The sequence below is a fragment of the Thermobia domestica genome, chromosome 11, assembly GCF_964235325.1.
Source record: "Thermobia domestica chromosome 11, izTheDome1.hap1.1, whole genome shotgun sequence".
In the NCBI taxonomy this organism is placed as follows: Eukaryota; Metazoa; Arthropoda; class Insecta; order Zygentoma; family Lepismatidae; genus Thermobia; species Thermobia domestica.
The window spans coordinates 210,730,840-210,791,787 of record NC_137464.1 but is presented as its reverse complement, the minus strand read 5'-3'; the positions used below and the strand labels follow the sequence as shown (position 1 = coordinate 210,791,787).

The 60,948-nt window shown below is 35.9% G+C and overlaps 1 protein-coding gene across 3 annotated transcripts; it reads right to left on the bottom strand.

Annotated features, from left to right (window-relative positions):
• Nucleotides 1-660: 660 nt before the first annotated feature.
• On the bottom strand, nucleotides 661-46,191 carry LOC145664702 (UPF0193 protein EVG1). 3 transcript variants are annotated; one of them, XM_081731565.1, is made up of 5 exons: nucleotides 45,878-46,191; nucleotides 39,550-39,774; nucleotides 36,373-36,510; nucleotides 22,896-23,127; nucleotides 661-1,684 (listed from the first exon to the last, which is right to left on the bottom strand). In XM_081731565.1, exons 1-4 carry the CDS (start codon nucleotides 45,978-45,980, stop codon nucleotides 22,904-22,906), a joined length of 690 nt encoding a protein of 229 aa, XP_081587691.1. In that variant the 5' UTR covers nucleotides 45,981-46,191; the 3' UTR covers nucleotides 661-1,684; nucleotides 22,896-22,903. The 3 variants fall into 3 exon arrangements, 2 of the variants coding, with proteins under 2 accessions (XP_081587691.1, XP_081587690.1); XR_014127508.1 differs by lacking the exon at nucleotides 661-1,684 and adding an exon at nucleotides 5,358-5,689 and having other exon boundaries at nucleotides 22,804-23,127; nucleotides 45,878-46,190; XM_081731564.1 differs by lacking the exon at nucleotides 661-1,684 and adding an exon at nucleotides 5,358-5,689.
• Nucleotides 46,192-60,948: the final 14,757 nt, after the last annotated feature.

The following is a 60,948-nucleotide window of genomic DNA, read 5'->3' as shown; positions in this document are numbered from 1 at the left end:
GCTTAAAATTAGTAAGATATTTAATCAAGTGTCCCCTATGTTGTTCCGAGGCGATATTTTACAATTTTGATCCAACTCGTGGTTCTTTCAGCTCAGCAGTTTGTTCGAGAGAGTGAAAGCAGAATTCTGTAGTCATTGAAGTTTGGAGATCCCGAGAGCTCCTGTAAATACCTGTATAATAAAACCTCGTTTAATCCAGAGCTTCACAGTTGCTTGCATGCTGTCTTCCTCTTCATCATCAATTTCTTCATTCAATATATATATATATTTGGCAAATGTAATACATTTTGTGAAACTATATCCAAGACCAATATTGATGTCCAGAATTGTTTAAAAGCTTCAGAATTACCAATGTTATAATCCAAACAAAAATCACAATTTAAAATCGACTTACGATTTAATAGGGGGTGCGGTGGCTTAGTGGTACAGCGTTCACCCCCGGTGCTTGGGGTCCCTGGTTCGATCCTAGCTCGCGCCATGTGGACTTTGTGGTGGACAAACACCGTACTCGTGGGTTTTCTCGGGGTTCTCCCGTTTCCTCCCACTTTCTTCATTCCACCATTTCACTCATCCCTCATCATCACCGTCTCCTTTAGCCTAACCGGCATAATCGTGGGACGAAAAACTTCAAGATTTCATTTCATTTCATTTTTTTTTTTTTTTTTTTCACGATTCAATACTCCTGCATCTCTTACTCACTTGTGTTTCGTATGGTTTCAGCTAACTGATCAACACTTAGCTTGAAAGAATAAACAAAACTAGGTTCATTTTTCCTGACCGAATTATAAATTGTATATCAGATCCAAACGTTTTTAGCAAATAAAGTTTCGTTTCCTTGTTTGTTACCTTTATTTCTCCTTTCTTGTTTATGTAGTCACGACGTATTTCAGATAGTGTCAACCATTACCTTCATCTAGAATATCTTTAATTAATGGAAAAACATCTTGCAACATTTCTTCTTTGTTGATTACTGACTTTTCTTTATTTTCATTTTCCTTCTGCACTTTATAATGTAAGTTTCAAGGCATATCTTGTTATAGAACAGGCACACCCAAAAACAGATGTTTCATCTTCCAAGCATGTACATCTTTCACACAGAAAGTTCCTTCAAGAAACACTGAATCTCTGGAACTTTCACAAATACGATATTTTTCTTTAATATCGCCGTTTCTTATAATTACACACTACACAATTCATTTCGAATGGATTTATGTTTTGAGATGGCTTTTATCTAGATGTGATATCTAATCGAAATTTTTTCCTTTCCTGCTCAATATTATCAAGCCCATCATCATCTTTTCCTTCTTCTCCAATTAAACATTAATCTAACTTCATCAATGTCTTCTTTAAAGAGTACTGTTTGTAACGTGTATTAGTGCAATGATAAATAAACTCTATTCCTGATTGCAGAACTCCTACAGACATTCTTTGATAAACTACATCTTTCCTTATTTTAGCAACATGAAGAATATTTTTCCTTCCAAGAACTGGCGCACATGTTTTTTCTTTCGTAACTTGTGGACAATAATACATTTGTTAATGTCAATATGGATACTAGTCTCATGATCTTTTATTCTTTCGGCTGCCAATTTAATTCCAACTAATGATTGAGATTAATATGATTTTGATGCCATGGTACAGAATGTTTCTGATCGTTACAAGTTCAATATTTCATAGCCTGAAACTAAGAAAACAAGAATAATTGGTATATATATGCATATTACCTGAATAAATAATTTAAACATAAATTGCGCCTCTCGCTATCATCCTGAAAGTGGAAATAGTACTTTGTAAATATCAAAAGAAATTCCTAACTCTAGTAGCAACAATATAAATATAGACCTGAAAGAATAAAGTCATTAGTTTATGCTAAATATCGTGTTATTTTACAGAAAATAATGATAGTTTTGTCAGACTACTGAATACGTTATGGGTACGCTATGTTTCGGAGCAGAGTGTAAGAGTGTAAATTTTATTTATTTATTTTTTAAGGAATTACAGCCGAAATTGTGAGGCAACTAAGGTGAAAAGGCATTTAAAGAGGTTCGAAATGATTAGTATTTTAAGCATATCTAATCCAACTTAATTTTGATTTTCGAGTTTTGAGGCTTAGTCGTTTAAAGCTATCCTCAACCTAACCAATCCAACCTTACTTCTCGTTTCCAAGGCAGATCTATTTCTAAACATTTCTTCAAACCTTACTTCTCAGCATTTTCAGCTCTGGCACCGAAAGTTCACGGCGCCGACATCCTATGGATACAATTTTAATACTTCGAACTTACAGAAGAAAATTTTACCCTTAACCGAATACAAAATTGAATATCTCCGTTATTAATTGAGATACATCAATGATTTTGGTCGCGTTTGAAAGCTATTGAAATGCTTCATAACGTTTGTTTCAGGATATTTTGACTTAAACATAGCCGTTTCAAAGTTATTTGCCACAAAACTTTAAAAGTAGTGTGAAAATGATTTCTCTAGTTTGAGCGGCCATATTTAAAAATGGCGGCAATAGAAGTCAAACTTTTATAATTACAATAAAAGCCCAATATATTCTCTATCAAATAAAAGAAGAACAAAGCTTTTATTTTGAATAGTAAGGAAGTTATGAAATTTTAAATTTGGTAAGTCGAAATTCGTTGGCGGCCATATTGATGTCATAGAAACAATCTGCCCGGAATTCAGAATGTCTACCCAAGTTTTTTTTTAACTTTTTTTTTGATGGTAGATACCGGATCCACAGGGAACAGCTGTCAGACATGCCATTCCTACGGGACCTATGGCCAGGGCCCATACTACTTGGTTAGAAACTTGGACTACGACGTAATACACAACTTTGCAGAAATTAAAGCAAGAAGACAGGAATTTTAGGGTATAAAATATGTTACAGAATACTACATTTGTTAAAACATTAACTAGAAATACGTACTATATATATATATATTGCATATTATATTTAGAGTCGCATATTTCTTATATGCGTGGTATAAAAATAATTAATATTTGTAAGGATGTCAACTATCAGCTATAAATTCTAGTTATAGAAGAGAGGGAGGACCGTAAAAGGTTCCCACGGGCTTTCAAGTCTGTAGTTACACACGAGCTCTCAATGTGTCCCTAGAAAAAAAAAAAATCATGTACATGTGTACTGATGATACAAATGTCTTACGGTATCGTGGTTATAATTTACAAATTTCAGCATAAACTTTCTAAAATCGTAATATTAGCATATATTATTAAGTACATGGGAAATAATACAACACTGTGATTTAAAGTGGTTGTTGGCATTTTTATTACTTCTTAGCAACAATTCCGACGCGGAACGTGTTTACATATGACCCATTCAACACTAACTGTCAACTATTTTCAATAACGATTTTCATTTCAGTAGGCGCTCAAATTATATAAATGCTGTCATTGAATATAACTTATCATTTTGGAAATAACCATTCAATGTATCGCTGAATTTTTTAGTTTGTGTGTTCGGCGCCAAACAGACTATATGGACTGATAACTTTTGTAATCGTAACGATATTCCTCACCAAGGGTATTGACTAGAAGAATTATGGTAAATCTTTTAGTTTATGCTGTCACAGTGACTAAAATTTCCAGTAGAAAAGGCATTGTTTTGAAAGTTATCGGCACCAACTCCAAACTTAGCAGCATTGATTACGACTTTACCAGACTTGACAATACCAATCAAGATATCTGAATATAAACAGATAAAGCCCAAGCACGCCACAATTACAACACGCAAGTCGATTCACAGCTCAGATACTCTTAGGTGAATGGTCCATGTTCTCTATTGACTAGGTTCTACCTGCGCCCTTGTGGTGATATGACCCAACTCTCTATAATATTGTCATATCTGGTCATATTATAGAATGTCAGTTGTCAGAAATTACTACTAGCATTTCCAGGAATTACTACACTATTACAGACAATGGCGTCATCCTTCACAACAGTTATTCAACATCTTAAATAAAATTTCTAGTGGACTGTATTATAAAATCTGGCACATCTAGTTACATTGGTATGACGTACGTAACGTGACAGAATTCTTGTATTTGTTTGACAGTGAAGAGTTTGAATGATAATCCAAGGGCCTTTGCTCATGTATTTCTTTATACGAAATTAATTGTGTAAATATTTAAATATATAGTGAAAGGGTGAAATATAATGTATGTATTCACTACTTTATACTGCGCACGTTGTAATATAATTACTGGTTCCGTAAAGCAGTAGTCCCAGTTTATTCGAGTTCGTTGCGAAACTGAAGTTAGAAATTTGTATGGCAAGGGCTGCCATTAAACTTGAGATGCTTAACTTCTTTTTGTTCCACTTGGGAATTACTACAGTTTACTGTTAATTCAGGTTTGTGTTGATATTTATCTGTTCTTGTTATTTGCATCATTGTTGAATTATTTTTTACATTATTAATAATAATGCAACATAACATAGGCATATTAAATGTTAATATTTATAACAACAGTGGATAGTGCTGTGTACGGGTACCTCATAATGCCTTGTTAACTCATATAATTGCCCTGATTTATATTACTATTAATTAACAGTTCTCTTTACGTCTTTCGGTGCACTTGTGGCTATTTAAATATAATATCAGCTATTCGATGCCTCGGCTGTTTTATTGTTCTGAAGAGATTTGGGTTTCATATAATAACTTAAGTGTAACTATTCCTTTTCCGAATAATAAAACAAATCGAGGACAGTGTTGTTACATTCTACAGTTGATTTGACTTATCCTAACAGTGACCTATCTAAAAGATAATTTACCAAATGGAAAAATACATTATGAACGGAAGAAAATGGGCTGAAAGTGGTCATGCAATAACCCTTCAAGCCGGGATCCTGAGTACCCACTTACAAAATGAAGGGCATTAAAAATTTAGACATTGCCTTGATATCTTTGGCGTATTCTTTATAATTTAAAAGTCCTGCTAGCAAGAACTATAAATATCGTCAGTCCTGCTAGCAAGATATAAATATCGCCAGTAGAGTACGGAAGGAGGGATTTAAATACTAGTTTGAGGAGTTAAGAATTTAGCTAATGGACTTTGGTCTAGATGTTGGTATATCAGGATGGCAACAATTGGGGAGTTTCTTTTGCTTCATCTGAAAAGAACTTTGAGGAAACGCGATGGATTGGTCTACATGGGAAGAGATCTGCAATACATGAATACTGGTTTATTTTTATAGTTATTCCATCTAATTCTACTGCATACCTAGTCACGTAATCTCTTACCGAATAATGATGGAATAAGGAAGTTAACACTTCTGGATCTTAATCCAATTTCACGCTAGATCGATTATACAATATAAAATATACTATACTGACATAAAATGAGTAGCAATATTTTAATATCAAAAACTTTCTACAAAAAGTATACAAAAATTGGAAAATATCTTCTAGAAGGACACTTCATGACAATGTGCATCGTTCACTACAGCTTCCTTATGTAGCATAAATATTCACCTGCTCCAATTTCCGTTACTTGCAGGTAAATATTTCATAATTCCTATTTACTGATTGTTTTAAAAACACATGCATTTCATAATTCTTATTTACTGATTATTTTAAAACACATACAATTTGAATCTTCTTATCATCCTCTCACCCACCACAAAAGCATCACAACTACGCATTGTTTCACTTCTACCTAGGTAGAATCTGAAATTAAACAATTTAGGCAATATTTGACCATGTTATTCTAAAACACGAATTTACATAATAATATACAAATTATGGAAATTTATACAGTGAAATGATAATGACAATACAAATTTACTACACATCCACAAACTAATTAGTATCAATTTGACTAAAGAAAGAGAAAGAAGTTAGTTGAACAAGACCATTTTATTTGATGAAAAGTACATTCCAAGTGGTATTATTATACATAAATATATATTACATCAAGCACTTATTTAACCAGAATACAAGTTTTTACAGTCTCGTAACCAGTCCATTGAGAAATGTAGTTACGGTTTCCTGAAACTCTTAGTTGTCAGCAAAGCGTTTTCTTCCCCCAAAACTGCTTTAATTTTGTGTCAACAGCTGAGGGCAAGATCAGGGCTTTAGGCTAGGTGTCCCCAAGCCTTTTACAAAACTTTTTAACTTTGTTGCGTGGATGCGCCAACACGTATGGCCGTTAACTTTACATACGGACGTGAAGAAACATACATAACCACTACTGCGATGGAAATATACGGATACTGTCACATTACTGGCGGAACTGAGCGATTATGGATACCGACTATTCATCCTTCTGCCAATGGACTGGTGGTAAACGTGATTATGAAATATACAAAAGGGTGTCTCTTAGTATGATAAATGCTTCTCGCCATGAGAACTATGGATGCACAATGTATGTACTTTTCAAACAACTTGGTTTTATACAGCTAATTTGTTTCAGCTTACATTTTTAACTTTATTTTTCAATGCTAATACTTTCTGGATGTGTCTTTCATTTCTTAATAAATTTTAAAACTGTAACAGCATCCCTCTTGAAAAAAATGGTCCCCTTGACAAAACAAATATACGCCATTATTTTCCACAAATATCAGTACTTCGTGAAATGATAGAGATAGTAATGTTAAGTGACAACCGACACATGCAGTATGCTATTGATTACAGCGATAAGCGAAAATACTGCTTAAAATGGTGAAAAAGGCTCAATGGAACAGGGTCCGAATCAGCGTTCTTTTATCGAGTCCTCTGAGTTTCTGGGATCGGAAATTCTGAAATACCGAACTTCAGGGTTAAAGATATAGATTACGTCTCGCATTCGAGGAAAAATATTCAGAAGCATACCGTGGGTAGTCACACCTATTCCATTCAAAGCTACTAACATCATTCTTCGTAAAATTACTAGGGTTTATGCCCATACTGCTGGAAGTCAATGTTCGATTTCCGGTAGAAGTACATTGGGCCAAATTTCAGATATTATTGATTAATTTTTCTCCACTTTAGTTTGAGCGTCCTAAGTGTCTTATGGTTTAATTGAGATACTACTTCTGCTTTAATACTAAAAATGAACATATACACCAATAATCAATGTGTTACTCGCTTCTGAGAATATGAAATGAAATATTTCAGTTAACGTCCCACGTTATACCCTTAGGCTAAGGAAGACAATGATCAAATGGAAGCTGGTGCGATCGTTCACGCGTTCGATTCCGGTGGGGACATTCTGTCGAAAAAGTGTAAAAAGCTTTTTCAGGTTAGCCATTCTCAGTGAGGTTTTTCTCATTCATACCACGGAAATGCCGGGATGGTTCCTAACACATAGGTCTCAGGTAGCTTCATTCGTTCCCCAATCCGTTATTCTTTGAGACAACAGTGGATAGTGCTGTGTACGGGTATCTCATAATGCAATTCGTTGCTCTCCTGAAAGAAGATGAACATGATGCTTGGCTGCAACAAGATGGAGCAACTTGCCACACATCCAACGATTCACTTCGTATGCTGCGCGAATTTTTTGGCGATCGTCTGATTTCTAAAGATTTATGGCCCAGTAGCTCTCCAGATTTGAAGTCTCCTGACTGTTTCCTGTGGAGTTACTTAAAGGGGAAAGAATACCAAAATAAATCTAGGACCCTGGAGGATCTGGAAAGAAACATAACACAGGAAGTTGGGACTATCGGTGCTGTAACCCTCAGAAAGGTGTCCGAAAATATGATAAAAGGTACAAACGTATGTATCCAAGAAAATGGTGGACATTTTGAACACTTACTTTGAACATTTAATGTGATTTGTAGTCATTTGTCAATTTCAGGTTTGCAAGGTGTATGTACGTTATCAGATTTTTCCTTAAAAAAAATTTTCTCCTTTTTCATTAGAAGTGGTTTAGTGTGCTAGCTTGTAAGGACAAGTCTTCGCCCTTACTGTATATATTAATATTAAATTAATAGTAAAGTATAATTATGCTGTTTAGATGGTTATAAAGGTAAGTCTGGCCAGACGTAGATATTCAATAGATAATTAATAATTATATTCATATATATATATATATATATATATATATATATATATATATATATATATATATATGTTGATAGGATAAAATATTATTTTAATTCTTATTCTTGTAATTGTATATATGCTGCGTTGTGTTTTCTTCTTGTTTTTTCTTGTTGCTTAACGTTATACGTTCAAGTTTTTTTATATAACTTTTGTAGTATGCAATGGAAAATTCCAGAAGGTAAGGACGGTTACAAAAGATTTTCAAACGATTTTTTGCGGATTCTTTTTAACGAAAATAAGAAACAGCATAAAAAAAGTTATGGTCTCTCGAGGATATATAAGTGAAAGGGGCCATTGCATTGCCTCGCCTGGAAATTTTTTTTTTTTTTTTTTTTTTAACTTTCCTATCTGTTAGGGATCGGTTTGAGTGATAACCGAATGACGGAGAATTAAGTTCTCTGGGGCCTGAGTGATGGCTGTAGATTTTTCTTAATTTTTTAAATAGGCTTTCTAGAGGGACTAATCTAAATGGTGGTTAGAGCAAGGGAGAAATTCCTTGGGTCAGAGTGATGACCATAGTTAGGATGGAAATTTAGTTTCAGATACAAATAAGCTTGAGCGATAGCTTATCGGGATGAATGATTCCCGTAATCTTTTAGCTAGGAGAAAGTAGGATTTTGGGAAATTAGAAATCTCTGAGGCAAACTTCATTAAGGTACATTTTAGATTTTTTATCTTAGGCCAGAGAAACCTAAATGATGGTTTTCTCTTTGAGATGAATAACCGTCTTTGGACTGAGTGATGTCCTTTGACATTTCTGGTTGTTCTTAATTTCTTTTTTTTGGGGGGAGGGGGGACGGAAGATTGGAGTTAGGCCTTTCTGACAGGTTTAGGATAGGACTGAGCTGTGAAGAGATGACTGATCAGTGAAGTCTGAATAGAGACTGATAGGATGTTGTTTTGCTTGAGCTTCAAACTTAAAGAGACATAGCTTCGAATCTAAAGAGCCCTGAATAAGATTTCTTTCGTTATTTGGAGAATTAATTTTTTTATTTATTCTGATTTAATTACTGAATAAAGATTGTTCTTTACCCTGAATCTGGTTACAAGTTTTATTGAGAGGTATTCACCTGAGTGGGTTGGATTTTTTAAAATTATTATTTATGTTAGTGTTCCTAATTGTTAATATCCTAGAGGAGCCTCAAGAGACGTTGGAAGAGACCAGCGATAGAAGTTAAAAATTAAAGGTTGGAAGGAAACACTACATAAATTGGGGTCTCGTGGCGTGATTTTTAAATATTAGACGAAAGATAACGACCCACCTCATAATAGCAAATAGTAAGAAGTATTTTGTTCAATAGCAGAATTTTATGTTATTAAGATCAGGCAGAGTAAAGAAAGTAACCATGACAAGTACAATAAGCTTACAAGAGCTTACGAGCTCTTTGGGGTTAGAAGAAAGTGAGGAGGCTAATGTGGCCAATATACTAGAAAAAATTAGGAAATTAAGAAGTTCTAGAAATAGCGAGGGAACAAATGAAACAATTTGTAATTGTAGAAAGCCAGAGGAAGTGTTAGATATTAAACTATCAACACCAACCTTTTCCGGTGTGAGGAATCAATGTCCCGTTGAATTTCTCGATTTTCTCGAAGAATGGGCGAAACAAAACAACGTGCCGGAGAAAGATATTTTGGACTCAGTACTTCCTAAAGTGCTACTGGAAGAACCAGGGCGCTGGTTTAAGTTCAGAAGGCCATTTGAAAACTATACCGAATTCAAACATAGTTTTCTAACTTCACCCAGTAACTTAAGTTAGCTAAGAACCAGCTGGCTGCAAAACGAGAGGACAAAAGGAGGCACCAACCTGTGCTAGAAGGACACACAAACTTTAAATCAATGAGAAATACTCATAGCTTAAAAATAATGAGAATGGGAAAACTAGGAATTCCTTGTAATATTTCACATACAATGCATTCGTGAAGTATTCAACTCACTGCTAGCATAATGCAGAATAGCCGCAATTACCTGCAAACGAGATACGTTCGTATCTTACATACTGGTCCCAAATGGACACGCATAACACTTACTACAGAAATCACTGAAACTGTCAGTGAATCAATTACAGCATCCGTATGAAGCGGATGGCCTACTACGAGGGTTGGCTTGGCAGACATTGGGTACTTACCCAGGCTTATAAGCATTAAAGAAGTATGCTTCACTTCCACGTTAGAAATACACACTTTGGGTGAGCACATTGTTGACAAACTTCACAAATAAACAAACCTTCTAAGAGAATAAAATACTGCACTAAACACACTGAAGCATCACTCATTTCGACCTGCTGCATGAGACTGGAGAAGTGATGAGATTACTGGTGAACTAAGGATCTTCCCAATAATGAATAACTTCTAAATCAGCTGATGGACAGAGCCTTCACTGCGAAGCAAATCGGCAGGGCAGAGCAAAGCAGGTTCATCACCCACATCCTGGAATACACGGGATGATTCTTGCGAAGTTGCCACTACACATTGGGGTTCTCGTAGGTTAAGTTCACATCTAGCATGAGTAGGAGAACCAAAATCTCGATAAAGATACAAAAAGGATAGCAATAAATATGTACAAAGACTCTGGATATAGAGAGTTATACGCAGTTAATGCTTGATTCAGCTTCTCAAACTGGAGATTCTTCACTTCATTTTCACCTTTACTTTGCGCGCATATAACAGGAAGTTCATACCACTCGTGCTATTGCATGACAAATTACTATGCAGATGAAATCTCATGATTGCATAATTAAATTGAGCAGTTGCTTACAAGAGGATGAATTGCAGTGCAAGAAGCTGATGGGGCAGGATGGCCTGCTTACTATTGGGACACTCTTGACAAGATTATTCATGTTGAATTAGTAACACTAAATACTGAGTTCTTACCATGTGAATAGAGATGATGGTAGTTTGATGTGAAGACACGTCAGGTGACTTATCAAAAATGTGTTTCTAGGTCGACCGTGTCGTTGGGTTGGGGCCACTGACTGGAACTTAGTTGCACATACTTAAATCTTGAGTTTCACTAGTAAAAGATATATCAAAAATTTCAGAAGACATAATGAAACGTTCGCCACAATGCTAGAATAACTGGCGAAAGAATATGTTTGTACAAGATCACTATATATTAGTACAAAAGATTACACGTTCACTAATTCACGTGGTGGAACAAAGAAGATAATGTGCCCCCAACTCTTTGCTATTTTTCTTCAAAACTACTTCGATCACGATTAACCAAGTACCATAAAAATCTTCCACATGGTTATAAGAGATCTAAATCTGCTGTAGATGTTTCGATGAGTACGTTATTTTATGAAGCCACCATGATTTAATGGGCTGACGCAACCATGACATAAAGATCAGACATCTTGACTTTTAGTACCCAGAATTCCCTGCGCGCAGCTGCGAGCATGATGCTTTTCAGAGTTGCCATATAAGTTTTCTTACAAGTTGTACCTTGTAACTTTTACTAATATTTACAACTTTACTAGGATAATATAGGGGCGTTACATGTTAATGTTAATTTCTATGGTCATACCGTTCTTCAAACCTTTCACGTGATTTGCGGATTGATTAAATCAATTTTGGTGGGGAGAAACTTCATTAAGAAAGCCGGAATATCGATTCATTTAAAATGGTGTGGATGGTCTATAGATGATAATGAAACCCTAGTTTGTTTATTTGATAGGAGAGAAGCAATTCTTGAGATGAAAGATAATAAATTGAATCTCGTGAATGAGGAGAAAACAAATGAGATAGATCGCGTGATTAGTAAAGTGAAATTAGACCCCCCTCTCATGGATCATTCGGAAAAGCCAGGTTTGACTGACGTCACAAAGCACACAATAAAATTAAAGGATAAAACCCCTTTCACTTCGCGTTTGAGGCCTATGTCAGAGGAAAAAAGAAAAATGTCTGAACTTCTCCATGATATGGAGGCACAAGGGATTATAGAAAAAACTACTTCTGATTATATAAGTTGCCCTATTTTGCGTGAAAAACGCAACGGTTCGTTCAAACTCGTGCTCGATAGCAGAAGGCTAAATTTAGCTACAAAGAAAGAACAAAAGAGTATACCGGGCCTTTTTGAAGCTCTGAGTTATCTGGGGAACAAGAAATATTACCTTAAATTAGATCTCGCTTATGCATACGCAAACTTAAGAATTGCGAAGGAGTGTCAAAAATACACTGCTTTTATTACTCATAAAGGAGTGTACATGTTCAAACGAGGGGCATATGGTCTCTGCGGCCTTCCTAATACTCTAAATAGATTAATGCAGTTAGTTTCAGGGGAGTTATATTACACGAAAGTAATCTGTTACTATGATGATTTAGTGATATCCACTGAAACGAGAGAAGAAATGCTCGAACTTTTGAGAGAGGTCTTAAAACGATTTAAAAAGGCCAATTTGACAGTCAGTCCTTCGAAGGCGTTATTCTTCGCAGAAGAAATAGAATTTTTGGGGTTCCAAATGAAGCAAGGGATGGTGTCATGCACAGAAGAAAAGAGAATGGCGCAGCAAATTCAGAGACCAAGGACGAGAAAGCAATTGCAGTCGTTACTCGGTTATTTTTCATATTTTAGGCAGAATATACCAAATATGGCTAAGATAACTGCTTGTTTGACAGATCTTCTCAAGAAGACGGGAAATTTAAATGGGAGGAGATTCATGAAAATGATCTGCAGAAATTAAAGGAAGCTTTAATTGCAGACAAAAAGCTCTTACTGCCAAGGCAGGGGAAGGATTTATTTTTGTTTGCAGATTCTTCAAATGTAAGCACGAGCTACGTCTTATCGCAGGAGAATGAACAGGATAAGCTGTGTGTCGTAGCATACGGTTCGAAAAAATTGACGGATGGACAAAGACAGTATAGCACGACAATGAAAGAATTACTAGGAAATTTATTAGCAGTAGAAAGATTTGAAGTCTATTTAATACATGCCCCGGTTGTGTATGTATACACGAACCATGAAGCTCTTCTTACTATGTTGAAGTCCCATAAACCTTCGGCAATGCTAACTAGATGGACGGTTAGACTGGCTCGATTTCCAATAGTACTCAAGTATAGGAAGGGAACTAGGCACTACGTAGACTATCTATCGAGAATAGAGAGTGGTTATACAGAGCCAATAGATTTTGAAGGCTCTGAATTAGCTAATGAACATTTTCCTTTTGAATCGGAAAATGATTCAGGATATTTTAAAAGAAAAGAAAAAGATGGATCTCTGGTAAACTGTGACGATTTTCGAGGTGAAGAAAATTTATTGATAGATATTGAATTTAGTAAAAGAACGAAAGAGTTCAAGAGGGAGCTTAAAAGCAAGAAAAGGAAGAAAGAAGAAACCCATAGTGGGAAAAATGTAATTAGAGATAAAGAGAAAGCTGAGATGCTGCGTGAGTTACCTTTCTGCTTAATCGTAGAAGATAATAAAAAGAAGAAGAGGGAAAGGAAGAAGGGAAACATGAGAGTTTTGCAGACAAGACCCTGGTGGATATGAAGGAGGTTCAGAGATTGCAAGAGGAGGATACTTTTTTATCTCCAGTAATCAGATACTTAAAAAATGATATAACTGGGTTTAGTAAAAGTAAGAAAAGTTGAAACTGAGTACGAAAAGGGCCTCGATTGCGAGAAAAAGAGTACTTCTGAAAACCGTGAAAATTATGGGATCAGAGCGAGGTGTGATTTGGCTACCGAATTCCTTAAGGGCAGCTGTGTGTGATATAATACATAATAAGAAGTATTCGGGACACCCTAGTTTTAAGGACACCTTAATGAGGATAAGAGAAAAGTACTTTTGGTCTTCTATGTACAATGATGTAAAAGAATTTTCGCAAGCATGTGTAGCTTGTGCTATTTTTAAGGACTCTGGGAAGGTGAAATATGGCTTTATGTCGAGTTCTTTAGTGGAGGCTCCTGGTCAATGTGCTTACATCGATTTCCTGATCCCCTCAGCAGATCAAGTACCGGTGGACAAATGTACTGTATAATTATAGTGCATGCATTCACAAGACTAGTGAGATTTTTTCCACTTCAAAAGGTCACATCTAAGACAGTAGCGAATTGTCTTATAAATTTTTTCTGTGACCAAGGAAGTTTTCCTCGGATTATATTAGATAATCACGCAGCATTTCGCAGTAAGCTATGGAGTGAAACACTTGAAATTTTAAACTCCACGGTAATTTATATATCTGCATATAGAGCATGTGCCAACAAGAGCGAAGTTTGGGTAAAACAGTGCAAAAACAGTATTTGCATCTATAGTGAAAAGCATAGTGACTGGTCGAAGGATATTAAGTTGTTAGAATTTGCAGTAAATTCGAAAACTTGTTCTTCCACGGGCTACACGCCTATAGAATTGACCTATGCGAGGGAGATACAATTTCCGTACCACCCGACGGAAACAGCTGAAGGGTCCCATGCGGTGACCGAGCACAATTACACAAAATTCGTCACGGACCTTAAGAAGATGAAATCCGCCTACGAATGCGCTATATTGACGCAAAGGAAGAGACGCGATGAATCTATAGTTCATTCAAGGAACGTTCAGTACCTCATGTAAACAAATACACGTGGTGATTGTTTCATTTTATTGGTTAAAGAGCCTTGCCGCATCCATGCGGCAAAAGAAAATAGTCCATTGTCAAGTAAGCTGTTTTTCAACGTTTTCGTTGCTTATCAGGCTCATTACCACAAATACAATTTACTTACAGTAAAATAACAGAAACAACACTCTATCTAAGAACTAAATTTAATTAATGCAATAAAAGAGAATACGCATGCGTAGAAACTGGGTTTGGCCCACCTTATGCGCGAATCACAGTTTACAATATGGCTGCGTGCGGGGAATATGCAAAACGCCGACAGGGTACAAGCACGTGCTTCTCGAAAGAAGCGGTGACTGATAGCCAATCATCCGATGACTGGCGGAGTAATACCATTCTACAATGTTTACATCAGGATCAGAAGGTTCGTTGAATGAACTTTAAAAGGTTTTATGACAGGAGTAGGAAAGGGCATAATTTTATGGTAGGACAAAAAACGTGAGTTAAGGCAGTGAGATTGTCTTGTGCTCCCAAGAATATATATCTTGTAGTGTATTGCCAAAATACCTCGGTCCATATTTGTTGTTTAAGAAACTGGCTGAAAATACATTCCTAGCTCGGAACATTTTTACAAACAAGACAATAAAAGTAAACGCAGATCAAATGAAAACATATAGGAAACCCCCGGAGTTTAGTAAACATCTTTTAGAGCAGAAAGAGAACTCCTGAATGCTGGGAAGGGGGAGACATAGCCCCAAAATTAAACTACCGTTCAGTGAGAAGAGAAAGTAGCTTGGAGAGAAAGAAGAAAAAAGATGAGGGGTAATTTTTTTTGGTGGGATGCTCTTGTTTATATTCTTTTAGATCATTTAGAGAATTTAGTTTAAAATTAGATACCACTGCGAATAGAGGTTAAAAAAATTTCCAGAGATATGGCTAGTAAATTTAAGAAGCCATTCCCAAAGGAGTCAATTCCTAAGAAGAGAAATGTATTCACTTCTTGCAGACCCGTTTGAACTCGAATTACTGTTTCGACTCGACGAAAGTAAGTCGGAAAGATATCATCCTAAAGAGGAACTTGGGATAAACCAAGTTAATAAAGATCCGAGGTTCTGCACGCTAGCAGAACTACGAGCTCTTAAAAAGGCGAGATTGTGGACGAGGTAGACGAATCAAACCCTGGACATCTAGTTCCACAGGTCATCTGCATCTTGACGGTGACAGTGATGAAGATGTACTCTCTCTTTGTGCTGACATAGAATTTCCAGATATTCCTCCAACGCCCGGTAAATTTCTGGAGGTGATGGAAAAGAATATAACGAAGGATTCAGTGATACGGAAATTATCATCCTAATAATAATAATAAAAAGACTCAAGGTCAGTTGTGACAGGACAATAACTTTTCTACGAGGAACAGGCAGTTCAGCTTAGTGAAACCGTGAACAAGTGGAGTGATAAAAAAAAAAAAAACTGTTAGAGACAGTGAACTAGGCTTATAGAAGCCATTCTTAGTTTTTTGTTTGTGTTGTGAAATCTGTGGCGACTTAAATAGTATATTAAGTGAAAAAAAAATTTGAAGATTCCCAGTAAAAAGACAGTGAGAGAGAAAAGAACTGAATGGGGTATCAATTTTTTTCTTTTTTAGTTTTTGTTGACTGCTATGTAAGGATGAGTCTTCGCCCTTACTGTATGTATTAATATTAAATTATTAGTGAAGTATAATTATGCTGTTTAAATGTTTATAAAGGTAAGTCTGGCCAGACGTATATATTCTATAGATAATTAATAATTATATTCATATATATATATTGATAGGATAAAATATTATTTTAATTCTTATTCTTGTAATTGTATATATCCTGCGTTGTGTTTTTTTCTTGTTTTTTCTTGTTGCTTAACGTTATACGTTCAAGTTTTTTTTATATAACTTTTCTAGTATGCAATAGAAAATTCCAGAGGGTAAGGACGGTTACAAAAGATTTTCAAACGATTTTTGGCGGATTGTTTTTTAGCGAAAATAAGAAAAAGAATAAAAAAAGGATATGGTCGCTCGAGGATATATAAGTGAAGGGGGCCATTGCATTGTGCGGGAGTTGGGAATGAATCTCGGCTGTAGAAGCCTCCCATCGTTGTCTAGGTCATTGCCTCGCCTGGAAATCTATTTTTTTAAACTTTCCTATCTATTAGGGATCGGTTTGAGTGATAACCGAATGATGGAGAATTAAGTTCTCTGGGGCCTGAGTGATGGCTGTAGATTTTTCTTAATTTTTTTAATAGGCTTTCTAGAGGGACTAACCTAAATGGTGGTTAGAGCAAGGGAGAACTTGGGTCAGAGTGATGACCATAGTTAGGATGGAAATTTAGTTTGAGATAGAAATAAGCTTGAGTGATAGCTTACCGAGATGAATGATTCCCGTAATCTTCTAGCTAGGAAAAAGTAGGATTTTGGGAAATTAAAAACCTCTGAGGCAAACTTCATTAAGGTACTTTTTAGATTTTTTATTTTTTTGCTTTTGTTTTTCTGTTAGGCCAGAGAAACCTAAGTGATGGTTTTCTCTTTGAGATGAATAACCGTCTTTGGACTGAGTGATGTCCTTTGCCTTTTTTTTTTTTTTTTTCCTGGACGGAAGGTTGGAGTCAGGCCTTCCTGATAGATTTAGGGTAGGATTGAGCTGTGAAGAGACGACTGATCAGTGAAGTCTGTATAGAGACTGATAAAATGTTTTGCTTGAGCTTCAAACTTAAGAGACATGGCTCCGAATCTAAAGAGCCCTGAATAAGATTTCTTTCGCTATTTGGAGAATTTATTTTTTTTTATTTATTCTGATTTAATTACTAAATAAAGATTGTTCTTTACCCTGAATCTGGTTACAAGTTTTATTCAGAGGTATTCACCTGAGTGGGTTGGATTTTTTAAAATTATTATTTATGTTAGTGTTCCCAATTGTTAATATCTAATAGAGGAGCCTCAAGAGACGTTGAAAGAGACCAGTGATAGAAGTTAAAAATTAAAGGTTGGAAGGAAAGACTACAAGTTAGAGGTCAAATTCATCTGTCAGTGACACTTGACATCAACAGTGTTGCCAGCGTGGTTCATGTATTGTAAAACCATGGATTTTGTAAATAGCTCAATAATACACGTGTCCAATGTTTATACGACTTTATTAACGTACTTTTTCTGTCAAATTCAATATATGGGCATCCAGATTGTTCGGTAGTATTGAGAAATGTTGAAAAAATTTACGGGTATGGCTTTTGTGATTCAGTATAATCGATTTGCAAAAAAATTTTTCCCGACTAGGGCAACATTTTTAATGTTTATTATTAAATCATGCATGGCAAGAAACATGTTTGTGTCTGAAAATTTTTTCAATATATAGGGCTTTCTGTTGTGTTGGGGTTTGTAAGCTTTGGACAACGTGTTAATTGGAAATAATCGGACAAAGTGTTGAGAGTTTAAATGACAAGTGAATAGCGTTACTATATGATGTTCATTAGATGCATTAGGATGTTGATAATGAAACGATTGTTCATGTTAGGATTTGAGACATTAGTGACTAATGTGATTTTAGGGAATAAGAGCCAAAAGTGGCTGAAGTTAAGATAAAGTATTAATGACTATGTTAATTGTGGAAGTTGTAGAACAATGTGTTACTACAACTAATATAATACTTGTAGAAGAGCATATGTATGTTACTGAACCTTAGTTGTTATGATAAGGTACAGCTAGGAACCACAAGTATATCTGAATACTAAAGGTGGAGAGATAGATAATTGAAGTTTTATATTCATTAGTAGTCTCTAGTTAAGTGAGACAGTTAATTTAAAGAAGTACTGACTAAAAGCTTTCCAATCTAACAGAATGGCGCAGTCGCATGGAAAGGAATCTACGCATAAGGCTATGCTTCAGGAGATGAAAGACCTAAGTGAAAAAAATTTCAAATCTGAATTCTGAAGGAATTACAGAAACGTGACATCGTAATTAGTCAGTTACAAGAGAAAAGTAAGCAACTGAAGGCAGTACAGAATTATGCTGGTTATATCTCGAGTAGTCTAAATACACCAAAAGGAATTTGTCAACGATTTCGGTATTCGTAGTCTTCTGATTCTAGAAGTCATATAAAAGAGCAACATATTAGATGCAATAAGTGTCAAAAATCACATATAAAGTCAAAATGTCCAGCTTATGACAAACGTTGTCCGATGCACTGGGTTACATCACTTTGCATACTGAGGTCGACAAATTCAGTGGTGAAGCGATTAAAGAGGAAAAGAAAGTAAAAACAATGCCAGGAAAGAGAGTGTCAAGAATTCAGGGTTAAGTCCAGATGTATTAGAGGATGAAACAGTGGCGGAACCTTTTTCTACTTTTACTATGGGCACATTAAATTATCGATCTGAGGAAGACGTCCATGACATCAAAAAAGCAGCAAAAGAGGGTTTACTAAATAGAAAAACGGTGGCCAAAGATCGTGGTGTAGCAATCTGCCGCAGGAAATTAAGCAAGAAAACCAGTTCTGAAGTACACACATTGTCACATAGTGAATATGAGAAGATGAAGTCTGCTGATAAAGAGAAACGGTTCTCAGCTGAAGAAGAAGACAAAGTTCTTAATGATCGGAGGCAGAGCGGGAACAAAGCATTTAGGAGTATTAGACGATATGAAGAGAAAGAAAAGGAGCAGATGTTTAACCAAACACAGGACGTGTTATCCAAGAGTTCATGTCTAGAGATAAAGAGATCCAAAAGATGAGGGACAAGATTACGAAGATGGAACATCAGTTGAGAAGTTTACAGGAGAAAAGAAGCCTGGAGAAAAAAAAAAAAAAAAAAAAAATAAGAAAGAAATCTAGGCAGAGGAAGTAAAAAAATGTTGCAGCACGACTTTTTTTTTTTTTTTTTTTTAAATGACCGCGATGATGTTGGGGTTTGTAAGCTTTGGACAACGTGTTAATTGAAAATAATCGGACAAAGTGTTGAGAGTTTAAATGACAAGTGAATAGCGTTACTATATGATGTTCATTAGATGCATTAGGTTGTTGATAATGAAACGATTGTTCATGTTAGGATTATAGACATTAGTGGCTAATGTGATTTTAGCGAATAAGAGCCAAAAGTGGCTGAAATTAAGATAAAGTATTAGTTACTATGTTAATTGTGGAAGTTGTAGAACAATGTGTTACTACCACAATACAATACTTGTAGAAGAGCATATGTATGTTACTGACCCTTAGTGGTTATGATAAGGTACAGCTAGGTATCAGAAGCATATGTGGATATTATAGGTGGAGAGATAGATAACTGAAGTTTTATATTCATTAGTAGTCTCTAGTTAAGTGAGACAGTTAATTTAGCATTTAAAGAAGTACTGGCTAAAAGATTGAAATCTTAACATGTTGCAAAGAGCGTTCCTTCTTATTCCATTTAGTTTTTTAGTTATACGGTCTTAAACATCGAGTTTGGTGACTTTTGTACTTTTGTATAAGAAGTATCGCATCTTCACAGTAATTGATTGTCAGATGTCTGTGAGTAGATATTAATGATCACCGTATGGGACGTTGCTCAGATTTTTATGGGAGGTGAGTGGAATGTACGTATGAGCACCTGATTATTATTTGTCTCTATAGAATAAATGTTCTCATATATAAATATTCATCGTTATTTATTCCTTATTTATAAAGTCAACCATTAATGATCATAGTATGGAACGTTGCTTAGATTTTTATGGGTAGTAAGTGGAATGTACGTATGAGCAACTGATTATTCTGTCCACTCAGCCATAAAGGATTTTGTGCCGGTAAAAGCATCAAAATCGAACAGATTTCCGGTCTGGAACGACAGTGAACTTCTTAAAAACAAAAAGCTTGCCTGGACTCTATGGAAATCACATCCAAATGACTACACATACAAAAACTGCTAAAATTAGAAGCCTTGCCAAGAAGGTACAGCGGCGTAAGTATTTTAAATACATTGACTCAATTGGTGATTTTACTGTTAGTAACCCTAAACGCTTTTGGTCTGTAATTAAATCTAGATCAAAATCTCCGGGCATACCTGCAACAGTTTAAGATGAAAATACTGAAGCGAGTGATGATAGAAGACCCGACCTCTTTAATAACTACTTCTGCAAAACATTTACTTCCCTTTCCTCTACAGCCCATCTCCCCCCTCTCCACCCTATCTGTTCGGACACCTTATCCAACCTCTCTACCACCCTGGGCGAAGTTCTGGCTCTCTTGCAATCGTTATCTGCACATAGATAACTTGGATCTGATAACATTGGTCCTCTCTTTCTCAACAAAACTGCTTCGGTTATTGCGGCCCCGATCTTATTCAATAGATGCTTCAAGGAAGGGTATTATCCCACCAGTTAGAAACTAGCTCACCTGACCCCAATATATAAATCAGGACTTAAAGATTATGTATCCTCCTATAGGCCAATATCTCTTCTTTCTGTAATATCAATTATCTGCGAAAAAATAATTAAAGACAGGCTACTTAAATTCACCTCACCATACATCCACAGTTCTCAGCACGGCTTTCTACCGAGAAGCTCAAGTCTCACAAACTTAAGTACTCTTCTTTCCTCTGCAGTCAAATGTATGAATAACAATACTCAATTAGATGTTATCTACTTTGATCTCTCGAAGGCCTTTGATTCTGTCAGTCACGTTCATCTTCTTCATAAGCTGTCAAATAGATTCGATGTGGATGGCAAATTTCTCTCTTTAATCGTCAGCTACTTGAAGGACCGTAAACAGAGAATTATTCTTTCAGGAGCGACTTCTAACCCTCAACCCGTGATATCACGGGTGCCTCAGGGGAGTGTACTTGAGCCTCTACTATTTGTCCTGTATATGGATGATCTCTACACGCACTTATCAGCTCAACCTGTGGTCTTCTGCTTTTTGCTGACGATTGTAAGTTATACAGAGAAATATCGTGTCTCTATGACACAATTGCTCTACAGGAAGACATAAATTCCTTATAGACTGGTGTGAAATGTGGCACTTGAAACTCAACAGTAAGAAATGTGACAGTATTACTATTACTTTGAAAAAATCTCCTGTTCCCTCCACATAGTATGTCAATGATTCCCCTATCACACATTCTGCTAGTCATAATGATCTTGGTGTCATCTTTAATTCAAAACTCACATTCTCTGACCACATCTCATCAATACTTAAGAATTCAACGCGCATGTTGGGACTTCTTTATCGATTTACTGAACTACGCACTGTTTCGTCATTAGCAACTTCTTATAAAATTTTAATAGCGCCCAAGATCGAATACTGCTCTCCTATATGGGCTATGGCAGCATCTACACATCTCTCCAGACTTGATTCTATTCTTAATTTCTTTATCGCTATAGTCTGTTTTCGTGTTCCTGCACTTCGAATATTATCTAAGAAGGAACTCTTGCGACATCTTAATATCCAGAATAGGGAAGTACGCAGAATTATCTCTGATCTGAAATATCTTCATAAAATAGTTAATGGAAACTTAAGATCGGAAATATTACTTCAGGAACTATCCTTACGTGTCCCTTCCCGCATCACCAGGAATACCCACCTATTCCATCTTGCCCGTCCTAGGTTGGCAATCATACAGAGGTCTCTTTTTTATAGAATACCAAACTGTTATAATCAAGTGACAACTGATGTGGACATTTTCCCAAGCTACCCGGTGTTAGAAAGAGCAATTAAACGAGTTCTGACGGAATAATATTACTTTTACACTCTTTTTTGGCACTGTTCTATGTTGTTGTTGTTTTTTTTTTTTTCTTTCTTCCGTTTGGTAACATTTTCCTGTGTAAAGTGGCAAAGTTATGCTGTATCTGGGAATTTGTTCAATAAATAAATATACATACTACGAAGAATGTCTGCTTTCCTGTGGTAGAATCTACATTTAAGAAGTTCACAGTTGAATATTCAAATCATTAAAAAAAAACTGAACTTTCGTTATTTTTACCCCAAAAGAAGACCTTTTTATGGAGCTATTTGAGAATGCATGAAACTCTAGAAGCTGTTAAAAGTACGATTGACATGCTTATACACCGGAATGAACAGAATTCGGTTCTAGCTTTATCGTACTTCAGTAGTGGTAATTCTCACACTGGGATGACTAACCTTTTGACCATCTTTATAGTATCTTGTAATTCTATTTACATTAAAAGGGTTCTTTTGCATCTTTTCTAACCTACTGTTAAACTTTTCTGATAATGCTTACCTATTAATTATTGCGAAAAACAAAATTTTCAAGATATTATACATCACAAAATACTTCTACATGCATGCATTATCAAAATAGTAATAAATTACTTCTAAAATCAAGATTTTTCTTCAGTTGTAGTAGCAGATGTATTTTTAATTTCCATTGATTTCAAACCCTGAAGAAGTCCTGTCATTTCTTTGCAGCGGCTTTTGTCTAGTTCTTCCATTTCTTTCATCTTCTGACCAACTTCGAACTTAATGATTTGTTCATATTTTTTTCCTTCTCCTAGTTGGACCATGTCCTCCAAAAATTCCAGACGATCCTTAATTTCTTCTATTACTGGAATGATGAAAGACGAAATTAGAGCTGCTTTACTGAATCATTGACTACACATTTGTAGCTACGATACAAAATATAGTTTTTATTTACATTTTAGTGTGCTTTTTCAATCATCTGTGTAAAGCACTGGACTTTGGAGATGATTATACGCTAAAATGCAACTACCAATGACAGCTAATTTTAGGAAGAAACTATGAAGATTCTTGTAATATAAATAATCCACGTGTTACTTGTCGCATTTTACTATTACGGTATCCTCAGCGCTTTGTCAAGACAACCTTGAAAAGATGAGTAAAATTAGGTTGTAGATTTGGAATTTAAGGTCCCGTTCAGCATCGAGGCTATGTAAGAAATGCACTTACAGTTTAATGTGGATCCGAACCACATGAACTCCTACCAGGAATCGAACCGGGTCTTCCGGGATGAAGGTGAGTACACTAATCATATTGCTACGAGGAAGTTCCACTGAAATTACGAAAACATATATATATATATGTTTTCGTAATTTTACTGGAACTTCCTCGTAGCAATATATATATATATATATTGTATATCAGACCACACGTCCCTGGCATTTTTCTCGGCTTGTAGTGCACGTACACATTTCAAACAAAAAATTGCATTACCAAATCATATGTGAAGAATCAAATGGTGATGCTTCCATATCCAGTGGAGTAGCAGGAATACTGCTACGGGGGGTCAACTCCAAAATTTCAAATGGAAAGTGATATCAATTTCGATTTCTTTGGAAGCACTATTGAAAAAGAAATTTTACACGAAACACTTTTCGTTAAATTCTACAGTTTGGCATCTACGTCTGTTATTTTTTGTTGAATTGCTATTATCAGACCACCCGTCCCAGGTATTTTTGGTGCAAAACAGATTATCACAGTGAAAGCAAGGAATGAAATTACGTGTTGCACGTAAGTTAGAAGATTCGAATCCCCCCCCCCCCATATGTATGAAAAAGAGCTGAAATACCATGTGAAACAGTTAGCTGATCGCTTAATGCCATTATCACGAAAAGAATACCTGAAGCTAGTTTGACAGCCGAAAAACTGAAAATGAATTACAGGTTCAACAAAGATAAACAGAGTTCTGTGAAAGATTTTTACTACGAGTTTATGAAGTGACATCCCGATTTGTTTCTTAGAACACCTGTGTTTACAAGTATATTGAAAACAATAACTTTCAATAAGGAAAAAGAAAAAAGGAAAGTTTTTTTTTTTTTTTTTTTTCGTATTAGTGCACACTGATAGAGAAATATTCTTTACCACCATCACAAACATTGAAAGTGGACAAGACTGGTGTATTGTCATATCATCCCAAAGTGATACGTGAAAAAGTTAAACGAGTTGTGGGCAAGTTAATGTCGGGTGAAAGAGGTCGAAATATAACATTAATGTTCTACATGAGTGCTACTGGCTAGTTTGTACCACCCCTCTTTATATTTCCGCATCAGAGAATGAGTGAGATACAGATGGTTGATGCTCCACCCGAGAGCATTGCTGTAGCAGAAAGTACTGGTTGGATAACATGTGATAGTGTTTTAACTGGCAGCAATGCTTGTGAAATTCTGCCATCCTTTCCCTTAGAACTCAGTTTGCTAATTGTTTATGAACATGGCAGTTATAAAGAACTGAAAGTGATTCAATATGCGAAGGATCACAGTATTCACTGCTCAGTACTCCTCCACATACCACTCGTAAGACTCAACCCATTGACAGGTGTTTCATGAAACCGTTTTAAGGCGAATAAATTAAGCTTGTTCACTGTGGATGCGAAAGAATGCTGGAGTAAAGATAACAGAATACGATGTAGCGCAACTTGTTTCAGAGGCATACCGAAAGATGTGTTGCATGGACATTGCTCTTAATTGATTTTGCGTACACTGGAATATATTCACTGAACCCTCGGATATTCACAGATAACCGACTATCTGTCCGCAAACGTAATTCGTGTTGCAAGATGTTACACTAGGCCTATTTGTGAAGACCCACGACCTTCAACTTCGGCAGCGGTTGAGGAAAAGGGAGCTACTTCCTTTTCGTCGTCTGCAGCGGATCCACGTTTTCCACATATGACCGAGGAATCAAAATCTTCTCGTCCATCAACTAGTAAAGAGCTCTCCATTATTGGACAGTTATCATCACTACCGGAAAATCGCAAGAGACGTTTAGCGTCACGAAACAGAAGAACTGGATGGAGTGCGATACTAATATCTTCACCATATAAGACGCAAATTGAAAGAAAAGTGACTTCAGCACACGAACTACCAAAGGAAGGTCGCAAGAAGCTAAATGCACCACCACAACTACAAAGAGCAAATACGACCAGACGAACATGAAAGCACCCCTGAATGCATAATTTGTGGTGAAACGTTCAATGAAGGCTGGTTGTAGTGTGAATCCTGCGATGGCTATGCTCATGAAACTGCACCCCTATCGAATCAACAGATATCCATTACACATGTGATAACTGTCAGCTTCGTGGGTAGGTGTTATTATTATTCCTTCTAAGTGTAGAATATATTTTTCAAATAAGGTAGGTGCAGGTAAATACGCCATGTTGAGGGTGTTTGATTTTTTATGGCCTTAATTTTCATGAAACACAAAGAACAAGACATGTGCGTTGCAGAGTAGCCTTTTCTGCATGTAGAAGAAAATGTAGTAATGATGCGATTCACTTCTGTTTTGTACCCAAGGTAAAAGAAAAAAGTATTAAAAAGTGGCGTATTTACTAACATGTGCATTTAATTACGCAAAGTCTAGAATACTACTAGAAACCTGTAATAAATCTTGCAACTGCTTCCATCATCTGTATTGTACGAACTCAAATATTAATACACAAGATAGCTGAAGCAAAAAATAGAATAACCAAAGTTAGGGTTGCCATATTTCAAAAATGAAAATCCGGGACGCTACTAAATTACGAGAATCTTTGAAATGCTTAAAATGAAACGAAGTGTTGTAAAAAAACGTTTTTTTTCTGTGAAGTTTTTTTTTTTCAATAAAAAACATCGTTCTTTTTCATGTTTTTTTTTCAAATGTCTGTTTTTTTCTGGCAACTATTATTTATTGATTTACGTTGCAGATTATTGAAATAATCAACAGAACTTGAGTCGAAGCCCTCGTAACTTACAAATCTTTTGTTTCTTTGTACTATATACTAGCAAAATTGTGTGATTATTCCTTTCAGCCCCAGGTCATTTTTGGCGTTTTCCTACATTTTCAGTTAGTGACTTATTGCTCAAAAACCATTCACTCGATTGATGTGGTTAAGGCCTTATTTTTTAGAAAATGGATGTGGCTATTTTTGGTGTAAGTTGCATTGCAGTGTTGCCAATGGGTGGGAAATTATTGAGGGAAATGTAGGAGTAAAAATTTACAAAAAATTCCCTAATCGAATTTCAAAATTTTTTGTATCTAGTACCACTGCTGCTACATGGGTTCAAGTCACCTAAAAAAATCTTTGGTGTGTTAACAAGGTACAGTGAATCCTGAAGTCGCTGGCTTCCATTCAAAGAGGGAAAGAAAAAATTCTGTCATACACATGAAATGTTGACACTTTTTACGCCTCACAAGCAGAAATCAAATATGCCGGGGCTGCAGCTTCTCTAATTATCCTATTGAAACTTTTTATGGTGCGTTCTGTAGGGCAAAGAAGATTTCAGGTACGTTTGTGGTACGTTTGTTTCAATGTAGCCAGTAAGAGGGTAATAATAAAGGGGAAAAGGGAAATTTTCCGAATTTTTCACCTAAAAGCGGGAATTGTTTTGGCTGGAAACACTGCCATCAGACAGACGAAAACTATCTGAAAATAAACTTTAGTACTTCAAGAATATATCCTACAAGTATCATGGCGATATATAACAAAATAAGCATGAAATTTAAAAAAAAAAAAATTCATTCTACCTTAGATATTCACCATTTTCTTACCATTTCCAGAACATGGTTTATTATAAACCTCAACTGTACTTTCCCTAATTATTCTAGTGAAACTTTTTATGGTGCGCTGTGTAGGCTAAGGATGAGGCTGTTAAACACTGGTACGTTCGTTCGAATGTAGCCAACAAGAAGGAAATAATAGAAATAAAAAAGGGGATTTTTCCAAAATTTGCCCTTAAAATCTGGAATTATAATTTTCTATAGCTGGCAACACTACTATCAGACACTCACAAACTATCTTAAAATAAGCTTTGGTATCCCTCTAATATATCCTACAAGTATTGTGATCATATCTAATAAAGTAAGCATGTCAATAAAAAATATCTCATTCTACCTTTTAAAAAATCAGTTATCTTCCCAATTAGAGAACAAGGCCTACTGTAAACCTCAACTGTACTTCCCCTAATTATCCTATTCAAACTTTCTATAGTGCGTTGTGTAGAGCAAAGACGAGACTTCCAGATACTGGTACGTTTGGTCCGATATAGCCAACAAGAGGGAAATAATAGAGACAAAACAGATATTTTTTCCAAAATTTCCCCCCAAAATCTGGAATTAAACTTTTCTGTAGCTAGTAACACTGCTAAAAGACAGACGCAAACTATCTTAAATTAAACATTGGTACACCACTAATATATCCTACAATTATTATGACGATATTTAAGGAACAAAACTTCTAATTACCAAAAATATATTACGGTAAACAGAAAAGTAGGGAAAAACTAGAAAAATCAAGGGTTAAAACCTAAATACGAATTTTTCGTGCGTTCCCTAATTACCCCATTGTAACGATCTGTACTTGCGTTTGTTAAGTAAGGACAAATGTTCGATTGGTGTAAGCTGACTTGTACTCGGACGTTTAGGTACGGATTTATGAACAAAAATTTCTAATTTTTTGCCCAAATTTAGGAAAATTTTAATTTCCCTAATGGGCAACACTGCGCGCAGGCCCGTCCAATTGATGTCAACAGTTAGGTATCTATTAAATGTCCCGGATTTCAGCGAAGAAGAAAAAAAGGGAATATTGTAGTTTGCTTACAAGGGAATATAATATAACAAACTCCGCCAGAAAATATTTCCAATGAATTAACCGTTCTCTCTCTCTCTCGATATATATATATATATATATATATATATATATATATATATATATATATATATATATATATAAAGTGTACAACGTGTGAAAGGAAACATCATACATTCAGAGCTGAAACAGACTGAAAACCACGAAACAACAGATCCTGAGGGGGAAAAAATGATTACCAGGGGGAGGGAGTAAATCATCTGCTTACGTTTGCTTAACTAGGGAGAAGGTCTATTGAAATGACTAAAAATGTGATAACGTAATACTTAAACAACTCTATCTAATGGTAAAAAGTAAATTAGTATATAACTAGTGTTGTAAATAGAAAAAAACCGTTCGTATTTTTTCAGAAATGTACGTTTTTTTTTAGAAAAAAACATTGCCTCTCGTTTTTTTTCTAAATTTCGTTTTTTTTCAAATAGTCATTTGTAATGCATCTTACGTCTATTTAAGTATTAAATATTTTTATGTAGGTATAATCACCGTAAAATGCAACATAAATTAAACGCTAGATACTGATACGCTACAAATATTTTACAATTTACATGAATATCATACCTATTAATAATTCGGGTTTCAGAAGTTTTCATCAATATCAACTAAGAAATAAATGTAGAAATGAAATTTTGTTTTTTCGTGAAAGCAGGCCTTTAATAAGTACGGAAATAATGTCACGAACAGTATAAAATTCAAATAACTTGTCTAAAGGTAAAACCTAATACTAATTTGCCTAATAGTATTTTTCTAAATGTCATATATAAACTGATACATTGAGATTTAAGCTCGATAGTGAATTCTATAAAAAGGATTACCATCTTTCCTCTGCAGGTGTGTTTGCTTTATCTTTCACTAACATAATAGATTAATATTAAAAAAAAAAAAAAAAAAAAAAAAAAAAAAAAAAACAGACACAACAGGATTGCGTTTTTAGTAAGTATTTAAGCCTTTCTGAGTGCAACTGCACTTACCCTCACCTTTGTTGTTCATGCTGATGTAGCATACTTAAAATCATGATTTTTAAGATTTGTTCTTTCTGGAGAAAGGGGGAGGCGGAAAATTACGCCATTGCATGGGGCGACAAATTGACTAGGACCGGCCCTGATGATATGTATATAAAAGACATGAATATAGGATGACACAATTTGAAGTAATGCAGGGTGTTTCAAAATTAATATTAGGGTTTTGAAACTTTGTAGTATCTATTACAATGAACTTACAATTATAAATATTATATCAAATGAAAGATATTATATCAGACAGTTTTGTACGCACGCCTGTACATGCATTGTTTCTTCTGTCTGCCGTTAGAAAGAGCAAACAGCAAAGATGGAGACTAGAAAGCAGAAAGTTTTTTGTTTTTTAATAAAGACTGAATCTGTACAGTGCAACGGTCTGTGTGAAGAATATTAAGGAGACGCTTGCAACTACGTCCTTATCGTTTGCAGTTGCTACAGGTCTAAAGCCTACATACTACGGTTTACGTGCCAATTTCGCAAGTGAAATATTGCTGCATAACAATGAAGATTTTCTGGATCGTGTCATCTTCAGTGATAAATCGACATTTCACCTAAGAGCTAATGTGAACACTCATAATGTTTGTATCTGGCCGTCAGCAAATCCTCAGGAGATGGTACACTTGAAATGAGACTCCCCTAAATTGAATGTGTTTTGTGCCGTAGGGCGGAAAGTTTATGGGCCTTTCTCGCCTATCGACTAGATGTGTGCCGTGTGACGAATGAATCTCACATTGAACACTTGTAGCAAAGACTGTTTGAGGTGCTCTTTTACTTGATGCATTGCTTATAATTGTACGTAAAATGTAATAAGTACTACGAAGACTTAAAACCCCAAATTTCATTTTGAAACACACTGCATTTCTCACCAACAGTGTTGGAACTAAGATGTAAAAAGGAGAGAAAATTTTCCTTATAAAGTTACTGTTTACAACAACGATATTATTATTAGTCGAGACTATAACTACAACAACAACATGAGTTAGTAGTCAAAAAAATGTAATCAAATGTATTCTCGGTGGCCCAGGTAGCCAAAGTGGCACACACGGGTGTGTCATTTGTTTAATCCGCTCCTGTGTGGTCACTAATTAAGATATCGGGATATTATTCTTGCAAAATATAGTTATACTATAGTTTATCATATTAATTTTTTCTTCTGGTGTCGAATTTCCTTCTCAAATTTCACCCCAGTCAAAAATTCGAGAAATTTCTAATTTCCTTTACTTCTTTTTTCCCTGTAGCTTCCTTCGTTTTAGAAAGACCTCCTTAAGACTTGCCAGGTAGATACCTCGAATAGAAATGTTTTCGGGACGCCGGGAAGCAGATCTCAATTCCGTAACGATACCGGATTTTCCGGGACGAATGGCAATCCTAACCAAAGTGCAAGATGAAGATAAAAAAATAAAATGTAAAAACTATAATCTCCAAAGTTGAAATGAAGTTCCAAACTGAAAAGTTTTAGTTCATAAGAAGATAAACAAACAGTGTCACTGTACTATGACTTAAAAGAAAAAACTGCACCGGTATTACATGGAACATGTGAGACAAATGAAAACATCTTTGTCTTCTGCAATCAGCCCTCAACAAGCCCTGGCGCATTTCACTGCACTATGTTTGGTATTGATTTAGTAGCCATGGAGTCACAAATACTGAAATTACACTTACAAAACAAAGTGTTTCTAGACGGACACGAAATAAAGCGTACATTGCTGTAAACAATGGGCAATGTTCTGAGTTAACACGGTATTAATAACGGATTCTTACCTCTATTAAAATAATAACGTCCTTCCACGTGATCTTCTCGAGGCAAACAACACTGCACGTCGCGTCGTGGTGGTCTCGGCGCTGTCTCCCGGAGTATTCGTCAAATCGGACTTGTACAAGACCGTGGCATGTATTGGAGGCATATTCTATTGGATTTCGTCAGAAAGATCCCATCACTGAGCACTTGGCGTACTTAGCTCCACTAGCGTACACAGCTGTAGTTGCCTTATCTTACGTTTCCGGTGGTACCCGCTAATACTGAAATATGTGAAATATAGTGATTTGTATTGTCACTTGTTTATTTCATTATTTTTGCATTTATGTCGATATCTTCGGTTTGTTAATAGAGTTCACATTAAAAATAAATATTTCAGACTTATTTTGGATCAGTTATACATCTTATTACGAACAGGCAGCTCAATGTGTTAAAATGTCCGGGGCTACTCCTTTTCTCCTAAGAATGTGAACTAACATTCACATGTTTAACGTGCTAGATTTACTTTCGGAAAATACTTTGGACTCTTCAGTTAAGTACCAATTTCTGCAAAATAAAAAGTTGGGCGCCATTAAATTCCCCACCTGAAATTAGGGGAGGCAATGCCCCCCTACATCCCCCTTCCGTCTTGTTACGCCACTACAAGTTTTATGATTCCTGATGCAGGCCTAACCATGTTTTCAAATCTTTTGTGTCCGTTCACCACAGCCTGTCAGTATGGAACAGATAATTAGTCCCGAATAAAGGTCAATAATGCGGTTAGAGCTGCAGCATTCACTTGTTCCATTCTTGAATCCAATTTATAAAATATGGTTACTTCCTTTTTCATCAATTATACCTAATTTGCTATATGTATGCGATGTGTACTGTTAAATCAGTGTACAAAAGCATTTTTTCTCGCTACAAGTGAATGCTGCAACAGATCAACGAAAGATACAAAAATCGTACCAAGACAAACTACATGAAATCAATAGGTTCCGTTCAAAAACAATGTCGCAGGTAAAATATGGACGTTATCAATATGATTGTGCAACATGCGGAAAACAACATTTTAGATATCAATTTATAGCTAGGGGTGCGCAATGTAGGAAGTGCAACGAATATAATCCATTTGCACAGTATTGTCCAAAAGAAGGGCAAGAATAGATACAAAAGAAGAATCAATGAATTATCTGATCAAGACATTCAGATGGAAGACAAGACCTTCCTCCTTGCTGAATTACAACAAGCATTAGATGACATAAAAGCAAATACGAATGTAGGTGAACAAAACTTTTATTCAATGGAGATTTTATGTTAGGCTCCATTCAGGCAGCCAATACAGAGAAGAAAATATGTCTACTGATAATTAATCGGATTCAGCCAGAAAAAAGAAATTCAGAGGTAAAACACGAGAAACTTGAACATGAAAATCTATACCACAAGAATCAGGTCTGTAGACGTCACACCGACAAACTGATAGAAGAAACGAAACATCTTAATATGAGTCCAGAGATAACTACGAGGTCAACAATAATAGAAGAAAAGGACAGAATAGAAATAATAGAAGAAGTTCAAAGCAAATATGGTAAACAGGTGAGTGTAGAAAATAAAGTAACGAAAAAAAAGAAACATAGAATCGAAACAATAGAGAAAAGTAGATAGTAGAACAGTAAAGATGTGTAAAGATAAAAGAGAAGGCGGAGAGATGGAAGAATTAGTCAAAGAAGAAAAGAAAAAGTAGAGGTTGAATTGAAAGAAAAAAACACAAAAAGGAGGAATGATGGAAGGAAGTCTGAAGAATTAAAACAAACGGTTGATACACAAGTGAAGAAAGGGGTTAAGAAGGAAAAGAATGATACACAGGTGAAGAAGCAGATCAAGAAGAAAAGAAGAAACTGTAAAAAAAAAAAAAAAAAAAAAAAAAAAAAAAAAAAAAAAAGAGAGAGAGAGAGAGAGAGAGAAAGAGAAATTTTCGTATGATGGTTATTAGTGGCGAAAAAGACATTAATTGGTGCCACATGACGAAGTGGAAAAAGAAACGACAAAGTTCCGATATAAAACAGTTGAATATTTGTTGATTGTAGTTAAGAGATAAACAGTTGAGTGTTTGTTGATTTCACTCCTATTGCCCATTATTGCTTGAATGAACCAATACGATATTTTCGAATATCGAAGCTTTTGATATGTTAATGGTGTTGGATGAATGTCGGCAAAATCATAACAAGGCGCGTGAGTGTATGGTGAACAGTTTTCCGATCGTGCTCAGCAGTCAAGAAAAGTATTTCGGTTCTTGGCACTTCGTGTGCAGAGGACTGGGCACGTCCCTTCTCACCACAACAAATGTCATGATCAGGTGCCGTGTTCAGGATAAAATGTCTCGCGACATCCTTGTCGCAGTCTATATGGATCAACAAATCTCGACAAGACGATTAGCCACATGAACGGTTTGGAGGATTCTACACAATAATGCGTTCCATTTTTACCATGTTCATCTACATCAGGAACTTCGAGAACAAGATTTCCATAACCGTCTGAGGTTTTGTCAGTGGATGGACCTCAGTAACTCATGTTTCTACCAGAATATTCTAAGCACGGATGAGGCGACCTTCAAGAGTAATGGAGATGTTAACATACACAACGCTCACTATTGGTCCAGCGAGAATTCTCACTGGGTACGTGAAGTTGACAATCAACATATGTCTACTGATACTTGGAGTCTAAATGTCTGGTGTGGTCTAGGGGGAGGCCAAATAATATTGGTACCCATTTCTTCGAAAGTACATTAACAGGGGTAGAGCACTATTTTGTGAGATGTTTTTTGTGAGCTCTTGGAAGACGTCCCACTAACAACTCGTGAAATGATGTGGCTACAACAAGACGGTTGTCCTGCTCATTTTGCGAGAGTTGCTAGACGAATTGTTGCTCGTTTATTCCCAAACAGATGGATCGGAAGACGAGACCGGTTTCCTGACCAGCTCGTTCTCCAGACTCAGCTCCGCTCGATTTTTTCTTTTGGTGACGTGTCAAGGAGCTGGTTTGCAAAGGGTGTCCCACTACAAGGGACGACATGATGGAGAGGGTCCGTAATCTGTGCCAAGGACTAAGTGCAAATGAAGTGTTAAGAGCAGTCAAAAATGTCTCAGTAGGCATTCGCATGTGCATCGCAGGTACTGGACGATCCTTGGAATATTTATTGAGAGTTTTCTTTAGGTCCAAGTGCGATATATTGATAAGAATATTCAAAACATGCAGTTCACGTTGTTTATTTTATTTATCATTTTCAGTTTATTTATTTGTACTCTTCTTGAACAATTATTTGTGCAATGAGTTCCGAAATGCAATGAGTTTGAAATTTCTGGTTTTCTTTGGATGTTTTATTGCTGAGACTTTACATCCAAAATTGTTTCATACGTAGTTTTACTTAAAACCAAAAAGTGCTTTTGTCTGTTTTAAATTGGTTCTGACCCCGGAATTGAAACTACATATTGTCCTGCAATATTGTTCTCGTTGTTGATACGTGCATGAGATACGTAACATTTGATACTGAATGCTGTAAAGAGTTTTCAACAGTACTATTTGATAGAACATGTCTTATCTTGTGTTATTTTGGAGTCATTGCCAACTATAAAACTTTTGTTGTGTAGCTGCAATTCAAGAACAAGTAACACACGTCGATGCCAAACCGTAGAATTTAACGAAAAAGGTTTCCTGTAAAAGTTGTTTTATTCTCAATAGTGCTTCAAAGAAATAGAAATTGATACCACTTTTTATTTGAAATTTTGGAGTCGATCCCCCGTAGAGATATTCCCGCTATGCCACTGGATATGGAAGCATCACCATTTGATTCTTCACATACGATTTGGTTATTCAATTTTTTGTTTGAAATGTATGCGTGAAATACAAGCCGAGAAAAATGTCTGGGACATCTAGTCTGATATACCCTATATATAAAAACACAATTTCTGGCTTTTCATAGTTTGTACACTACAAAGATTCGTCGACGCAGTGTACATAGTAGTGAAGAAAAAAAGAGTTAAGAGTGGAAAATTCGGTCTATCTCGCTATCACCCGTATTGCCCCTTAATATGAATAATTCTATGTGTTTCGCATTTAGCTTCATACACTCCGCCACTATTTTCTTTTTGTGAAGGGGATTCTTTTCTTAAATTAAGTTTATTTATTTATTTATGGAAAGGGGGCGATGAACTGGTTTCAGATTATAGTTGGTAAAAATAATTTTTAATTTATGGGTAATCACATACTGTGACTACATATAGAAGAACTGGTTAAATATTTCCCAAAAGAACTTTATATGGGACGAAGATCTGTATTTTAACACTAGAATCAACTTTAGAAAGACTATTTAGAATATCATACACCACTTCTTCAATACTATAGTTAGATTTAAACAGAGACACAATTCGGTAAATAATTTGTTATTTACTTCCATAACTGCCTAATTTGCTTAATTATTATCAATATACAATCAATATCAATAAATATCTTGCAAATACTACGAAAAGCTTTAGGTTTTAGTACTAGCGGAATCTTATTACAATAAACTTTAAACAGCTTACAATTACAATAAACCTAAACTATTAATAAAATAAGTATGTTCGTCTTTCTTTTAACTATATCATGTCACTTTCTTATTTTCTATCAACATAATCCAGTAACTGTCATACACATTATATAGTGGTTCATTAGTAAAGTTCTTGCTTTGATCCCAGGAAACGTGAGTTGGTAGTTGATATTAGTACATTTTGTTGGAGGTTTCCTGTTCCTACCATTATCTTCATTCCACCAATACTTTCTTCATTATTCGTACAGCTTAATAACAGTTAAATCCCAGAAAGTATAACGTCGTTGTCTTCCCGCACTTGGACCTGCTCGTAACTGGGGGTGTGGTAAGAGAATAGCCAATCACCGCGCTCAGCGAGCCACCAATAACCAAGCTGGCAACTTCCCATAAACGTCACTACAACTTTTCGCGGGAATCCAACGACGTTACACATTCCGTACTATACTTATCATAGGCAGACTTTGAAATTAAGATAAAATAACGCAACAAAAAATTAAATTGTCGAATATAGAAAATATTAGATACAACTACTATACACTAGCACTAGATAAACTCTTGTACATGGATAAAAACACAATGTTGCTTTAGCTTATAAATTACAGTTATTGTCGGAAAAAAAAAGTTATTCTGACAGGCTATTTTAGGCATAAATATGACACGTTATTGTGAAACATTCAAGTTTCAAATGAGAGAAGGGAAATTAGAATTGTTGAAAAGTACGCTATAGTCCTTTGTGGGTTGTAACGCCAATGAATTAATATTTAGTTTAGGGCAACGGATGTTCTATCTTCCTGCCCCTTTTCGCACAATAATTTACCTTCTAATATTGCGATTCTATACAACCACTTCTAGGACAGTGATATAATGCAACTTACATTCCTGGAACCTATCAGGTTCTTCTTCTTTCTCTTCTACAGGTTTTGAAGAGACCCGTGTGTTTCGAACTTGCTGTGGCACATCTTTACCAAAAGTCATTATGTTCTGTAGCCTCTCCTTCTCCTTTTGTCTGTCCACTAAAGAAAAGAAAGAAATACGATACGAAGTTTTAAGTCACGTTCCTTACATCAATGGTCACGTTTTTTATGTCTTAAATTTATCTAGTGTCCATGTGGAAAGTCTACACTCTTCCTCCCCCCCCCAATAGTACTAGTAGTAGTAGTAGTGACTACTACTACTACTACTACTACTACTACTACTACTACTAATAATAATAATAATAATAATAATAATAATAATAATAATAATAATAATAATAATAATAATAATAATAATAATAATAATAATAATAATAATAATAATAATGTTTAAAGAATCATGTCAGAGATTAGATTCCACAAATGGAAAGTTACTATCTGGTCTGTCAAAAAGTTTCTTATGATATTAAACAAGTAAACGATTTACATAAAGCTAGTAATAATACTTTGCAAAGATCAACTCAGAAACATGGATAATTAAGGCAGATAGACTGCATTTGCATCTGAACTCTAGCCAGTTGTATGAAGGCTAGTAGAAACTGATTAATTAATATCTAAGTTAGTTCATGAAACATAAAAAGAGAGAAAGGACAATATCTCACCGTCTTTGACTGTGAAGGCACTTACATATCATATAAAGTAATGTAATTATCCAAAAGAAGGCAAATTATAAATAATTTTGACATGGATGGTCGTCGTTTTAACCTGGTATCCTAATAGCTAACTAATATTGGTTTTATAGCTCAATTTCTTGCTTTTGACAAAGAGATCCATCTAGGTCTATTAAAATGATCTTTTCTACACTTTGTAATGTTTTAATCCTTTTACAAACACGTTTTTAATCTTTTAACTCTAAACCTGGCTTTCGGCTTTCCAAAAAATCGTTTTTTTTTTTCTTTCTTAAAGTTCTTCCCGCCTGATGTCAATGAATTTTGTGCACTTCCTTCGTTCGGATTTTGTAGCCAACGTGATTTCGACTGTTTCCTCTGCTCTCTGGTAGTTTAGTGCATTTCTGGTCGATTCATGCTTTTTCCTATTACTTCCGCGTGGCCCAGTTTTCCTTTTGCTAAAATTTTAATGCTACCCCCAAAGTTTAACCCATGTATCCCTAACACTACTGCATTCTGAACCTTCTGGAACGAGAAGTTATTCAAAGCTTTAATATAGTATTCTCTTCTTGCCTAATTCTCTTCTAGTTTCTTTAAACTAAACCTCTCCGTTATCAGATTTTTTTTTTTTAAGCGATAATCATTCTTTCATAATCACTGCTCTTATGCAAAACCTACTAGCATATTTTTTTGTCCTATGATACTGTATTAATAACTACCTACACATCATACCGTAAAAGCTAACGTTGTGTGTATTTATTATTTTAATGAAACAAGCAATTACAAATGGTATAAGGACAATTGACTTCTTCACAGGAGGATGAAAAATACTCTATATTTATTTAAAGACTGGATATGGCTTCTATTTATATAATTCGTATTAAAAAAAAAAAAAAAAAAAAAATACAACGAATTGTGTTCAGGTGTACTGTGATTGTAATAGCTGCTTTCGACAGCGATTGCTGAAACACTTTAGTACAATTATGGTGCACCTGACCGTAGTAAGTTTTGTTTTCTTTCTGTTACCAATTATATAAATAATTGCTTCTGTAGTTAAATATTGCTAAAGATTGTTTTGGTACTATCTGTAGAAGTTATTCACGGACACTTAACACCAGCACACATATAGATCTAAATATCCATTAAACAACAATTAAAAGAATTAAATTAAAACAGCTGCATTATATATAAAATATCAAAATCCCTTTATAAGTAATTCCACACAAACGACGTCCCCCCGCAATTTCCTTCACTTCTACCCCTGTGTTATAACAACAATTTCATACGTCAGCAAGAAGTTTTACGACAAAAAACGTAGAACTTTTTCACAGTTTCCTACCTGTTATTCAGACATTACTCAAACACTTTTTTTTCTACGTTTTTCAACCTTTTCACTGGAGCAGCCGTTACAAACCCGGCTTCATAACCATAGCCACAGTCGCATTTTCAGCGGACGGCTATACGCTAGAAGGCTGGTTTTCCAACTATAAAGGACTGCAGCATCTTTAGTGAGTTTTTAACAATATTTGTATTACTTCCTTGCATGTGCTGTGATAAAATATTTTCATTAATTGTGAAATTATCTTAGCAAGGACGCAGTGAAAAGGCTGAACACAGGTTTGTTTCAGACATTCTTTCAAAAGTATAATATTTGTACTTCTTGCAACTTGTATGACAAATATTAGAATTGCTATATACCACCTGACAGAAGAAAGAACAAAAATTAATTAAAAATAAATCAAGTGAAACTTTTTAGTTTAACGTTCCACAGTTATACCCTTTAAAAAGTTATGTCATAAAGAAGACAGATAATTAATGGAAGTGAATGATTGTGAAATTAAAAGTTTTATGCTATTCCACACGGAATCGAAGCCAGGACTACGTGCACCAAAGGCAAATGCATTAGCCACTACACCAGCATGAAGGGCTACAAATTAATTAAGACTACCTAAGATGGTACAGTGATAACAAGTATTATCTGATTAACCGTTCTTTGGATAACAAAAATAAATTTTGTGTTAATTCTACAGTTTCGAGTAGATATTACAGAAAAGCTTCGATCAAGACACACAAAAACGATTTAAGTTGCTAGACGTTATAGTTTTGAAGTACGTTTCATTTCAAAATATGACGTTTTTCTTCCTGCATTCATTATTATTATTATTATTATTTACTCAATAGCGTGGAACCATACAATTTGAAAATATACTTCTGCATTTTATGTAGTATTACTATTATTATTTGAAAGGAAAATATTATTTTAACAATGTTGTATTGAGCAGAAATGGATCCCATTCCTTATAAAAAAAAAAAAAAAAAAAAAATAGAAGTGGTCGACTGACACCTTAATTCGTTTCTGTCAATATGTCCTGCCCATACGAAAGAAGATTGTTTATCTTAAATCTGATGATACCACTTATAAAACATTGTTAACTTCCTTTCTAGGAAAAAGATTTAACAGAATTCTTACCTCGTGGATGCATAGGAACAAACTTTTCTCTCTCATAAGCCCCCATTTGGACAATCGTATCCCACGTTCTTCTCTTTCGAGGCTTTGGTACAAATTTTACTTTCTTTCCATTTTCCTGGGAGTTTCCTTCTTTCGCATTCAAGGCAGGCAGACTCTTCCCCTCACGCATGGCATCATGTAACTTTTTCCTTTGAAGATTTGTTAGTCTGCTTTCTTCTATTAAGGCTAATTAGGACGAAACATAACGATCATTTACAATTTTTTCCCCTTTAAAAAATCTTAACACCTTTCCTTAGAAAAATAAAATTCTAAGGCAAAAGGAAACTCATTTATAGAGATTTTTAGAAAGAAAAATCATATACAGACAAAGCTAGTATTTTTCCTCAGTGTTCTCGGGGCAATCTTTTCAGATAACACTTGCGGTAGTGAAAATAAACCGCAAATACAGGCCACTATGAAAGGTACCAGTGACATTCCATGTCAAATGAACAAGTTACTTGAAAAATCTTTATCAACGATTTTTCTGAAATTTTAAATGAAGCAATGATTAGGGGTACGTAGTAAAAAAGATAACAAAAACCTGTACCATTGCCAGTACCGACTTGTTTCCACTATCTTCGCTTACGCGCACACCTACTATGGCTAACGTGCCTGCACATCCTCGGTAACGCTCGGGCCTCCAGCTTCGCCCTGCCATGACCCGGTTAGATAGCATTCGTGGTTTAGTGGTCACCTAGCACAAGTTGGTTTGTGTTTTTGCGCTGTAGTTTTTATGCCCTACATTCGAACGCCGTATGTCTGTTAACTGCCGCAGATGTCCGCCCCGACATGCAAAATTTATACAGAAATGAACAGAATGAGATGAAATGTCATTATGAGAGTAACAAAAAAGGTAATGACGATCACAGTTGTAAGTTGATTAATACGTAACGGAGAAAACCGATCTTCAATTCTGGACTGTATAAGAACGCAGATTGATGTAACATGAGATGAACAGACAGTAGAGCATAATATAACAGTGTTTCAAATCCACTGTGTTATTAACTAACCAGTAGAATGTGTTCTGCTGTAATATAGAGCGAAAACTAGTAAGAGCGGAGTCACATCAGAGATAAATATGGCGAAATGGGGCAAAATTTGGATAAAATCTCATGTTATGTGGCCATAAATTTGTAAAATCCACAGAAAAAGTTGTGTATAATTGATTTTGCAATAGTACTGGAAAAGTAATTTTAAAATATCGGGATTTTACACATTAAATGTACAATAAGGTAGAAGTACGAAATAGAAAGTGTGCTCTGTACTATATAATATTCAATAACAGAAAAATGATGAAGGAAATGTTATGTCAAGTAAGTGTGCAAAGTAATAACGAAAGTCTTGCAAAGCTTTGCAACACATAATGTACATGTTTTATGCTGTATGAAGTTTTTTTTTTTTTTTTTCTCTATCCTCATTTATGCGTATACCCACAGTCAGTGACGCGTCTTCGGACTAGAGATGCACAAATCGCGGCCGCTTCTCTTCTCAGCTTCATTCCTGCCCTAACTTGGTTAGAAAGTATTCGTGGCTTTTTAGTGCCCACCTAGGACAAGTTGATTCGTACTTTTGCACAGCAGTTTTTATGCCATACAGTCACACATTCTATTTATACTCAGCCCTCGTGAAGTCAATTTGCACCTACTAATCCAGCTGCTCCTTTAAGAAACAGTAAGCAGTAAGAGCACATGTGATGCTGAAAGAAAATCATTTTTCATGAACTAAGTTAACTGGTCCATACTAGCTTTGATGAGATAGTGTCGTGTTTGATGAAGCCTATATGTTTAGTTAGTTGGCGAAACTCTTCCGCATTTATTACTTTTACATAAACGTTGCTTTGTTCAGTGGATTGTTTTCAAGAATGTAAATATTCCCCCACTGAATCCTGAGCATGCATGAAAGAAGTATTTTGGTATGCGTTTTGTAACTTTTAATATCCTACGGACATCTTTGATAGAGGACTGCACCCCCCAAATGATCCGCAAACATGCAACAAGGAAGAATAATAACATTCACGAACTGTTAGTATTAGTTTCGAAGCTAAATCTTCCATCGCAGTGAGAAGGTGCTAAGGATTCATTGTACAACTTTACAGTTCGAAGGTACTAATTTTGCGCAGTAACATTATATAGATTCATACTTAGGTAGGAAAGAGCAAAGGAAGCATGAAAATAAGAAATATTTGCGATTACAGTGAGACATTACACATTTCTTACATTTTCAGGTTAAGTTAGAGCTTTGTATTTCTTTTAACATGTCATGCACTAAATGAGGAGCTCCATTACTACTTGCAGATTGACTTCAGGAGTGCTTAGTATAAATGCTATCTGGAAATAAGGCATAAAAAACTACAGTACATAGAACACGAACTAAATTGTGCTGGTAATAGGTAACCACTAAAAACCACGAATGCTATCCAACAGTTGAGGGTAGGAGCGCAGCAGGGGTACCCGAACGGTAGCGATGGAATGCGTTCATAGGGAGCAGGCGCGTCAGCGACTGTGGGTAGTTATACCAGGGTTTGAAAAAACCCGGGCTTTTTTGAAAAAGCCCAACCCACCTGGGCCCATATGGGTTTTTTCGGGTATTTTCGGGTTTAATTGGGTTTAATCGGGTTTTTTCGAAATATTTCAATGTCTTTGGGGTAAAAGTGTTAAGATGTGATTTATATTTCATGATTGTCATTGTCACAACTTGCAACAATTTTCTACTTACTGCTGTTTTGAAAAAAATGGCCGCCATTTTGAAATTTTACATTCGATCGCCGAGATAACCTATACAGCAAATTTAGCATATCTCGTGCTTCCACCGTCAAAATTTCAACTTAAAAAATTGCTCTTCGTAGCGTGGATACTCGCTGTTTTGAAAAAATGGCCGCCATTTTGACATTTTACGTTGGTATACCGCCAAAATCTATACAGGAAATTTAGAGCGTCTCGTGCTTGTATTCTGAAAATTTTAATTTAAAAGGCCGAAAGTTGTACCCTGTAGTGTGTGTGGTAGAGGCAGACAAACGAGTTAAGTTGATTTTGTGTTTAACGCCCCCTTCAGCAGCGAGGCAATATGAGACGGGACCTACTGATTAACGTGGAATCCGAACCACATGAGCTACCTTGGGGAAGCAAACCCGGGTCCCACACCGAAGACGCGTACACTAACCGCATAGCTATGAAGGAGCTCGGCAGACAAACGAACAATTGTAGATCAAGTCATCCAGAAGCTTGAGTGACGTTCGCCAAATATGAATACTAAAAGGGGTCTATTAATTTAAAACAAAGATACAATTCATGTTGTATGAAATAAATAAATGTTTTAAAATGTCTTATGTGAAATTAACATCTTCCAGCGTAAATAAACCTGCCATATTCTCTTCCATGAGAATACGGGACACCTCAGATCCCCCTCCCCTCCTCAACTTTCCAACACAATTCAATGAAGTGTAGTCTGGTTATGAACAAAAGTATAATAAGCCGCGATGGCTCAGTGGTAGAGCGTTCACCTCTAGTGCATGGGGTTCCTAGTTCGATCCCAGCTCGCGCCAAGTAAGCTTTGTGGTGGACAAACACCTTGTGCGTGGATTTTCTCGGGATTCTCACGTTTCCTCCTACTTTCTTCATTCCGTCATTTCATTCATTTCTCATCATCACCGTCACCTTGAGCATAGCAGGCATAACCGTGAGACTAAAACTGAAAGATTTCATTTTTTTTTTTTTCAATAATATAATAGGTGAAAATTCACTAAGCAGCAGCTGCTTTTTTCTGTTCGTACCCTGCAATTAATTGTATAGACTGAAGATGCCTAAAAACTTAAGATGTGCTATAAAAATGCTTTACAGGACAACAATATCCAAATTATTTAAATCAGCAGTACAATCTACTTTCAATATTTTTCGCGCGTTTAGCAATATTTATTTACATGGCTGTATCTGCCAAAATTACGTTCGTCAGTTTAATCTGATGAAAAGCTGATTTTTCTCCTTGTGTCGTGTGTAATTGTCAGGACCAGATTTACATTTTTCTAAGACCTGAACCAAAGCACACTTCTGTGCCGCTAGCCTCTGAAAAAGATTATAATTCTTGTTAACTTATCTAATGTGTTGCTGAAGAAAAGGTTAGTCATCTTCCCTGTGTTTGTAAATGTAGAAACACTCAAAGTCATCTTTTTTCTTTTTTTTATGTTCCAGAGAGTATTCGAGTTTCCATCAAGTACAATAGAAAAAGTAGCATTGCAAATTTCGCTCGCTATCAAGTCGAACAGGGTGGTGTTATAACTTCCTCGAAACTGACATGCAACAGCGTATTGTTCATTCACTAATTACAGGATTCCCAGCCAATGTCAGAATTTTTTGTTTTTCACTTTTCGAATAAGCTGATATTGATAGCAGAAATGGAACGGAGTTAAAATACGGGACATTTCCCCGTCCCGACTAAATTTACGGGGACACGGGACACTCGGGCCCAAAAACGGGACATTCCCGTTTTTTATGGGACGTATGGCAGGCTTAAGCGTAAAATTAATAGTTTTATTGTTGAAGTATTCATTTCCGATTCTTCTGCGTTTAATTCGGGAATTTCCCGAACACTTTTTTCACGGCGTGTACATCAAAACTTCCATTAGTACGGAAATATGAACTCAGCACTTGAAATATTAAGCGTTACATAGTCTTAGGAACCCCGAGCATTAAGCTTTTTAAATTTGACAAGAATTTTTACGCTATTGCTGGTGTTGATCCTACAGAATGCTTACTTGAAGAGTAGCAACAAATGACTGAACTAAACTGTTGTTGTTGGAAAACCAAATTTTAGTTGAATAACCTTGTATTTTACATCAAAGGTAAGAGATAATACTAATAGTTTTACTAATGTATTTACATATGTACTATTAGTACCGGCACCTATGACTTTAAATCCGTCAAACGTATGAGTGATAATGTCCCTCGGTGTCGCCAAGTCGACGAGCATACTATTCACGGAAAATATTTTCTAAAGTACAAAATTGCTTATTTTGCTTCAAATAGGCTATAAGCATAATCCATACATTAATTTGTTCTATAACTGTCTCAAGCTAATGTAAGTTTTTTTTTTTTTTTTTTTAATTCATTTAGTGCATTCAGAACTTTATAAAGGTCTTAATGTTGAATATTGTTATATACCTTAACGTGGAAGCTTCTAATTCGCCCAAGGAAAGTCTAAAATTTGATAAAAATCACGTACAATGTGATCACCTTAGTTGTATCAATAATATACTAACAAATAGGTCAAAAACCCAGGTGGGTTTTAAAGTGGGTTTTTTCAGGTGGGTCCAACCCGAAAAAAACCACTGGGTTTTTTCGGGCTGGGCCCACTTGGGCAAACCCTGAGTTATACACATAAACGATGATAGTGGAGGAGCACACTTCAACTTACACCCAAAATTAACTTCAATATGCTGTGCACTGACAGTAATTATTTATATTCACACTCTCATTCCTTTATAAAAATGTTTCACATCGTATTTTACCTATAAATTTTCTATTGGGTACAACCATCTGCTCGAGTGATCCCAACAGTGACTAGTGAAAATCTAAAATGAAACAGGGGTAAACATGGGTCAGATTAAGGGGGGCCTCGGGCCTCCATTCTGATCAAAATCTCAACTGGCTATCTATATTTAAAAAAAAAAAAAAAATGAAGACGCAATCATGATCATAAAAACGACCAAAAATGTGAAACATAATTCCCTTAACTTTTCTACTGTACTTTCACAGAAATGGATTAAGTCAGCAGGGGCCATATATATATATTTCTTTTTTAGCCCCGGGCCTCTAGATTGGTTAATTCAGCCCTGGGGGTAAATGTAGGTAAGTTAATGTATAATAAATAAGAACAGATAAGTGGTAATACAACATAGAAAACATGTTCATGTGGGTCTTATCCGAGCCGCCATCTGCGACACTTTGGTCTCGTATTTATGCGAAAATCGTAAAAGAATTGTAATTTTTCATCAATTACTTTACTTCTGATGCCACCCTTGAACTTTATCTAATATGCCGCGTGAGATATTTTCACGATGCCCAGTGCAAATCATTTAGAAGACAATAAGAAAGAAATTCGTACAAGAATTACAATATTTTAATAATTATTTCAAGTGGTGTGCCAAAAGTAAAGACTTACCGTAAACTTGCAAACAGTAATGCTATATGATAACTTTATTTGCCAAGTAATAATTTTCACTTTTAAATTTTCCAAAATGACATTCAACTAAACTCAAAACATACAGTTCTAACTACTAAAAAGGAAGATGAGTTACCTCGAACTAGTTGTTTCGTCTCCTCACTATATGGTACTCTCTTAGTATGATAAAATCCATCACCTATAGGAACTCGTAAAGCCTTTTTCTCCGCCATCACCATATCTGAACAGTCTCAATTTATCACATAAAAACAAAAACAAAACTCACATTTTCATTTGCTCAGTTTTGATCATAGTACCTCACAAAATAAATAAATAAACCTTTAAATAAAGCATTATTTATGTGCTTCTGATGTTCACCAACTTCCTCCACAAATTTAATTTGGGCGTCTGGTCTCGTTGCTATGGTTGCCAGTGATGCAAACCTTAATTATAGAAAACTTCATTCCAAGATCTGAAATATCCCATTTCATCTTGTAATTTCACACAAAAACCATTGCTCTTATGCACAAGCAAGCAAGCCTTAGCATCCGAATAAACACGGAAGAAATATAGATGATCAAATCTGGAACGTTGCTTAGGCTCAATTTCCAGAATTTTAAGCAGGCCCGAAACTCGAAATTAGATCCACCGTTGAAATCCTAGGCCAAAAAATAAACAAGAGAGCAATTTAGGCCTATAGTTCCTTACGGTCAATAGAAATGGTGATCGAAGTCCCTGTATATTCGGTATAAGGACTTCAATTTTTTTCTGTGGATTTTGCTCAACAAAGGGTTTCTAAATCTGCATTACTGCTCCCAACATCTGAAATTGAGGCTAGGGGGCGGATGACCTCTAAACGGACGCCCCTCTCTAGCGGCAATCATATAAAACTCTAGATTGCACCTTGTCATGTAATTTTTCTTTCTTTCATTTTGGATTCTTTCCTTTTTTAAAGATGTATATATGAAGACAGAACCAACACTGTATCAACGAATGCCTGCGATATTTCAGAAGCACAATTTAGCAAAGAACCCTTTGTTTTCTGAATACAACACAAAAGTTCTTTCCATGATAATTCTTTTATTTATTTTTTTAATATCGGTTCTATAAGAAGTCCAACCTTTGACTATCACATTTTCTCGCAAGTTAACTGATAAGCATTTAAACAGTACAATAAACGTTAAAACAAGGGAAAAAAAGAGACAAAAGAAATTGTAGATCACCACATTGACCTGTTGTAAGCACATGAAATCAAAACATTCACATGGGAAGAAAGTAATCTTTTGAATGAGAAGCACTTTTTGACCATTTTATTTCTCTGGCAGATATTTTCTTAAATGAAATAAAATAAAAATAAGTATAAGACTTATATTTAAAACAAGTCTTAAAAATACACGTGTTTAAAACAAAATGTTTAAAACGTATATAAAATTTGTTTAAAACAAAATCAATTGTTTAAAACAAGTTTTAATAATTTGTTTTAAACCTTTTGTTTTAAACAAAACAACCCTGCCGGCGATACAGAACTAATGCCGCAGGGGCTCAAAAAGCAGGGTGAATTGCTCCCCTGGATTTTTGAAAGGGATTAGATTCTTCGAAACTAATTCACGCCTAAGCATATTATTATATTTACGTAGTTAATAAGGCTACACGAAATCTCTGTCAATAATAATAATTTTACATTAAATTGTGCGTATTCGCAACTTCACGTACGAATCAGTCTTTTGTTCCCTTGGGAAAAATCCAGTGGCCATTTCCGGCCATATTATGTAATCATTATGCAAAATGCTGTGAGAATAAATTTGAAGTTTAGCGTTGTCTTTCAGCGTCGAGGCTATATAACACGTGTGGCTAAAGATTAAGGTGGAATCGGAACCACAGTGAGCGTCCACATTTTTAATGTTCTTCCATTAGGACCTCAGGTACATCAAAAGCGCGCGCGCTAACTACTATACCAACGGGGAGAGCTGTTTCGAAAATCTCGTTAGCAGCACTTTAAAAAGCTATCCCTACTACTGTTGTAAGTCATTTAATGAACTTCAATAACCATGTTAAAATATTCCTAAAAAATAGTTATGTTAAAAATAATAAGAAACTTCGATGTTTGCGAACAAAATTATTTTTCTCTTAATTGCCTTTATACCAAAACAACCGGAACTATTTAGATACTAGCCTATTAGAAAGTAAACTTATTCGTTTGGTTTTACGGCGCTGTACCGTTGCAGAAAGGTGTCGCTTGCGCAAGGGCGATCAGAAAACACGATTTGAATTTTACAATCCTATACTACAAGGATACTGTAGGATAAATTAAAGGGCAACGGGACTCACTAATACATTGATGGAAGACAGTGACGGATTTAGGCATCTTGCGGCCCTAGGAAATTTTTTGCTGTAGGCCCCCTCACCCGCCATTACACCACCCCGTGATAAGCTGTCCGCTAATGAAATTGTACCGAACGTTCATGATCTTTTCTTTTGCTTCCTCTCTGTGCTCTGCGGCTCTAGGCAGTTTACCTTGTTGTTTACCTAGTCGGAAATCCGAGGCTGGAGGGAATAATTAGAATACTTCTATTCATGAAACATGTTGTGCTGTTCTTGAGATGGGCTGAGAACTGATTTCGGGTTGATTAGAATTTTATAAACTTTGAAATTTTATTAAATAGCACACTTGACTATAACTGTCAATCAAGAGTAGTACTCTGAAGTTCGGAGCTCCAGGCAGTCGTCCGGTTCCCCTATGTAAAGGTCATTGCTAATGATCCCTGATAATTCATAGATATTTTTTGTTAAAATTTTATTGTTTGAAATATATATTTGCTCTTTTTGATTGAGTATAAGATTTCATAACTAGTTGAGTTCTATCATGTAGTGTGTTGTTCCTCCAAAGTCTAGATTTCTCAATGGTACCACATTTGCTAGAAATGAGGGTCATTACTCTCCTACATCCTCCGTAGGAATGCTCATAGAGGATACACATCTATATCCACTGTATATCTGATCTATCTATCTATATCTATATATTTATATCTATATATTTATATCTATCTATCTATAGGGCCTATAGGGTGTCTCACCTAACTTTGCGACCTGAAATATTTCCGAAATAACAAAAAATGTGACAAATCTAGTTCTGCAAGAATATACCCATGTTAGGGGCCTATAAAATTTTGTAAACAATAAGTGCCTCCAGGGGTCCCATCATAGGGTCCCAAGGGCCAACTTGAAAATTTCAAATGAAAACCCCCTGTTTTTATTGCTGATTCTGATTCTACGATCAAAACTAAGCAATTTTTACTTGAAGCACTTTTTCGTTATTATAATAGATGGTACCGTGATCACAAAAAATGGACATCATCGTACGTACGTTCCCTCAAAAAATGGACATCATCGTACGTACGTTCCCTAACTTTGCGACTTCAAATATTTCCTAAAGGACAAAAATGTGACAAATCTAGTTACGTAAGAATGTACAGATGTCAGGGGCCTATAAAATTCTGTAAACAATAAGTGCCCCCATGGATCCCATGATGGGGTCCCAGTGGCCAACTTGAAAATTTCAAATAGAAACCCCCTATTTTATTGCAGATTCTGATTCTGCAATCAAAACTAAGCAACTTTTACTTGAAGCACTTTTCGTTATTCTAGTAAATGGCGCTGTAATCGCAAAAAAATGAATATAATGGTACTACGTCCCCTAACTTTGCTATCTCAAATATTTCCGAAATGATAAAAAAAAAAAAAAGTGTCAAATAGTTGCGTAAGAATGTACACAGTTAGAGCCTATACAATTCTGTAAACAACAACTGCTCCAAGGGTTCTATCATAGAGTCCCAGTGGCCAACTTGAAATTTTTAAATGGAAATTCCCTATTTTTGTTGCAGATTTGAATTTTGCGATCAAAAATACCCAAATTTTACTTCATACTTTCCGTTATCCACCTAGATGGCGCTGCAATCACAAAAAAGAAATATCGTTGTACGCTACCTTGGATTGATTGATAAACTAAATATTTCGAATAATACAGGTGCAATTAATAAGCGCGAAATATGTGCTCAATATTTTAAAAAGGATTATTATAAAACAAAATTGCTTTCATTTACATTTCATTGCGACCGTGGTAGACCATTACGATATGGAAAGGAAAGCTTTTTTGTGTTTTGCAACAAGAAACATTTTCCCTAGAATTGTAAAGGTCAAGTAGACCAGTATATTCGTTGAAATATCACGTGACACGGACAGATTAAGTAAAATCATTATTTCACACTAGTACGTAAGAACAAAAATGACAAAGGAGATTTCACAGGAGACCAAATTTACAAAATGTGGATAAAGCGGAAAGAAACTTAATTGATATACATCAGTTTGATAGTCTAGTTCTGGGCACACTCTTTTTTACATCTGAGTCAGGAGAACCATCTGCTTCTTAAACGCTTCTCAAAGTTCAGTTAAATTGTTAGCTAGGGGTGACTGATACACTTAGATTCAACATAACCCTAACTTCGTTGAAAATTCCGTTTCACATGAAAGTAGGGAATAAAAGACTTTGCCCTGTCTTCGTTTCCTGCTATCTAGATTTACTGTTACCCTAGTTACGGAATACGTAACTACACATCAACTTTACCAGCCACGTAGTGTCTTCGCGTTTTTTTTTTTTTTTTCAAAGAACTTGATTATTATGAGTCCCTTTGCCTCTCATGACTTGGTTGTCTAAAATTGGCAGATGAGCAAAGTATTTCACAGCATGTTGTTTCACAGCATGTGCTCAAACTGCGCACCTTTCTTGATCTTACAGTGAGTAATTCGATGGTAAAACACAAATACTGCATTCTTGATGACGTCCAGTTCAATAACTGCAACTTCATCAATAACCCTTTGACGAAGATTTATCCAAAGTGATTGGCATTGTTTGATATACTCGGATTTTTAGATAAACCCAGAAAAAGTAATCTAGTGGCGATAAATCAGGGGAACAGAGAACGAGCGGGCCACTCAATCTCACCTCTTCTGCCAATCTGTTATTTAGGAAATTCCGTGTTAAGAAATTGCCGCATGTTTTTACCGTTGTGTGGTCCTGTACATCTTGCTGAAACTATCTGTGGGTAAAATTATCTTCTGGAGTTTCTCTTATTGCTGGAACTACTTGATTTCGAAGTATCTCCTCACACAGTTCAGAACTCAAATTGTTATTAATAATAAAAAAACAATTATTTTATATTTAGCATTTCCGCACAGATATTCTACTTTTCAGGATGTAGAGTATGTTTGAAAAGACCAATGAGATTGCTCTCAAATCAAAACCTGCAATTATGTCTGTTAATGTAACTAATTAGGTGGAATGTGCCTTCATCAGGGAACACATTGCTGGTAAGAAAAGTAAGATCGTCATATCTTCACAAAATTTTACACGGCAATCGAAGACATCTTCATTCAGCTGGTGTATCAGATGAACTTAGTATGGGTGGAACTTCATTTTCTTCATTCTTTTCGCAGACATGTGACTTATGTCATGTTGTTCAGCAGTTTTACGAATGTTGAGTATTTTCAACAAACGATTGCAACATCAAGCTGTTTGTCGCCGATTTCGATCGACCAGGAATGTTACAATCCTTTGTAGTTACCGCTTCCTCGACGTGTCTTACGATGCACTCGACACTAGATCTCGAAATGGAATTGTGTGAAATGCGATTTTTTTCGATAAATATTACCCTTACTTCAGCACATGACCTTTGGTGATTGCGAGAGCATTAGAACTTTACTTTGACAGCTCTAATACAAACCAGTTGAAATACAGCTTGAGTGTTCAGAGGTTCTCTGTAATAATGCTTACTGCTACCAATATCTAATGGCTTCAACTTGCTGGCCAGTAATTTACAATGTACCATAAGTATTTACAAAACATGACATATTGGTGGCCCATATGTGTCTTCTGGTCAAATGTTATTTGTCCCACTAAATTTATAAGAGCACATTTGCTCTCCTAGATCCACCGATCAACTTTATATGTTCATATTTACTTTCACTTCTCAGATGGAATTACACGCATTTCAAATCAAATCGTAATTATGTACATCTACATAACCATAACAACAAAATTCGATTATGTCCTTTTAAACTTTAACAGATCCACTATCTACTTTATGTGTTCACTTTCATTTTTACCTCTCAGATAAAATCACAGATATATATATGCTCTATATTCAAATAAAATCGTCATTATACATCTCTACATAAACATGACTAAAATGAATAAGTTAATTCTCTTTTGACACTATGTCGGATTAACAATTTTAACTTCATGTCGCAACGGATAGCTAAAGTAAATCAACTTTCATAGTGTCCACAAGCTCACAGAAAAAAAAAAAATCAGTTCTTTAAGAATATTATTACAAAGGTGTTCTGACTTTGTTTGCAAGTCTTAGCACCAACATCACACAAAATGTCCAGTTCCTGAACCAGCTTTTCATTTATCAACATCAGGTGACGTACAATCATATTATTATTATTATTATTATTATTATTATTATTATTATTATTATTATTATTATTATTATTATTATTATTATTATTATTATTATTGCGATTTGTCTTACCTTGGAGGGCAGCGAAACAATACATAAAATAAAAGTTGCGTATTTTCGGTCGCAGTATTCGAATCTGCGTTAATGTAGAGGATATCTATTTGGAATTTTGGGAAGATGAAGGCAACTACATTTTATGTTAGTGGAATAGATCTTTTAAAATGATTGGACACGTACTTAAATTGCAAGTGTATTTCTTGAGGTATTTAGTTTATCATCAGCCTTAGGTGACGTGATATTAATTTTTTTTATTATAGCTCCATCTAGTAGAGTAAGAAAAAGTGCTTCAAGTAAAAGTTGTTTACTCTCGATCGCAGAATCAGAATCTGCAATAAAAATAGGGGGTTCCCATTTGAAATTTTCAAGTTGGCCCCTGAGGCCCTATGATGGGAACCATGGGAGCACTTGTTGTTTACAGAATTTTATAGGCATCTGACATCTGTACATTCGTACGTAACTATATTTGTCATATTTTTTGTCATTTCGAAAATATTTGAGGTCGAAAAGTTAGGTGAGACCCTATATATATATACCAGGTGATTCAATAAGAACGTACCAGGCCTATATCGCAGCTAATACTGCACGTAGAGCTTTCAAACAAAAAATTGCATTACCAAATCGTATGTGTAAAATGTGCAATAAAAATAGTAGCGAGACCAGTGGCGTCTCGTGAATACCTCCAATGGGGGACAACTTCAACATTTGCAATGTAAAGTGGCATAGGCGCCGATTTTGGAGAGCAGGACACTTTTGGCCCCCCCAATATTTAGAGGTGGGGTCCTCGCCCCTCCAATATAATCCGGCCGAGGAAGAATTAACAAAGAGGAGCAAGAATTTCTGTCGTAAACTTCGTCATTCCTTTAATTCAACGTTAGGAACAGTCTTCTGGGCTCGAGTCGAGTTCCGAATCGAGTCAAACGTAATTTTCTCGTGTCGAGTTCCGAACCGAGTCACTGTTTTTTAGGTCGAGTTTCGAGTCGAGTCGAGTTTGATAAATGGCTCGCTCGTTCAGCTCGTTTTAACTCGTTTTAAAATCATGGCATGATTAGACTGGAAAGCCATGAGAAATGTAAGCGATAAAGTGGAATACTTATAGTGTTGTTCACGAGAGGGGACACTGCTTGCATCTCGTTTCGTCTCGATAACGAGACGACAAAGGATTTTATAACGAGGCCTCAAATGTCGTTAGCACCAATTTAAGTTTATAATTTAGTTTTTATCATCAAGGCTGAGACCTGCACGGTCGAATTTTTGAACCGAAACAGAAGCTCAACCCATGTAAACTTGTTCGGCTCGTTTCAACGGAGCGAAATGCTCGAGCCGGTATGGTTGGGATGAACCATCGATTCGCCCCAACTGAGCTATCAGCTCTGTTCGGCTCGGTTAGTGTGAGCCATCGGCTTAGATCGGCTCACCCAGGCCAACAACCCTAAGCCCGAGTCGAGCAGTTTTGAACATGTTTGGTCAGCGCCCTGTAACTTTTAACAATTTTTGGCTCGAGCCAAATCCTTGCTTCTCCGGAACTCAAATCCAAAATCTCGTGAACGATGGCCATGCTTCCTAGACTTCACGACTACCAAGGTCGACAGTCAATTAGTTTTTAGTATTCAGATAGAAACCACCTATCTTTCATGTTTATACGCTGTGTTATAATAATAATAATAATAATAATAGTAATAGTAATAATAATAATAATAATAATAATAATAATAATAATAATAATAATAATAATAATAATAATAATAATAATAATAATAATAATAATAAAGTTGTAGCAGCAGTGGTATCATTGATAATAATTACACTGCCTATGTAGGAAAGTTAAAGAGAGTACTTGAAACTACACAAAATATAGCTCCATTTGGCTCGTTCTTGCTCGACTCGAGTCAAAACTCGACTTGAATTCGAGTCGAGTTGGAGGAAAATTTTCGAGCCGAGTTCTCGAGTCGAGCTTAAATATGTCTGTTTCGAGTCAAGTCAAGTTTCAAACAAAACTCACTCGAAGTCGCTCGTGGCCATCCCTACAGCCTTCATATTCGATAGAAAAGGCGGTTTTCAGAATGGTGTTGAATAGAGCACTAAAGCTTCAACCAACACTGGCAACACTGATCTGACAAGTGAAGATCAATGCAGTGTGAATTTTGCAGCGGATAGCAGATCGAGCTTTGGGGGAGGGGGCCTTTATCAAGCAGTTAATTGAAAACGGTTGAATACGATTATGATATATTTATTCATTGTTTGGACCCCCAATATTTTCTTCAAGTCGGCGCCTATGTAAAGTGGTATAACTGTTGTAATTGTTCGAAAGGACATTAAATGTCATGCCACTTTTAGAGGACAAATTTTGTCATATCCTTTCCCATTTAGCCGCTAGAGGCGTTGTTGCAGACTTGTATTTGACTACCCGCAGCAGGCCTTTATATCAGCTAATAATGCACATAGAGCCATCAAACAAACAATTGAACTACCAAATCGTATGTGTAGAATGCAATACAAATAGTAGCGACACCAGTGGCGTATTGTGAATATCTCCAACGGGGCTCATCTGCAAAATTTGATATGGAAACAGGGTTTTGCCTCCATTGAAACAAGCAAAATTTGACTTGGTTGTGCCTCCATTGAAACAAGCACACAATGGGAGAAACGTTTAGAGGAAACACCTTGGCATATTTCTTCCTCGTTGGCAGCAACACGGTCGCATTACTAGGTGAAAGTCAGATGCTGCGAGGGTGTTTCCAAGCATGAGAGCCGGAAGAAATATGGCCGAGCACAGGGCTCAACAACACAGAAATCTAAGAAATTACACGTTCCGCGAGTGAATGTCCACATAAATGAAGGTCCAATGTTTAGTGGTGGTTGCATGATAAGATCTGCTATAGTTGGGGAACATGAACATCGTGGCCGCCATATTGAAAGTAGCCATCTTAATTTTGGATTCACAATGTAAGAAAAAACGTAGGTAATGTGGCATACGAAATAGCACTGAAATTTTACCAGGAATTCATTGGTGTTAGCCATTCTGTAGTAATTTATTCTGAGTTGAGAAGTAACATGAAAGTCGTGAGGGAATATTTGCACAAAAGTCGAAATGACCTGTTTGCCATTCGGTGCATTGGCAAGATACAAAACAAATAACCAGCAATGTATACGTGCAAAAACCGACAGGTGCCAGTATGCATGTGGAAAATCGTATATGTTCTAAACCATGTGCAACATGTTGGCACGGGATGTGCATTTAGAAAAAGAGTACAAAGAGTATTTGCACATGCAAAGAGTTGGTAATATTGCAGTGTTAAAGATGGATAGACGTCGTCACGTTAAAACGCCCAAAATAAATGAGGCCTGGGGACTACAAATCCAATTACGATGTGGTTCTTCATATATCATTGCATCCCACCATGTGCCGAAGATGTGCCATCAGCTGTAGCTCAGAATACTTATTAAATGAACGCAACAAATTGGGGATGAAACTGATGCACAACACGGTACTTAACTAAAAAATAATGGTTGAACTTAAGTAAAATTCAAATGTTTCTAATTTTGAAAAATGACTAGTTGTGGGAAACAGGTGTGAGAGAGAAAGGATATAATTAAGAAATAGAGGAAGAGCACTAGCCTGACATTCCGTTATGACTGGTGTCGTCCTAGTCATCTGAATGATAAAGGGTTTGCCCAGTGTTGGAAGTAACGTAACGCATGTAACGCGTTACTTTTTAAGTAACGTTTCCTAGTAACGCGTTACATTTTTCCAAAGTAACTGTAACGGTAACGTGTTACAAATTTTTAAGTAACGTACCTAGTTTGTGTTACTTTTTTTGCGTTACATTTTTCGGAAACAAATATTTTTTTCCTGTAAGTGAATTTCTCAGAATGAAACAATCGAGCATGAACTACGTAGAGAAACAGATAAGTTCGTAGTGCCACTTGCTGTTTTTTGAAGATGAGGACAGCCTTAGGGAAATCACGTGTACTGATTGCAAGCACCTGGAAGATTTTGACAGCTCCAAATTAATACATTCAGTGAGTGAACTAGGAGTGAAATGATACCGGTAGTCTTTTACTCTGATTGGTGTTGTTTTTATAAAGATGGAGAACGAAAATATTTTACCGTTCGAACATTTGAAAAAATACTATTTTCTTAAGAGCTGAGGATGATGGTGGACAGAATTTAAAAGTAAAGTGTCTGAAGTGTCCTGGCAGAAGATATTTATCAACAACTAGGGTGCCATAATTAACGATTTACAATAAGGGGTTAATATGAATAAACTGTGTTCTGATGACAGGCCTACTTTATTACTAGAAAATAGTTTTCTGATGATATGTAATATTGGAGTTCTTTCAGATCAGTTTGCTTATCCTACAGTCCAGTTGATTATAGAGTAGTGTAATGTTTCTCTATATTCTTTATTTTTAATTTTACATAACAACATTGTTATTATTATATAATTAGTTTAGCAGAAATAATAAGCAACCATTTTTTCTAACGCATAGGGATGAGCACAAGTCAAGCTGAAACTCGACTCGACAAGAATTCAAGTCGAGTTTCGAGTCAAGTCAAGGGTAATATCCTCGAGTAGAGTTCAGAGCCGATTCAGTTTTCCGCGTCGAGTTTCGAGTCCAGTCGAGTTTGATAAATGGCTCGTTCGTTTTAAGTCGTCTTGAAATCATGGTCTGATTACACTGGAAAACGAAAGCCATGAGAAATGGAAGCTAAACAGTAACATGGAATACTTTTAGTATTGCTCACGAGAGGGAACACTGCTCGCATCTCGTCTCATCTTGATAGCGAGATCAAAAGAGATTTTTTTATAACAAGCTCAGCTCGGCTCGGCTCAACTGAGAAGGTGGCTCGAGTCGGCTCACTTGGGGTGAACCATCGGCTCGAGCTGGCTTGGTAGGGAATAGCCATTTGCTCGGTTCGGCTCAACTGAGCCGAGGGCTGTAGCCGAGTCGGTTGGGTGAGCTGTTGGCTCGGCTCACTTCTCGGTTCGGGTCGATAGTGAATGAGCTGTGAGCCGAGCTGCTCGAGTCCTTGACAAAAACCCGCGCCGAGCAGTTTTGAAGATATTTGGCCAGTGACCTATAACTTTTAACATTGTTTGGCTCGAGCCCGAATACTCAACCTAGACCCTCAACCCAAATTCAGAAGTTCGTGAACAATGTCCTTGACTCTTAGACTTCACGACTACCGAGGATGGCAATCAACTAGTTTTTTAGTATTCAAATATAAACCGCCTATCTTTCATTTTTATATACAGTGTTGTTATAATTAATAATACTAATACTAATACTAATAATAATATAAGTTGTTGTAGTAGTAGTAGTGTCATTGATAATAAGTATACTGTCTATGTAATATACTTGAAGAATGTACTCGAAACTACACACCGGATTTGGCTCGAGCCGACTTGAAACTCGACCCGAACTCGAGTTGAGATGGAGGAAATTTTCCGAGTCAAGTTCTCGGGTCGAGCTCAAAGATGTCTGTTGCTAGTCGAATCGAGTGTCAAAGATAACTCGCTCGAACTCACTCGTGTCTATCCCTACGAGTAACGCAGTATGGCATTTTATCAGTGTTACATTATGTAAGAATGTTCATATATCAAGTAAAAATTTGTCCTTGCATTTACATAAAGCGATTCAGAACGTGCAATAATAATAATAATAATAATAATAATAATAATAATAATAATAATAATAAATGCGGTAGTAATAGTAGTACGGAAAATTGAAGTCATAATTTTTTTCACACTTTTAAAGTTTCGGACCTAAAAGTAACGCGTTACTTTCGAAGTAAAGTAACAGTTAATTTTTGGGGCAAGTAACACGTTACTAACGCGTTACATTTTTACAAGTAACTTACCCAACACTGGGTTTGCACTGGAGGAACCTGGATGTTCTTGAATCAGTCGACAACTGGAACTCAATCCTGCTGGACTGCTAGGGGCGTCGAATTCTCTCTGTGATAATATTCTTCTACACCTTCATGCCACTACTCTGCTGTCAAACTCAAAATCCATCTACGGCGATGAATCGACAGAATGGTATTATCGGGACATGGAGTCGGTCGTCCTCCAATGGTGGGATCTGCTTGCCTCCGATGATCCTGCATCTTCCTTAACTTCGTGGCGAATACCCCCTGTTCATGTGTCCTCCGTGGTTTTGTGTGGTTGAAGAATGATGATTTTGGAGTTCAACGAATGGGGAAGTATCAGGCTATGCTTGAAGGTATGCGGAAAGGCAATGAGGAAACTAGTCGTGTTTATTAACAAATATGTGTTTACAAAGCTGTCTGGGAATGTACAATCTTAATGAAAGTTTTCTTCTGATGAATTTTAAAGAGAGTTCATGAATCTGATAACATAGCCGCAATTTAATAAATAACACTGTTCTACAAAAAAATAAATAAATAAATAAATAAATAAATAAATAAATAAAAAGAAGTTCTATTTCTGGGTAACAAAGTAGTGATTCTGAAAGAATTTTCAATTCTGAATTCAAATCTAATTTTAGTTTTTCTGCATCAAGGATAGTTTTGGAGTAATCAGCAGGTAATGTTTGTGTTTGTAAAGCATTACTATATATTGTTGACACTATATATTACATTACGGAAACAGCTGTCGACCGTACATAATGGTTTACTTTTTTCTTTTGTACTGAGCACTGCCGGATCCACGGGGAGGGCGGATGGGGCGACCGCCCCCTCCAAAGGTTTTTAAAAATTTACTTCCAGCATTCACCATTGGGAAGGTCTTTTCCCGATCTATCCAAATTGTGGGACAAGCCTACCACAGTCAAATCAAAATGTGTGGTACGTAATAGTACTTAATACAGACATACTAGTTCCTTGAGGCGGTCACCATAAGCCCCAAAGGAGCGAGAATATGATTCACTCGTTGGACGAACAGCTGTAGGAAGGAGGGTAAAACTTTGAACTAAAAAGGTATATTTTAAAATTGTGTCCCAGAAAAAGGCTATGGAAATGGAATTCGGGGCCCGAAACTTCAAGTACCTTCACTTTGAGTAAAGAGAAACAGAGAATCTTCAGCGCTCTTTACCGAAAGCTCTCTGAATCTGAGACTTTTCGGTTGGTTGATTGATTGATATAGAGTATTTATGTCATTTGTCTAAAGCGATGCTTTACAGAACGATAACTAGAGTTTAAAGTTGGATCTGAACCACTGTACTGCGTTCGATTCTCACTCACCCGGAATCAAACCACACACAGTGCCGTGCCGTTCGGGAGCGAGCGGGACGATGGTCCCGGGCGCCGAAGTAAGGGGGCGTAAAATTCGGGTGGAAAAAGAAAAGAAGATAAAAAGAGAGAGGAAAACTTACTTGGAATATTTTAGATCAACAGCAGTATTTTTCAATCTAATATTTAATTTCAACGAGGTCATATTTATACTTGTGCACATATATAAAATGGAAGGAAGAGAAGTGATAAAAATGTTTTCAAAAACAAGGAAAGCAGGGATTATTTTTGAAAATTTTCTTATGCTTTGCGCCAACCATGGTAGCGCTTCGCGGCTAGTCTAGTGATCTCACTTATATGTACGGGGGCGCCGGTGTTTACTCTCGCCACAGGCGCTGATTTTCCAAGGCACTGCACTGACCACAGAACCTCATATATCAAAGATCAAAAGTACGTTCGCTAGCTACTAGATCAACAAAGAGAGCCGTGATTTTTGGGGTTCAACGCGGACACATTAGGAAGGGACCAGGAATTAATTGTGGCTTTTAATGACATTGCATTTTTTCTTGGGAAATGACACAAGCTGTTATTGTAATTCATATATAAAAGACGAAGTCCTAAGTGAATAACTTATCATCGCACAGGCCAAACTGCTTAAGCTAGAACTTGAAATTCCAACAGTAGTTAAGATTTGTGACGTAGGGTATCATTGAGGAAAGATATTATGGAAATTCGAAGAAAGGAAGAGGAAATGGTGTGGAAATTATTTTAATAAGATGGCCATCTCTGCGAATCCCTTAATGTTAGAGACTTGAAATTTGGTATTTGGATTTCTTATTTAAAATAAATTTACAAGCGTTTCAACGTTTTTTGATACTTAAATACAATGAAGAAAACAAGAGATGGGAGGAAAAAGGAACACAGATTTCAATTATTATAGTAAGATATCAATATCTAAGAATCTTTGATAGTTAGAAACATGGAATTTGGTATATGGACTTCCCACTTAAAATAATTCAACACGAATTACAGCGCTTTTGATATTTTACCTAAAAGGGAAGAAAAGGGATGGGAAATATTATTATAAGATGTCCATATCTCAGGATCCCTTATGGTTAGAAATATGAAAGTTGGTAATTTGATTTTTATTTAAAATAATTCAAAATGTATTTGAGCGGGTTTGTTTGCCACTTAACGTAGAAGGGAAAGAAAAGTGGTGGAGGTGGTTCACTAAAATGCCTTACGAGGTGTTTGAATTTCATGACAGAGTTTTAGCTCAATTCAATTGTAAATGAAAAACACAGAAGGAAGAACGCGAAATATTGTGTCACAGTGTCACGTGGGAGCATTTGCAGCGGCGCAAATCTGTCTTCAACATGGGGGGTAACGGATAAGACCGTGCCCATATTTTTTAAAGCGATATTCAAAATATTT

Excerpts from the sequence above, each read along its gene's own strand:
- LOC145664702 (XM_081731565.1), bottom strand. The coding sequence starts at position 45,980 with ATGGTGATGGCGGAGAAAAAGGCTTTACGAGTTCCTATAGGTGATGGA. Across the intron at positions 39,775-45,877 it reads GACGAAACAACTAGTTCGAG|CCTTAATAGAAGAAAGCAGA; the intron begins GTAACTCATCTT and ends CGTCCTAATTAG. Across the intron at positions 36,511-39,549 it reads TGTTCCTATGCATCCACGAG|TGGACAGACAAAAGGAGAAG; the intron begins GTAAGAATTCTG and ends TCTTTTCTTTAG.